General features: G+C 46.3%; 2 protein-coding genes across 2 annotated transcripts in view; both read left to right on the top strand.

Annotated features, from left to right (window-relative positions):
* Positions 1-27,328: 27,328 nt before the first annotated feature.
* On the top strand, positions 27,329-57,362 carry POU2AF2 (POU class 2 homeobox associating factor 2; the record flags this gene model as incomplete). The annotated part of the gene is made up of 6 exons (XM_084249813.1): positions 27,329-27,502; positions 29,007-29,142; positions 32,251-32,360; positions 53,446-53,491; positions 55,962-56,266; positions 56,961-57,362. 6 exons carry the CDS (start codon positions 27,329-27,331, stop codon positions 57,360-57,362), a joined length of 1,173 nt encoding a protein of 390 aa, XP_084105939.1.
* Positions 57,363-67,079: 9,717 nt separating this feature from the next.
* Positions 67,080-72,089, top strand: part of POU2AF3 (POU class 2 homeobox associating factor 3) — a gene marked incomplete at both ends in the record, with an annotated part of 8,650 nt that continues 3,640 nt past the window's right edge. The window contains 2 exons of the mRNA XM_084249814.1: positions 67,080-67,527; positions 68,474-68,568. Coding sequence (XP_084105940.1) covers positions 67,080-67,527; positions 68,474-68,568 — 543 coding nt within the window. The remainder of the gene's footprint in view (positions 67,528-68,473; positions 68,569-72,089) is intronic.

The following is a 72,089-nucleotide window of genomic DNA, read 5'->3' on the forward strand; positions in this document are numbered from 1 at the left end:
ATCTGACAGTTTTGAGTCTGTTGAAGCCAAAGGTGTGAATATATGAACATTCTGACACACTGATAAGACTACATAAGCATTGAGACATCCACAGTGGAGGGTAAGTCTGCAAAAGTCAGGTAGAAGATCGCTTCTTGGCCTTCTGGCTAAGATCAAGTGTGAAAGTCATGTAGAAGAGAAATATTCCCAGAAATAATGCTTCTAAGTAGAGATACAAGGAAACAAACATTGCCAACTGATTTCGGTATTATTTATATCGAAAAAACAGCCCGAACATCCAGCAACACATGAATGGCTTACTTAGTGTTCTTACACTGGAATAACACCTAACCATTAAAATACACATAAAAAAATAAAAATAAAAACATGAAGTTGAATCAAGATGACCCCTGGGGTAAGAGACAGTGGAGGGATGGGGAATGGGTACAAATGGGTCTTCATCTCTGTCCATTCTATTTTATTTGTTACATTAAAGAGAGACTTGAAACAAAGCAAGAATTAAATCATATGCAATTCTTGATTATAAAGAAAAAAATGTCCAGTTAGTTGTTCTTGACCACAACATTATTGGAAACCTTAGATAACTTAAGAATTTCAAATATCGGGCCTCCCCGGTGGCGCAGCGGTTGAGCGCTGGGTTGCGAAGCTTCCCGCGGCCTCTGCTGCGCCAGTTCGATCCCCGGCTGCTCCCCGGCCACCAGAGGAGGGTCCCACATGGCGGGCAGACCTCTCCTGCCGCCCGCTGCTCCCCTCAGCAGTGTACTTCGGTCCTTCTGCCTGCTCTGCTCCCCGCTCTGGCTCTGGTGAATTCTCTCACCCTCCCGCGCTTCTGACTGTACCCAGTGCATGTATAAACAAAAAACAAACAAATAAAATAATAAATAAAAACATGCCTCTATAAAAAAAGAAAAAAAAAAGAAATATCTCCTAGGGATGTAAATGGTGTATAAATAGGGAACAAAGAAGATGTTTGGAATTACTTTGCTCACTGTATTAGCATTATACTTCTCATCTTAAAATCTGCATGAAATTAAGTCACATGAAGAATAAGTTCTTTTGTGTATTTAACAGTAATCACAATTACCAAATAGTAGTTAAATCCCCACTACACGTAGTACTCTATATGGAAAAAATCTTGCAAGTACAACTCTCCAAAATGTTCAGAAAGAAAAAAAAAGGTAATTTGTTGCTACACCTGGCCTTACTTAAGGCGAGTAATGCTTTATTTATTCAACATCATTGTGAAATGAAGTGTTTCAAATAATTTTACGCCTTTAAGTGCCAAGACTTATTTTTATTCATTTTAACCACTTGCACTGGAATCCTGTTTGGAAAGCTATTACACATCTGGATGTTTTTCTTCCCTTTCTTAAGACAGTAAACAGAATACGATTCAAGGGTTCACACTGACTTGGGGGTCAGGATCGATTATGCTCCTGATCTTGTTCTGCTGTATAATTCCTCGGGACCCTTGTCCACCTTGGTTTCCAGCAAATACACAGAGCAGCCATCTATTCATGAGCACACCCTTTATTTCTACAACTTCTGATCTCTCTGGTCTGTATTTCATAATTATCTTCTCCAAAGTCATGAGCGGTGACCCTCACACAGGACTGGTCGTCGGGCAGTAAGTGACTCTAAGCTGGGGCTCTGCTTCTCCATGTCTGTCTTGCGCCCGTGTCCTCCATTCTTCTTTGTCAGCCTCTAGAAGTTCCCAATCCCATCCACCCCCAAGCCCCACCTTTCTAATTTGCTGCTTAGGATCCACCCTGAGCCAGGGAATTAGATGATTTATTCTTAAAGAAGAATAAATCTGCTGGAACTCACAGGTAGGAGTCATTCTTTTGAGGGAAGTAGGTAAGCTCGGGCTGGTGAATCATGTTTGAAGCTCCGCATGTCTCTGTTTCATGGTCCTCTGCCAAGTCCCAGATAACTGCGTGGCTTCTGAGCCCCCAGAAATGAGGAGCCCTAGCTAAGCTCAGGGTCACTGTTTGCTCGGGAGATTCATTTGCATCACTAGAGAATTTGCCCTTTTTTGGGTTTCTCCTCTGGACAGACAAGTTGCACCTGATACTAGTTCTTTCTTATTCTAGGAAACTATCAGATGAAATTCTGGGACTTGGGAAGTTTTCATTTTTTAAGATTTATTTTTATTGTGCACAAGAACTGGGGTGTAGGCCGGAGGTGTGGGGGGTGGGGATGAGAGGATTCAGAACAGGCGGACTGACTGAAATATACTGCTGAGGGGAGCAGCGGGTGAGACAGGAGAGTTCTGCTGCCCGGGCTGCAGTGGCTGGCAATAGCTTGATGGGCTGAGACTTTAACCCCTGCACCACCAGGGAAAGTTTTCTTAAAGAACTCTTCACAGGCTGCCAGCAAAAGCATCCACTGTGACTGCTACTCCTTGTGAGTGTTTGTAAGCTGCCTGTAGGAGGAATTTGATAGTGCTTACTTCCAAACAAAGAAAAAGGGGAGGTTCTACTCTCTAAGCCAATGGTCAGCAAACTACAGGGTCCAGACCAAATGCTAGAAGTTTTTGTAAATTAAGTTTTATTAGAATGCAGCCCATCCGTTTGCATGTTACCTATGATTACTTTCACACTAGGATGGCCAAGTTGGTTCAGACTGAGACGGTATGACTTGGAAAGCCTAAAATATATTTTTAACATTAGCCTACCCCTATCTCTCACCTAAACAGGTTTACTTCCACAAAGAGATGAATTGTGGCAACTTCTCCCTTCTTCAAATACGCATTGGCTCTAATATTTATATAAGATGTTACAATAAGGAACCTGCGTGTGTGATATGTGAGAATCTTCTGTATTATCTTCACGATTTTTCGGTAACTTTAAAATTGTTATACAAAAAAATTGGGGCCTCCCTGGTGGTGCAGGCAGTTGAGCACAACACTGTGGAGCTGTCCACAGCCTCTGCAGGGCCAGTTCAATCCCCACCAGCCTCGGAGCAACCCACATGGCGAGCAGACCTCTCATGTCTTGCCCGCTACTCCCCTCAGCAGTGTATTTCAGTCAGTCTGCCTGTTCTGCTCCCTGCTCTGTCTCTGGTGAATCCCTTCACCCTCCCACACATATGGCCTGTACCCGGGTTCTTGTATAAATAAAATAAAAAATTTACAACAACTGTTATAAAAAATAAAGATTCCTAAGACAAAAAAAATCCAATGATGTGTGTATTATTACCATTTGTATTTCATAGGAAAGGAAACAGAATCAGAGAGAAAATAAGTTCCTGCCTCCAGCTTACAGGGCTACGATGTGAACCAGGCAGGCTGGATGCAGAACCACGACTCAGCCACTACACGCACCACCTCCCATGGGAACACATTCCTTTCCACACCCCTACTTAGGGCTGAGAAAAGCGATGTGGGGAGGGCTTTTTCTTTTTCTCTGCCCCTCCACCCACTACCTGTTTGGGGCCTCCGGCATTGAAGCAGGAGCAGGAAGAAACCCTCAAGTTACACAACAGGAAGTTCTCACTTGTCTGGCAGCTGGAGCTGCGAGGGCAGGAGGGCACCACGTCCCTGGCGCCCGTATGTTTAAAGCTCGAGGGTGTTTCCCTGGGCTCTGTGGAGGTCATCCCCGGGGTCCCTTGGCACCCTAGCTCCTAAGCTATGGGCACTCCCTCCAGGTGCCCTGGGTCCTGGGGCTTAGCAGTCTTCTTGGCATCCATCCTGCCTCCCAGCAAGAGGCCCCCTTAGGTAGCTGGCAGGGACTCCACACGGGGTACCTCCGGGCCATGCACTGGTGCACAGTGAAACAAATCCTAGACTTTGCACACTCTTGTTCCCTGTCACAACGCCTCAGATTTCTGGGAGGTTGCTACCTGCTAGGACATCCTGAAGGCTCACTTAAAGCCCTCAGTCTCCCCAACACATCCTTCCAATTAGCTCAGAGACAGGAAGCAGTTACTCACCTCCTCTGGCCCACCCTGGGGTGGAAGCACAGCTTTCGGCAGTTAAAGCCTGTCCCCAAAATCTAACCCCATTCTCTGACCCTCCCAATCTGACAGAGGTGGTGCAAGATCATGGAAACTTTCTTAACCATTGCCTTTTCTAAATTCTGGGTTGTTTTCCCTCCAACCTCATTTTGGTAAACAGAAGCTCTTATATTTTAATATTTCAGTTTCAATGTCCTGTTCTAAATAAATATAAGCACATAATAAGCACATGTTCCAGGACCAAGAAATACTTAGCCATAAGACACAATTCTAAATATAAACCTACTACCTTTACGTTATCTATTATAAGCTCCTAGTGCTAGTCATATCTCCTGCCTCTTGGTAATGTACACACACAGACACACATACATGCATGCACACACATGCACACACACACAACACCAATGTTTATCCCAAAGAGACTCAGTAAATATTAGTAGTTAGCTTCTGGTGATGTAACCAAATACACTTAATTCCATAAACACCATCTAGTTTGAATCTGAATCTGAGGTTAGAACACAACTTGGAGGTGGAAATTAGACAGTTAAGTCACCAGGTGGCCACTTGCAAAATTGACATTGATTCATACAACTATCATCATCCATACCTATCATCTTTCCACAGAAAGATCCAGATCAGTCAATGCTTAAGATTAGTGGAATGACCAATGTTACCTCCAGAGCAAACTAGACACCCAAATTATTAGACAGTACATTCCCCGGGTTAAATTAATATTTTTGGCTTGTAATTCATTTGAATTTGTAAAGTTAACATTTCTAATCAGAAGCTCAGTCCCTCTAAAATTGGCATATACAACTCAAAATGCAGGTGAAATGCATTATTTTTCCCCAAAGCCAGCAAACCAGCCCAGTTCACACTGAAGAATGTAACAATGGGACCATGCCCATGACATCCCTGGCTCAAAGAGATCCAAATAGTTCCTCCTTGGCCAGGGATGAAGTTTCTTTTTCTGTTTCCCTTCCTCATATCAGGTTTCCCAAATTCCTCACCCTCTGTCCACAGGCTTGCAGGGATCCAGGGCTGCAGGACGATAGGCTGTTCATAAGTGATGGATGGACTGGTGTGTGCTGAGGATCAACCACTTGCCCCATCCCCAATCCTCATCACACCTGGGTTCCCTGCCCTCCTCAATTCAAACACTCCAGTCACAGTTATTCCTACACCTGCTCCCTGCTCTTTCCGGCCACCTAGCTTCAAGGAGCAGGAAAGTAACAATTATATAAACATACATCAGTCTTCTCTCCTGGTATTTCCCATCAGACCTTGAGTCTTTGTGCTTCTGTTTAGGCTTAAGGGGGGGAAACAGCCCCCAGATCAGCAGGGAGAGAGTAAGAGGGCAAGATATATGTACACAGAAGCCGCAGGTTCGATCCTTTGAGATACAGCTGTGCTCTAACTGCTTTCCAACCAGCATCCTTTCCCCCTCACAAAAACTGCCATCCTCGTTTACCTCCACATTGTGTTCTTTAAAAGTACAATGGTGTGAAAACAAAAAGTGACATCGTTTGAAAAAATTGAACCCAGATAAACATTAAAGCTTAATAAGCCAAGCAGAGGTCATGACCAAACCAGTGAATGTCATACAATAGACGAAGTTGAGGTCATTGTCAAGGGTGTGAGAAGAGAGTGTTAATCAGGCTGAATTAAGGTCACCGTCCATGGTCAGTGACCAGGTAAGGAGAGAAAAGGGAACCCTCCAGTGCCTGGTGTCCAGGTAAGTGTAGCTTTCCTCTCTTGGCAGTGGAGATGGGGGTCGGGGGCTACTAAAGCTCATGGGGATCCTGTAGTCCTGAGAAGAATTAATTGGCGCTCCTGGAGGCTGAGTATTTGAACTGAATCAGTCAAGACAGATGTGGATTCTAGAATAGTTACAAATATGTTCCCATAAGTAGGTCTCCTCTGAGACATTTTTATTTGGTTTTTTTTTACCCATTATGATTTATTCTCTACAATACTTCATGAAGGAGTGCAATGATTTGCACTCAGAAGTTATATAGCCAAGAGGCAACCAAGTGCAATAGAAAGAATTGATCTGAAGTCTTTGTACTTGAAGGCCATACAAAGTCTCTTGCTTCAGGGAAATAAGAATGAAAATAAGCAAAAAACACATATAGCTCTCTGGGGTCCAGAATCTCCACAGAAAATAACATCAATAGTCAGTGAAAGCGTAGTGCTGGAATAGGACGGAAAACAGTACAAATATTAAAATTAACACCTGGATGTTTGTGTAGTGGTTTTCATTATAAACAATAAAATATATATAATGTCTCAGCTGCCAACCCTCCTCTGAGACAGTTTTACTAAACATGACTTTTAAACTCCTTGGCAGACATTGAATCTGCCTGACGAAGGCTGGCAAGGGAAGTCTGACCCCACCACTCTTGACCTTAATCCCCATCTCTCAGCTCCAGGAGCATGACATCTGGGAAGCCCTGACACCAAGGGACTTTCACGATTCACTTTTGGTGATGACACTGGTGTTGGGAAAAAGATCGTTTTATCCTAGAAATGTTTATAGCTGCACTAGTAGAAGCATCTCACTGATGAAAGCATCTCAGATTATTTCTATAAACACTTCTTTTATTGGGTCTCTCGGGAGCCAAGTCATTGTTAAAAGGTCGGGAGCGAGAATATCTTCTGTCTCCCTTCAGTGGTGTACAAACCTGAAGAGGTTCGATTTTCCCCTAACTACTGCCTCCAAACAAGCTCAATCCAATCGGCCCTTTTTATTCCCTAGGCAATCCCAAGGCAGATTTCAAAATTTTCTGGTGATTTTCAATTTTAAAACTTGATCCAATTGAAATTTTAGTCTTGAACTTGTTTTGTATATGTCAGTGGCTCCTCCCACTCACATGACTTTTGTCTGTTTTTGTGACCCAGGAAAATGATTTCATTTTTATGTATTTATATCAATTTACTAAAGGTTTATATGGAGGCTAATCTATACCTAAACTCACAGTCTGGAAAAAAACACGTGGTGACAATACGATAAAAACTAAACATTTTTTTTTTTTTTTGCATAGAAAAACTGGGGTATAGGCCAGAGGTACAGGGGAGGAGAGGATTCACCAGAGACAGAGTGGGGAGCAGAACAGGTGGAGCTACTGAAATACACTGCGGAGGGGAGCAGCAGGTGAGACAGGAGAGGTCTGCTGCGCCATGTGGGTAGTTCCCTGGCCGCAGTGGTGATAGCACTGAGACTTAACCCCTAGGCCACCAGGGAGACTTAACCCTACATATGTTGGGTTAAACACTCTGACATTCTTAGAATTAGATACTATGGGGGAAATAGGACATTCTTATTTTTTTTTATTCATTTTAAAAGGACAGGTTTATTAGGAAAGGTGGAAAAGAGAGGCATCTGCACAGACACAGGTGGGCAGGAGAACTGCCAAAATAGGACACTTGACAGCACTTACAACTTAGAGAAAGAAAATCACTCTCTAAATGTACCTACTGAGGCCATGAGCTATGGCGGTGGCAGCCTGGTGCCTTCACCTTCGGGCTGTTGAAAGGGTGAAGCAGGAAGGCCATCCAGGGCTTCCAGTCAGAGGCCCTGGGTGTTGGGAGACAAGGCAGGGCAGGAGGCTCTGGGGGGTCTTCCCTTGCCCATTCCTTGGCGTTTGCAGAGGGAAGCAGAGAGAGGTGTCACCTATTTAATGGGCCTTCAGGGTCCTCTCCCCTTTGCTGCTTTGCTTCAAGACATTGGGCACCCCAGTATTGCTGGTGTCCAAATCCCAGGCCCCATCAGCCCATGTGAAGGCTCTCGTTGGGGCCCTGGTTAATGGCCTGGCGCTGCCCTGATTCGGGACTGTTCTGACCCTGCCTCCTCCAGCCCCTGCAGCCCCCAGGCCCTGAGGACCACAGCTGGTCATCGCCTGCCCCCCATTGAGAAGCTCTCCTGGAGATACAAGCCAGGCTAAGCTCCCCAAGTCCCAGGGACCACAGAAGTCACTCTGTCTCCGCGCCCCATCTCCCAGCCCTCTGACGCCACATCACACAGCATCTGCCCAGGACAAGCCTTCCAGGTGGGGACAAAGATGCCAGTCTCGCCTTCTCTGATTTCTGCAGAAAAATTGTTGGCGCCTCCGCATCACTGGGCTTGGAGCAGCGTGGGGAGAGGGGGTGGGAAATAAGTCACATCTCACTCAGGGGACTAAGTGAGAGGAAATGGCTCCTTGATACAAATGGCTACATGTCTCTAGCTTTTTTTCTCAGCTCCTCCCTCCTCCTCCATCCCCCCTTAGTTTCCTTATATAGACTTGGGGTGGGGGTGAGATGCCTGCGGCTGGTGGCAGAGGGGCTGCGGCTACCCCTCTGTGAGCCTGGAGGAGGTGGCTGGCACGGGCCCTCTGGAGTTGGTGGCCGCCTCCACAACGGCACGGGCCTTGTCACCTCTTCTTTTCAGATGTGAGTCCTGGTGTCCACTTTGGGGTATCAAGAGAAAAATCACTTAACATCCTTCAGCAGACAGCAACAGAAAAAATGTAAACTTTTAAAAAAAAGGCATAATATTTTTACCACAGAATCCAAGGTATAAATCTGTTCGCCCACAACAAGTAAGACTGTCTTTTTTGTGTGAGCACAGAAAACTCCTATCCACAAAGTTCATGTGTCCTGTGAGCCACTCGGGAAGGAAGGACTATTTCTCCAGCTGAGGAAACCAAGCAGCTTCAAGGTGGCAGGGAACAGCCCTTCCCCACCCCCCCGCCAAGGCTCGGGGACCCTCCAGGACCACCTCTAGAGATCGAGATCGTACTTGAAATCCCTGGGCCCTCTGGGGAGTCAATTTCCCTTCTCCCTCTAGTCCCCTCTCAACCCCAAAGTCATGCAACGGCCCCTAACTCAGGGACAAATCTGAAGTACAGACAGCAGACACTTTGAGAAATCCAAGAGGCAAAGACAACTGTTATCAGGGGAGCCTGGCTCTAATAACAGCGGCTATTCCCTGGGTGATTTTCAGAGAAAGTCCCTGAGCAGATGACTTTCAGGTTACGTCTTGATGTGGAGAACAGAGGCTGCCACACCCAGGGGACTCTGTTCTCTCCCTTCAGCTCTGCAACCCACTGGGGAGGCGTCTCTCACAGGCGCTGCTGCTGACAACTAGAGGACACAGAGGACAGAGCTGGGTCCTACTCCCGGGCTGAGGTGGAGCAGAGACTCCCCAGGAGCTGCACCCCAGCAGACAGGAAAGGCACTTAGTCAGTGTTTGACCCTAAGGGCCACTGAAAAAACATTTCAACCAAACTGACTGCAATGGCTTCTCTCTAACAGACGTGAAAAGGAAAAAACAGAAGTGAAAAGGAAAAAAAAAATGCCAAGTTCAGGACAGTGTCGATCTACTGAACAGGCTGGTGGGGGAGGGAGGGCTGGCAGCCTGGAGCTGGGAGACCTGGGTGGTCTGAGGTCCTGCCCCAAGGTTAGGCCAACTGGCAGGAGTTCCAGAGCAGATCTTGAACCAGCTTTGTGGTAAGGCACAAAGCTCTCCAATCCTGGAGCAGGTGCATACCAAGTTTCCTTCCTGCAGAAAAGGCGTGGACCAATATTCTCTCACTGGGACCACGGCGATGCTACCAAGGGCTGAAGTCGATTTGTTTCGCCCCAGTAGCTAACCTGGACAGTGCTAATAAACAATGGCTGTACTGCAGCCCTGAAGCAGCTTCCTTGCATTATTCCCAGATACAGATGAGGAAACTGAGGCACAGGGCATCTCAGTGACTTGCTCACATCTGTACAGCTTGTAAATTGAGCCACGATCCAAATGGAACCCAGTAATCTAGAGCCTGTGTTTTCACTTGTGTGCCTCTACTGCCCCTTGTGAATGAGACAGAGAGGAAGCGGAGGGAGAGAGGCTGCCACCCAGAACCACCTCAAAAGTAGGCTCTCCCCTTCTAAGTGCTGATACTGACCAGCAGCAGCAAGGGCAGGGGGGTGAGCATGAATGCCTTCTGCACAGGCAGTCATGGGAAGAACATTTAGGCTGACGTCCAAGGTTTGCATGGAAGAAAGACGACGCTCCCCCAGCCTCCATGCCACTGCAGTTCCCAAAAAATCCTTCCTCAAACCCGCCACCCCAGCACGCCCTTGATGAGCCACTAGTAGGGTTGAAGCTCCACCTGGTGGCTCAAACTGAGAACAGTCCCGAAGCATCAGGGACAAGGAAACAGGCCCCGCAGACTGAAATTACGTGTCTTCTAAGATCCTTCCCAGGGCTGAGAACCGCTCTGGAGACCTGTGGCCCTTATTCAACCTCTGCGGGCAAATGCCACAGAGAGGCTGGTGGTGATGAAGGGGCAGAAAAAGAGGGGGAAGAAAGCAATGAGGAAGAGAAGATTCCAGCTTCTCAGTGAAGGACCGCAGCGCACACCACGCAGGCTCCTTGCTTTGCAGATCCCGCGGCTGCTAGAGGCTCTCTCTCTCCTTCGTCCTGCTCTCAGCACATGCTACAGAGCCCCCCGAGGGGACCAGACCAAGCAAGATCCACCAAGGGAAGCCTGAGCCTGAGCCTGAAGCCTCACTTCTAGGGAGAGGGGCAGGTGGATCAGGCCAGCCCCCCCGCAGAAGTCGGGGCTAGGTGAGGCACCTGAAGGTGGAAAGTTACAGGAAAGGAGGCAGTGAGGGGGAACAGTCTGAGGGGCTAAGATGTGAGTGCAGCTTCTAGAAGTCCGAGCAATGGTCACGCCCTGGTGTCAGGTGTGGATGAGGCTGTCAACTAGTGAAGTCAGTTCAGGGGTCGGTAACAAGTGTGTACTGTGGGCCCCGCCCGGGGAAGCCAGGAGCTGGGTAGGCTCCCCACACCCCATCTCTAAACACCTGGGAAGGTGGGGAAATCCCAAGAATAAGGCTCCAAGGGGAGGCCCGAGCCTCCTTGTAGAGCAACAGGAGCGGAGCCAGCCCTTCCCGGGTGTGCATCCTTTGGGATGTCGAGGTGGACAGTTAATGGTCAGGGCCCTGAAGTCGGTTGGGACAGATGCGGAGGCAGGAAATTGAGCGGAGACAACACTGGCTGGAATCAGCTTGTAGGTGCAAAGCAGGAGCCAGGACCAGGGCTGGACTTACAAGATGTGACAAGTGGCCGACTGACGAGGTACCAGGGAAAAATAAAACACACTATGGTTTTCAAGGTTTAGCTCCCAAAAATGGGGGGTTGCTGAGCTGGGAAGTCAGTGTGTGAGCAGGAATTCTGGGAGGCTGGAAGGTTGAAGGTTCAGTTTCAGATATTAAGCTTCAATTCCTAGCAGCACCCGATGGAGGCTTCCCAAGATAGCTCAAAATGTAATTTCGCAGCTGAGAAGATAAAGTTATTTCTAGCCTAGGATATGGAGTTAAAGTGGTCCAGAGGGAAAGAGACTCAGAATGAGCAGAGGACATTAAGATGGCCAAAGAAGTGGGCTTAAACGAAAAGGCTGGCAGGACTTTAAAATACACTTACACATTAATTGTATAAGTGGGACTTAGGTGAAAAGCTGAAAAGTCAGAAGTGTTTTCAGCATCCTGGGAGAGGAAATAAAGGATTCTCAGCAAGAGCCAGCTATGTCAAAAACAAGAACTCCAGGATTTTGCTAATTTGTACTGGTGTTACTAATTAGTGTGTAAGTCATAACTTTAGCATTTGAGTAAAAGCAAATATATTTATCAGTGATTTGGGAAAAAAAACATACAGAAAATTAGGAAAGAAATAAACCAAAGGACAGTAGGAATATATGAATTGACAAAACAGAAAGTAATGTGTTAGAAAATAGGATAAATGCAAAAGGTGCATCTTTAAATAATAACCTAGTTAAGAGAAGAACAAAAATGCCACTATACATAAAAAGACACTACCTTTCATGTTAAAAGAATCATAACAGTTCTGCTTTGCTCAATTCCACACAAATAAATGTGAACTTTATTTTTTTTTTTTTATAAATCACTAACTTTTTTTTTTTAAGATTTATTTTATTTTATTTATTTATTTATACAAGTACTGTGTACAGTCAGAAGCGCGGGAGGGTGAGAGAATTCACCAGAGCCAGAGCGGGGAGCAGAGCAGGCAGAAGGACCGAAGCACACTGCTGAGGGGAGCAGCGGGCGGCAGGAGAGGTCTGCGCGCCATGTGGGACCCTCCTCTGGTGGCCGGGGAGCAGCCGGGGATCGAACCGGCGCTGCAGAGGCTGTAGGCAGCTTTGCAACCCAGCACTCAACTGCTGCGCCACCGGGGAGGCCCTAAATGTGAACTTTAGATTAGAAGGATAATTTACCCGAAACTCCCTACACAATATGATTGTATTTTTTAAAAACACAATAAAAAACTAAAAAACTACCCAAAACAAGAAATTTAGTAACAGAGTGTCAAATTAATATGTAGACATCAATAGCTTTCTTATACACAAACTTTATAATGCATTAAAGTGGAAACTCCATTTTTAATATCAACAAAATAAAGTAACTGAAATAAACTTAGCAGAAATGGGCAAATTTTTTATATAAATACAATTTAAATGCAACAGAAAGACAACAAATAAAAAAGCATTGATTCTAGATGTAACATGATCCCAATAATATACCAAGATTTTTTCCTTTACTTCTTTTTCCCATTTTCTCTTTTATTTCCCCTTTATTCCCTTTTTTTAATTAGCCAAGCTAATTTTAAATTTCAAATGGAAAAAATAAACACATTAGAATAGCTAGTAAAACCCTGGGGAAAGAGGAGCAAGTAACAACTCCTTTATAAGATATTAAAACATAAAGTCTCAAGAATTCAAATGGTGTTCATTTGGTTCATAAATAGACTAATGGGACAGAATAGAAATGTCAAGAAATATGCTGGAATATATATGATAAATTACATTATGATTAAAGCAGTGTTTCAAATCAGTTCAAAATAGTAATTATTCAAAAATCTTTTGCCACCTGGATTTCACTTGGATCCAATAGTTTAATATTTGAAAAAAAAATCAAATAATAAAAGTACTAAAAGAAAACACTGGATAACCCCTTTATTAAACCTGGTGTAGAAAAGGCCTTCTTACTCTTACTCAAAAGCTAGAAGCCACAGAGAGAAAAGATTGACACATTTTTGCCAAATAAAATTAAAATGGTGCAAAAAATAAAATCTACAAAAAGCAAAGCCATAACAAAACGAAAACATAGTGGACAAACAGGGAGCACAACACAGTGAGAGATGATATCCTTCCTTTATGAAATACTCTTAGAATTTAGTAGATGAAAATCATCCCATCCGATAAAAAAGTAGATAGGCCACCAAAAAGAAAATAAATGTATAAAAAGATGTTCAATCTGACTCATAAGAAAAGGCAAATGAAAACGACACTGATAACATTTATCACTGTAGATTAGCAAAGGCCTATAAATTTTATAGCACAGTTATTCGTTTTCTAATGCTACTATCACAAAGGATGCTGTGTCTTAAACACAAATTACTTACTTGATAGTTTTACAGGTCAGAGTTCAACACCAGTCTCATTGAGCTAAAACCAGGGAAAGGCAGGGCACCCGCACCGCTCCTTCCTGGGCCCTCTAGGAGAACGCTCTCCAGCTCTCCCCAGCTTCTAGACACCCCAAGCTTCCATGCTGGTGGCCCTCATCTTTCATCTGCAAAGTCAGCACTATGATGTGCACCTCTCTGCACCTGCCTCCAGTAGTACTCCAGATGTGACTACTGCTATGTTTTAGGACCCCTGTGGTAACCCTGGGCCTACCTACAGAGCCAGAAAAATTCTGTCCATCTTGAGGTCGGCTGATTCGCTAACATAGTCCCAGCTTCTAGGACTTGGACCTAGAGGGGCTCATTTTTCTACCTACCATATGCCCTACCAGCAAGGTTAGTATCAGGCATCTCCTTTCTAATGAGAGGGAAATTGGTGCAGGGACTCAGTGTGCTCCTCATCTGGGTAACAATAACTATCAAGGTTTAAAATGCACATCACCTGCAACCCAGTGATTCCACTTCAAGATATACTTGTGTATAGACAAAATGACCATGTCTAAGACTGTGCCTGCAGCGATGTTTTTAGAGGAAGATTGGGATGACTCAAATGACTGGATTCATCATGCTGTATCATATAAAAGAATATTATTAGGCAGGGGAGAAAAATCACCAAGATCATTCCATTTGGAACAAAAAAATGGAAGGGTGAAGAACAGTGTGTATCATTTGCTAATATTTTTTGTAGAAGCTGGAAACCAGATAATAATTTATATTTGTATTTACTAGCAGAAAGAGCCCCTGTGAAGACACACAAGAAATTAATAATGATGATTATCCATGAGGGATGGGCAGGTGGGAGATTTTTAATTTTATACCAGCACATGCACTCTCAAGACCCAGCTTAGATGCCTTCATCTCTAAGATGCTTTTTGGACAACCTCTCACTGACATTTTGCACCAATATTGGACACCTATGTTCCTATTAGTATAATCTTAATATAAGCAGGATTTTTTTCTGCTAAGAAGAAAGTGGAGGAGGCAGAGGGGAAGGGGATAGAGAAAGGGGCAAGAAAAAAATGAGAAGGAAGGTGCCACCTTCTAAATCTTTCGGAGAAAATTAAAATCTTTCAGAGAAAATGTTGAACGTTTATCAAAGAGCCACCAGAACTGTCAAATGAGTGAGAAACACAGCCCCGTGCTATGAACACTTGGAGGCCAGGGATAATAATCTCCAAAGAGCACTTACCACACATCATTCACTTCTTTGTCTTCCCCACTAAGCCCTTGGCCCCATTATAGAGTGAATGTTGTGGTTTCCTCACTCCCCATAGGTGATCCCTTTGAGAATGAGAATTAATCTATGTTCCTCACTAGAGGAGAAGGCAAGATGGAGAAAGAACACTCAGACACATCGCTCCAAGGGTCCATCCTTAGGCGGACTCTGAGCTGCATGTTTTCAACTTTCCACATCTCTGAAATTGACATCTCACGACGCAACCCACCCAGCAGGCTGTGGCTAGTGGCCCCCACCCACGTCACTGTGACTGGATGACAGCCGTCCCTGCTGCTGCCTCAATTAGGTGTTTAAGGTGTTTTTTTGTTTGCTTGTTTTGTTTTGTTTTTTGTGGGACCCTCGCCGGTGGCCGGGGATCGAACCGGCGCTGCAGAGGCTGCGGGCCGCCTCGCAACCCAGCGCTCAACCGCTGCACCACCATGGGAGGCCTTGGTGTTTAAGGTGTTTAAGGTGACCACAGAACTTGAACTTGATCCTCCAAACCCAGAATCTTTTGAGAGCGAAAGGGGACAAGGATGCCGTGAAAGAATCAATGGGACTGTCCCGGGCAAATGTGGACAGAGGGTGACCCTGGCTATGCACCTTGTTAGTACCACATGTATTGGACTTAAACCTCATTCGAAATGCCTCCATACAGAGGACACGCAGACACACACATAAGTTAATGTCATGTCACTGAGAAGCAAGAAACAGCCGTGGAACTAAACTTTGATGTTAGTCAAATAAATACTCATTTTTAGAGAAATGATCACAACCCCATGTTTTCTTACAAAAGCAAAAACTCAGTGTCCTGGGACTTGAGTAGATACTTAAATAAATTCCATCGAGATAGTTTTGTTTTGTTTTGGTGGAAATATGCAATTAAGCATATTTTTACTTCTTGACAAATATTTTTAAATGCCAAACAATGCAACTAACAGCTCGAAAAAACGGTCACGCCCCTCGACATTTACAAAAGGAATTTCAAAGTAAGATGCTGTGTGACCAATTGGCACCTCAGGCCTATTGTTAGGCACGATGTCACCATTTCAATGCCAGCTTTTGCTTTCTTTCCCCTTGATACACAAAATTGTGGTGTCTTCTAATCAGAGGTACCTGAGCTTCAGCGATACTTCGTCCAGATAATTGCAAAGACCTCGTCATCACAGATCAGGCTGGATCTGAGAAGAAGCTGATTCTTAGAGCAGGTTATTGATACCCCTACTCGCCTCCTGTAGTGCACTCAGGACCAGGTTCTGGTTCAGTTCACACCAGAAAGCACTTACCTACTTCTTGACACTAAATATGAAATGAAATCCCTATCTAGGGGCCTCCCTGGTGGTGCAAGGGGTTAAGACAGCACTATGAAGCAATCTGCAGCCACTGCAGCATGAGTTCTATCCCCAGCCAGGGAGCTACCCACATGGCACAGCAGACCTCTCCTGACTCGCCCGCTGCTCCCCTCAGCAGTATATTTCAGTCAGTCTGCCTGTACTGCTCCCCACTCTGTCTCTGGTGAATCCTCTCACCCCCCACACCTCTGGCCTGCACCCCAGTTCTTATATGCATAAATAAATCAATCTTTTTTAAAAAACCCTCTTTAAATAAAATCTACCGAATCAGCTCCTTGATTTCTACAATCAAGATCTCTATCTCAACTGTCACATTCAGGATCCTGAATATATGGGAAACTTGTGATTCTGAAATCCTACCATCGTTACTAAAAGGATCACACGGGGGACAGGGTTAATCTTTGTACCTTCCATTACTACTTATTCCCCTCACCACACCATAGTTACAGGACTCAGAGATGGGCACTGTCACCAAAAAAAAAGAGGTGTGAGTTGGGGTGCAGTGAGCGAGCAGGTGCTCCCCTCTGCACCTCCATACTACCTCCTCAGCTTTGCCCCAGGACCTTAAAATCCCCTGGCTGCTAATGGATTCTGGGAACGGACTCAAGGAACTGGCTTGGTTCCGCAGGGCCCAAGACCCTCTTCAGGCCGGATGTGCTGCTTGGCAGATAAACCCACTGCCTCCCCTGCCCCAGAGCTACTTGGAGGAAAGTTGTTGCTTGCTCCCTGGGGGAGCATGGGTCACAGAATGCTGTGGCCCCAGACATAAAAAATTAATAATTGCACTCCTTGTGGTTTGGATTTGCATTTCCCTATGCTGCATGATGATAAGCATTTCTTCACATGCCTGTTCGCCATCAGTATGTCTTCTTTAGAAAAATGGGCATTTAGCTTTTCTGTTCATTTTTTTTTATTGGTCTATTTGGTTTCCTCTTATTGAATTGTATGATTTCTTTGTCAATCTGGGATATTAGCCCCTTGTCAGATTATGGATGTGCAAATATCTTCTCCCATTAGGTAGGGTGTCTTTTGGTTTTCATGACAATTTCATTTGCTGTGCAGAAGCTTTTCGGTTTGATGTAGAGCCATTTGCTTATTTTTGCTTTTGTTTCCTGTGCTTAGAGAGACAAGTTTCCAAAGACATCTCTGAAGCCACTGTCATACAGTGTTTTGCCTGTTTTCCTCTGGGTATTTCATGGTTGCAGAGCTTACATTCAAAACTCAAAACCATTTTGAGTGAATTTTCATGGATGGTGTGAGTTAGTGGTCTAGATCCATTCTCTTGATTATGGCTGTCCTGTTTTCCTAACACCATTTGTTGCAGAGACTTTTTTCACCATTATATACTCTTGGCTCCTTTATTATAAATTAATTGTCCATATAATTGTGAGCTTATTTCTGGGCTCTCAATTCTATTCCATTGGTCCATATGTCTACTTTTATTCCAATACCATAATGGTTTTGATTACTGTAGCTTTGAAGTATAGTTTGAAGTCTGGGTGCATGATACCTCCATTCATTTTTGACAGGACTGCTTTGAGCTACCAGAGGGGGCAGGTGAGGAAGTGGAAGCAACATTGACAGGAGGTCCAAAGGACTAAAGTAGAGGATTGCAGTTGTTTTAGTGGTGGATGTGGTATGGTAACATACATTTGAACAGGTATGAACCTCCAAATCATACAGTATTGTAAACCAATATCATCTCAATTAAAAAAATTTAATGCCAAATAAAAATAGCTGCATCCCCAGTCTTCCTTAGGCCTGCTCATTCATCCCTTCCCATGGTTCTTGGTCAATCCCCTTGAAGCATGTCCTGCCAATAAGTAGTCCCACTAAGGCCAGACTTCAAGACTCCCATGGATGTAATTCCAGTGTACCTGTTTTACCAAATGAAACACCTGGATCCATTAAATCATTTTCCACAGGTGGTAACTAAGTATGGTGAAGCAGCTTCAGAGGGTCTAAGATTGTGCTTTCTCCCAGGGTAAGCAGCCTGCTCTTCAGGGCTCCTTCCATAGCAAACAGCCTACCATCCATATTTTGCTCCTTCCATAGCAAACAGCCCCACCAGAGCTCCCATATGCCCAAATGTGGAATATTTGCAAGACAACTGTTTTCAGGTTCAAGGGAAAGTCTGTGGCCATGAACTGGTCACATGGAGAAGGACAGATACTAAGGGATCAGGTCACTCACTGCAAATCCCAGGCAGGTCTCTCTAAATGACAGTTCCTTTGACTCACAGTGGCCATGTCTGGTACTTTGGGTCACTCGCTGACTCTGTTCTCACACCATGATCACACTCACAGAGCAAACTCTGGAGGCTCAGTTTTCATCAGGAAACCTGTATTCCCCTAAGGAGCAAGAAGCTGATGGAACAGACTCAGCAATTCGAGTTTGTGCCACAGGAGACACAGCCCTCCCAAGGGGGATGGGGAAGTTGAGTCATCCCAATCTTCACAACTATCCAGCTGCAGGGAGGAAAGTGACCTCTGGCTGCATGTGACAGTTCCACTGGGCTTGTTCATATCTGAAAAATCCTATTTCTTCTTTATCACACCATTGCTGATGCCAAATGTGTGGATTTTCATGCACTGAGCTGTACTTAAACTCCCCGCAGATACACTCACCTGAAATCCTGAATTAACTCATTTCTTACACTAAATATCCACTCAAGTGCCCTTCACAAGTCACCTGTACTTCTTACCACCTGGCTATAGATCAGGGGTTCCAGAAATGCCCTCTTTGGGTTCAATAATTTACTAGAACTGCAGCAGAAAAACTGCTTAGTCACAGTTAATCAACTTATAAAGGATGCAACTCAAGGACTGCCAAGTGGAGAGATGGACAGGGAAGGGTTATGTGCCCTCCTGCAGCATCTCCATATTGTCACCACCCCTTAGCTCTCCAGACCCCATCATTTAGAGATGTTCAGGGAGGCTTCAATCATTAACTCAATCTCCAGTCCCTCACCCCTCCCTGGACAGTGGGGGGTAAGGCTGAAAGTTCCAGGCTTCTAATCAGGGGTTGGTCTTCTGGTAACCAGTCCCATCCTGAAGCCACCAAGAGTCCAGCAAGAGACTCATGAGAAGAAAAGATACTTCTATCATCCAGCAATTTACAAGGGACTCAGGAGCTCTGTTAAGAACTGAAGGCAAAGACCAAATCTCTATTTCTTTTGATGTCATAAAGACTGTTCTTCTTTCTATTTAAGAGGCTTCTCGTGTGTTACTAGCATACTTCTCTGCCTCTTAGAGTCCTCTCTTGTACTCAGCAGTCAGAGTGCAACAAGAGGATGCCATTGGCCCAAACCCCTGCCTGATCTGCTCCCTCCAACCCTTCCTAAAGGAAGCCTGGAACAAAAGCAGGTGGGGAAACAGCAAGTGTGCCGTGGTTCCATCTTGGCACACCTGGCCTGCACACCCTCACCTCCATGGGGTCAGCCTTACAGCACATTTGCCAATGAAGCCCCTGCCAAGTTGCCAGGAACTACAAGCCCACACAGCAGGTGCCCAGCCCTGGAATGAATGAGGAAGCATATACAGAAACGCAGTGGGCAAAATATCTGAAGGGTGTTCCCACTATGAGATAAAGGACACAGATAGCAATGGTGCCTACACGCCATGCATTTGTGTTTATTTAACCTAAGCTACTCCCGGCTCTCCCCTCCTGCTGACAGGCTGCTTCAGACCCTCCTCAGACCTTACTTACTGCCCAACTGTGCAGTCACTGCTTCTGAACCACCAGCAACTGAAACCAACACAGACCAAACCTGGTCACCAATCCATGTCTTTCCAGCAGCAACCATCTATGCAATCTACAGATTTGTTTCCTTGGGATAAGAACAAAGCTTTCTAGGGTTTTCTTTAATATATTTAATTCTGTATAAACAGCTCCAGGGCTCTATGAAAAAGTAGCCAGGGAACTGGAGAGTGTTCTAAAGCATAAGCACTTATCACAAATCAATTTCTCAGCTTCAATGAATTTCAGCTCTCCCAATGATATGTAATATCCACAATGCTTCTTCTGCAGGGTACTGGACATTTCTATGTTAGACTTTCTCTAGAAAATCATCACTTTTTGAGTTTCAGATACAGGACAAGTCTACAGGGAGAGGTACGTGTCACGTACAGCTTGCGGAAAGGAAAGGTTATCCTCGTGATAATATGCCTTTGCCGTGAAAAATGATAAAATCCCCCCACTGTGCTTATCTTTACTAGATTGCTGCTTGTCCCCGAAACCACTGACTTTGGTGGATGCCATGGTGAGGTTCAGCATGGCTGGTACCTACCAGGAACCAAAGACATGCACAGCTTCGTAAGTACAGTTCAGTGCTATGGGGAAAAAGAGGAGAGAGAGGTGATCTGGTCTGGGATGGGGGGATGGATATGCAAACCACTGACCAGAATGGAAAGCAGCATGAAATCAGGGCCATGACAGAGATCCAGCAAGAAGCACCTTGGAAGGGGGCGTGGAATCCACCTCGGTGCACACACAAGCCAGCCCGTGGAGCAGGGAGCACTCGTGAGGACCCCGGCCACCGCGGGTCAGGGATTAGAGCTGGAGCAGCTTCTGCATTTACTAAGAATTACATGGGGGCGGAGTGGGGGCGAGGCTTAAAAAGGCAGATGATCTTGTCTGATCACCAGATATTCCAATTCAGGAAATCTAGGGTAGATCATATTTCATACACATTGTAGATCCTGAGGCAGGTGAGCTGTGAGCACTGTGTCCTGGAGAGAGGCTGTTTGGAGGGGGCTGGGGGACGAGCAGACAGGTGGGACAGGCCCAGGGCAGAGAGAGCGTGGAATGCTGTGCTGAGTAGACTGGACTTTGTTCTGCCAGCAACATGTTTTGAATATGAGTGTGTGAGTGTCCTGTGTATTTATTGAAGTGGTATTGCATTATATTATATAAGTTCCAGGTACTCATGGCTGAGAATCAATGTGTATATAGCACATCACCAAGGTTGTCATGAAGCATGCTAAGCTAACTTCACCATACCATTGTTCCCTTTGGAATCTGTTTTTAAATGGTTCCATGCTGCTCGAAAAGTTTAAGGTGTCCCTGCCTCTTTTAAAAGTAGGGTTTAGAAGAATCTACAAGCCTGGGGACTTTACTATAGAAACAGAAACAGTCCCTTCATAATCTAATATTTCATTCTCACAAAGATATGCCTGGTTTTACTGCATTTGGCTTGATTGCATGTTGCAATATTGCATTTTTTGCAATTCTGCATCAGGGACATCTACTGGCAGCATATTTCCAACAGCAAGTGCTCCCTTCATGTCTCTGTCACATTGAATAAAGAGAGATGTCATTTTATTAGACAGAATGCTATTGCACATGTAACAGACTGTAGTATAGTGTCAACTTCCTTTTATATATTCTAGGAAAGAAAAAAAGTGGTCTAACGTATATTATTGGATATTTGTTTCATTGTGGGGGTCTGGAACCAAACCCCTGTATCCCCGAGGTATGGCTGTAGAGAGCTATCAGACAGAAGAGCCAGCAAGGGTGAACCTGGGGGCCCTTGGGCCACCCAGCTTAGAAAAAGCTAGAAATGGTGGGGGGCGGGGGGTGGCTATAAATCCAAAGTGGGCAGGTTCTCCCTCTTTTTTCTCATTTGAAGATTTGTACTCATTGGAAGGCATAAAGGGAATAGGTAACTAGAAACTGAGAAACTGCCTATTTGCTTTTTTCTTAGAATTGCACAGACACAATGTTCTCAAATTTGAACGCATTAGACACTCCAAAAGCCTGTTTAAACTATAGGTGTTCTTCCAGCATATCAGCTCTCCAACTTTTTGGTCTCAGAGCCCCTTCATTCTCTTATAAAGTATGAGTATTCCAAAGAACTTATTTTTAAATGACCTATAACCACATATCTTTAATATCTTAGAAATTAAGCTAAGAATTTTTTAACATTATTCATTTAATATAGTCAACCATTAGATGTTAACCTAAATAAACTTTTAATTTTTTAAAAAGCTATGTTTTCCAAATAGATATATTGAGAAGGGTAAGAGTTTTATAATTTTTCAAATCTTCCTGAATTCTTTCCAAAAAAAATGACTAGATGGTCACACCTGCTTTTTCACTTAATCTATTTGAGATCACTTGTAGAAAGTTCTTCTGTAAACTCATGAAAGTGAGAAAATAAGAGTCAAATCACGTGTTATTTTATTATGAAATTAATTGGGACTTTGCCAGTCCCCTGAGCCAGTCCCTGGGACCTCTGGGGATCTGCAGAATGCACCTTCAAAACCACAGCTCTCTACATTTCTCTGGTCTGAAATGAGGTAAGGACACATGCCCTTGGGGTGAGATTCATCTGAAGTTCCCAAATAACAGCGCTGCACCTGCCTAGAACAAGCAGGAACTCTGCTCAGGGCTGGGCTACAGAACCAACAGTAGGTTAAGCAGCATCTGTAGAGAAGGATGAACACGGGAAATACCAGAAAGGACCTCAAATTTGATTTTACCTTAAAATTCGCTCTAAAAGAGCTCACAGGCTGAATATGCAACAAAGAAAATCCTTTTGACAATCAGAAAGTTTGTTTTAAAATATAGCTATCTGGCCCCTACTCCCCAAATGGTTCTGAAATAGAATGGGACAGGCTCCGAGCAAAGACAATTGCAGCCAGCTCCACTGGTGATTCCAATGTACTGGTAAGGGTAAGCTCAGGAACCTCTGCTAGAGGGTTATGTTTTACGTTTTATGTATGGTAATATGGTTAGCCAACTGTATTAAGGTGACATTCTTTTTTATCTCTAATTAAATATAAAAATATCTTCCTAGAATTCTATCTCTAGCTGAAAGATGCCCACTTTTTAAAAATCATGCCCCCATAATCCAAGTATTACAGACATAGTACCTGTATTTCCTGCTGGGAACCACTGTATGGGCGATTTTTCAAAACCTAATCCGATATTAAAGGGATAGAAAAGTCCACTGCTATTCAGAAAACAAATAATGGATTCCTTGTTTCCATAATAAACTTTTAAGAGAGTATGTTCCCAAAGGAAACTCATTGTTACTGAATAAAAATCTTCTTGGGAAAGAAAAATTACCTCCATAGACAGTCTACATGAGGGATGCAAATTGTAGAATAACAGACACCAAAGAATTTGCATTTACTCAAATCTAAAGCAAGGCATTTCAGCAGCATCACAGCCTTGTACAGAGAAGCCTTTCCATCAGCATCAGGCTGACCTTCACAGGAGACCAGGATCCCTTATCAAGCAGAACACGCCATCCTCCAGGCATCCTACCTGCCATTAAGGAAATTCTCCAGAACCATCCAGAATGGAAAGTGGTGAGTCAATGTCTATTATTAAATATTTTTAACCTTAATAATCCAAATATTTATTTTTTGATGTCACAAAGATAACATAAAGCAGACAAGAAAAAAAAAAATCCCTAACTCTGGCAAGAATATTTTAAAATGTCAAACACAGACCAGAGACCAACAAATTCCAACTTTCGGTAACATTTTCAGGATTCTAGTCATATTTAATTACTAATGGTTCAATTTACTTTTACTGCTCATACAATCTAGGTTGGCATTTCTTCTGAGACATCAACTCCATTTAACATTATTTTTTTAAATGAGGAGTTACGTATTAAGAACTCTTCTAGCATAATGACGGTGCACATTAAATATAATAATTTCCAGTAAGTGCTCAATTATACAGAAAGCAGAAGAGTCTACAGTTATCTACAACTTGAAATATCTTTTATTCACACATCTTACTTTAGGCTAAAGGTGAAAATTTTCCACATGTGTATAAGAGCCTGAGCTGTTATTTCCTATCTATTTTCATATCTATTTCAAAGAACACCCAGATCACCCCCAGCTGGTTTAAGCCCCCCCGGACACAGATGTTATTATCAACATAGAGTAAAACCCACCCATTGAGGGACAAATTGGAGACTAAAAAGTCCACATTTTGAGATGTTGACAAATGATGACAGAAGAAATATTTCAAGAATGTAAAGTACCGTGAAAGAAAAAGTAATATATATTTTTTAAATGCTCCAGGCTCTTCGAAGTCACATCTCCAAAGTTAAGGAGATAGTGAGAGTCCTAAGCAGGGAACTAACAGTTGACATACGGGCTACGTTTTTGGTTTGGTTTTGCTTATTGATGTCATATTGGTTTACGATGCTGTGTATGATTTAGGGGACTAGGCTCACCCCCCTCAGATGGATGCCCCCAACCATGCCCACCGCCAAAGCACCCACAGTCCTTTGGCCTAGACCAACGGGCCCCCTCCCAGCTGTGTTCCCACCCCGAGGCTCCCTGTCCCTCCCTTTTGGATCCAGTTTGGAGACTTAGAAGGTGGGAGAGAGGGGTGGCTCCTAGGAGGGGCTTATAGATGCCTAAGATGGGAGCCAACCAAACTTCTATAAAATCCTAACGTGGTAAACTCACACAGTTTAAAAGTCTCCATCTTTACTTCCAGATTCCATGGGGGTATTTCAGGATTCTTTGATGACCTTGCCTTACCTGGTGTTCCCAGGGAGGTTTGCCCGAGTTAAACCAGTAGGGTGCCCTCTCCGCAGATACAAGCGGAACTCAAAGGCTGAGCTGCTCATGGGGACTGAACTAGCACTATGATTCCTCAGTGGGCCTCTGCCTCCCCCGGAGAGGGCACCCGGCTCCCCAGCAAGGCAGGCTGTGCTGGGTTAGCAGGGCGGGGAAGGGGTCCCCACAGCACCAGGATGGCACCTGAGCCTGACAGGTGCCCACACACTGGACTGCCCCTGGCCAGGAGGCCTCGCTCAGGACACTTGGCCCACAGCAGACAAGGAACAAGGCAGAGGCTGCCCACCAAGCCCTGTGGCTCCAAGTCTTTGTCTTGAGCATAAATGCACCTGTTTCATATTTGCGGGACCACAGTTTAGGATTTGTTCTTCCCTAAAGCTGTGGATGGTGTTTGGTTCTACTCTTTGGTCTGCCTTGAACTATTTCTTGACTCCCTCACCTGGTGTAAGGAGCACCTGCTTAGAGACTCTCGAGAATTTAAAAGGCAGAAGATGTATTCCAGAGAATGGCATCAAAACTTGTAAAATCAGTAGGTGCTTCAGACACCATAAGTGTGTTTGCTATTGCATAATTAAAAGTACTTTAGGAATTGCCTACATTTTAAATATCCCATTTCGGCACATGTATAAATGGGACATGGTGGAAAAAAATGTTCAAATCTTCACCAACAGCGTCAGAACCACAGGACCATTCACCTGACTGTGGGCTCAGCCCATCAAGCCAACAGGAACCAGCAGTGTCTGTGCCAATGTGTAACATATACACAATCACAATATTAAGCACAAAAAAAGATTTTTCCAAATTCTAAAGGCTAAATTGATTCATATTGATATTTGCTTGTGCTTTCTCTCCGGAAACATGTCTTTGTTTTCTCAACAACTGAGCTGAATGCAAGTTTGTATCTAGAGTATTTGAATAAAGAAGCTTAAGTGATTCCTGGTTTCTGCAGGTGTGGGCTCTTTAAATAGACACAATGCACTGGAGTAGGAATGCCTGTAAGGTTTTTAAAGTAAATATCACTCCTTTCCAAAAAAGAGGGCAGAAACTCAGGAGCTTAAGAAACCAGAATTCTCAGGAACGGGAGGAGTAAACCAGGTGATAGATTTAAGAATTTGTACTAGGTTCTGTGGCTGAGTTAAAATTTGTTTTAATCCTCTTGTTGTGCTGTGCGAAGTGTAGGTGTTTGCCTTTTTGTGCCACTGCTTCAGAGCATGGCTTTGCCCCACTTCGAGAAAGCCCCAGAGAGTATATTTCCTTCCTGCCTCAGAGAAAACCTCTTTCTCGCCCAGTCTTTACCTTTTCCTAAGACCTTTCTCCACCTTCACTTCCCTCAGCCTCTCTAGGAGTCATTTTACTTAGTCTACAAATATTATTTCCTTATAGTTGATTCTATTGTGTTTTTTCATCTACTCCGCAAGGATTTACTGCAGTCTTCTTAGTGCAGATACTTGACACCCTCCATTTGCTCTGCCCTGCGTCTCTGGCCTGTCCTTGCACCCCACCCCCTGTCCGTGCCGGCTCCCCTGGGCAGCAGAGGTACAGGAATTAAATATCTAGTCTTCTCTTACTATAAACTCTTCCTTGAGGAGTTTTATTTTCATAATCTTAACTACCATAGATTTAAAGACAAAGCTTAGAAGCACCGTTCTAACCCTGGTCAAAGTTCCAAAGTTCCAGCTAAAAGGATCTGCAGGCCATTTTTGATTATGCCACCCAAGCTCGAAGTCCACCAGCTCTCTTCTTTGTCTCCTTGATTTCTCGTCCCATGCATTCCAGTCTGTGAGTGTGCATAGTGTGCACAATAGCACACGCGTGTTTTCTTTTGAAAGTTGCCTCAGTCTGGTCCCTTCCCGGTCACTTCCACTATCTCTTGTGATTCTCTTACTGTTTTACCATTTTCCAGCCTATCTGCTTCCTCATCCTCAACCTCTCCTAGGATCTACCCTCAGATTCGTCTTCCAAAGAGGTACTCCAAATCTTCCCCCAAATATGACAAAGTCATACTCTTGTGTTCAGAAAGTTTGGTGTTTTCCATCATCTGCAACATACAGTACAAATTTGTACAGTCTGGCTTTCAAGATGGTCAACATTTCCTTCATTCTCAACAACAACAAAAAAAGATGCTTCCAACAAGAATTTAATGAAAGCCAAGACCAGTGGAACTGATGTTTAAATAAGGAGGAGACAGCCCCTAAGCAATACACTTAATACATGAGGAAGTTATATAGGACATTATAAGTGTCAAATGCTACATAAAAAGAAATAGTAAAATAGTGTAAGGGGATCCAGAATATTTTATGGGGAAAAGCAACATAATTTAACTATGTTCTCGTTAAGAGTACGGTTGAGGGCCTCCCCGGTGGTGCAGCAGTTGAGCGCTGGGCTGCGAAGCTGCCCACAGCCTTTGCAGCGCTGGTTCGATCCCCGGCTGCTCCCCGGCTGCTGGAGGAGGGTCCCACATGGCGCGCAGACCTCTCCTGCCGCCCGCTGCTCCCCTCAGCAGTGTATTTCGTCAGTCTGCCTGTTCTGCTCCCCGCTCTGGCTCTGGTGAATTCTCTCACCCTCCAGTGCTTCTGACTGTACCCAGTGCTTGCATAAATAAATAAATAAATCTTTTAAAAAAAATAAATAAAGTGTACAATTAAAAAAAAAAAAGAGTACAGTTGAGCCAACTCTTGAGAGACAAGGGCATGTGGATAATGGTGGTGGGGGAGGAGAGAGAAAATTCCAGACAGAGTGGATAGCGATGCGATGTCTGCAGGCAGAAGTGGTGTGTCTGGAGCATCTCAGAAACTGGCTGGAGAGTAGTGAGCACGGGGCTAGTGTCAGGGATGAGATCAGACTCTCGAGCATCAAAGCCAAGCCATGTTGGGCCATAGGAGGGACTTTGGCTTTTACTCTGAGTGAAACAGAAATCACGGTGTGTTTTTGAGGAGTGACATGAATGGATTTTCTTTTTTAAAGGGTCACTTTGCCTGCTGTGCTGAGAACAGGGAGCAGGGGTGAGGGCTGGGAAGCAGGGCAGCAAGGAAGCCGGTTAAGGGGCTGCTGTAGTCATGTGCAAGAGATGACCGGGGACTGAACCTGGATGTTAGCAGTGGAGGAGCAGAAAAGTCAGCAGGTTGTGGAGTTATTTTGCAGGTTAGCACCATCAGGACTTCCTGAAGGCTGGTAGTGCAGTATGAGAAAGAGAGGAGCTGAGGTTGACCCTATAGTGTGAGCCACTAGAAGGATGGAGCTGGCAACAACTGAGACAGAGAAGATGGCAGGTAAAGCGAATATGCGAGAAGAATGGGTTCAGATCTGGAGATGCGATGGTCAAAGCATCTACCTGGCCCCAGGTGAAGAAGAATGTCCAAGTGTGAACACCTACAGGTCTGGGCTCACAACAGGCATTGGAAATTCATGCTCGTTGAGAGGGTATTTAAATCCATGAACCCACCTGCCCCAATCCTCACCCCTCTACACATGCCTTGCTCCTTCATGCCCCTGCCGAGCTCCTGCCACACCTGGCGTCTGCAAGGCCTCCCTCCCTCCGCCTAACCTCCAGGCCACATCCGAGCCTCAGCTCAGCCCACAAAGCTTTCGCCAGCACTGCAGTGTCCTCTTCTCTCCTCTCCCCTCTTCCACACACGAATGTCTTTTTTTTCAATGTTTTATTTCTCTCGCTAAAGCAGGTCTCCTGAAGGACATCTGCTCTATGCGCTCATTTATTTTGCACCCCCTCTGGCACGCTGCCCGCGACCCTGCACGGAGTCAGCACTGCCTGGCGCACCGCTGACTGCTTCGGAAACAACTTCACGAGTTTTGCTCTGGTTATTTGCCATCTCATAAACTTTCTCTCTGCCTGCTAATCGCCTTGTGGTTATCTGTCAAACTTACTTAGAATAGGTGCCGCTTCCTCTAGGCTTTTTAGTGTAACATCCAGCATATCTTGATAAATCAAATCAAAATCATCCATGAAAAGCCGTTTTGGAAAAAATAAATAAATAAATAAGGCCAAGACTGGCTGCAACACACAAAGGATCCAGCCTGGACCCTTCACCTTTACCCCTGACTCCCCCAGCTGAGGTCCACGCCGCCACCCATCAGCCCGACTCTCCCCCTCCTGCTCAGCTAGGAGACCTAGTGTTTCCCTCCACTTCATGAAGTCTTTACTATTACGTACATCTGTGGTTCTCAAACCTCAGAGAACATCAGAATGACCAAGAGGGCCTGTCAACACATGTACGGAGGGGCCCTCGCCCGCAGTGCATCAGGAGGAGCACAGAGGACCTGCTCTCCTAGCAAGTCCCAGCCAGCGCGGCTGCTGCCAGCCCGGGACGCACTTCGAGGATCACTGCTGCACGGGCTCCCCTTGTCTGTCTGACTCGAACCCTTGCTCGCGTCTGACCTTTAGTCCCTGCGTCTCTCTCCTCCTCCAGGCTGCTCGGTGGGCACTCCAGCCTCTCAGCCACTGCCCACACCACTCGGCCACCCGCCTCTGCCCTACCGAGGATGAGCGCCAAGTGAATGCCCTTGACCCCGGTTTCTCCTTCCTCTTCAAGATGTCCTCACATCGTAGTGTCTCTTTTTCTCCATGTTTACTCCCACCGTCCCTTGAGTGCCGTTCAAATCTCCTCAAATCTCTGTAACCCAGAAATGCACACATAGATAGCAAATCACAAGCAAAGCTCTCCTTGACACTATCGCTCTTTCCAGGTATCATCCCCTTGCTAACTTCTCTTTGTCATTCGAACTTCAAGAGGTCTCCCTCTCTGTCTTTGCCTCCTCCTGGGACATTATTACCTGGCCTCTGGCCACCCCCACATTCTTCCCAAATTGCTCTTGCTAAGCACGGAAACGACAACACTGAAGACAACGGATGCTCTGCTGTCCTTACCTTCCCGGACCCCTGTTGGCCATTCCACATTCCTGCTTTTTCCTCCTTTATTGAGCTCCCTTCCCCTGAATTCTAGATACCTTCCTTATTCCCCTGGTTTTTCCAGTTCTTCACCAACCACTTTCTTCCTCAAAGGCTTCTCTTCTTCTCTGAAGGCCCTTCGGATGAGGCTGATCGCCAGGCTTCCATCTTTAAACACCTAGTCTAGTCCAGAGTTTCCCAACCAGAGCATGAGGAACCCAAGATTCTGATCCTCACAGGTGCTGGGGTCACCTGGCTTGTCTCCCCCAGGCACACGTCATCCCCCCTGTGTTATTACAGATTCTGCCTTTCTTTGCACACTTGCCCCTGAGATTTCATCCTCTGACTCATCACCATCAACAACATGGCGGCTCTGAGATGTCTGCCCCGCGCTCTCTCTCCTGTCTACCACTGCTCGGACCCACTGCCTCTTGACTGAGTTATTCCAGAATCCTCCTGACTGGTCTCCCTGTGGTTTTGTGATGTTTAAATTCACCCTCCTTGCGGCTGCCAGAAAAGTCTACCACCACCTGAGGAGGGGGCCCCATAGTTCCAAGATACCAACAATGATGTAAACCAAGGCTACCACTACCACAATAAAAATATTTTTAATTAAATAAAATGCAAATCCAGCCACACTGCTCCCTTGATTAAAAGCCTCCAGGGGGTCACTGCCCACAGGACAAAGTCCAAACTCCTTTAAACACAAGAAACTTCATAACTGAGCTACTGGGTTCCTTTCCCAGCCTCACCCCGTCACTTCCTCTCTCACATGCCTCATTCTGTTCTTGTCTCCAGGCCTGTCTGTCAGACTGGAATGTTCTGGGCCAGTTTACCAACACCACACACTCTGACCTAAGGTCAGCATCCCCTTGTTTTCCCTCACTCCCTGCCTGCCTTCACCAGGGACTGGCATCTTCTGTGTTCTGAATCTCCCAGGCAATTTTCCATTGTTGCACTTAGCACATTTGCATTATAATGATTTCAAGTATTTCTCTCCTCCCACCAGATAGCATGTTCTTTTGTATCCCAGTCCTGACACAATGCCTGACACAGAGACAATAATTATAATTGATAAGTAAATGTAGCCTTAAACTTCTCCCAAAAGGGGGGTGGGGGGGAGAGAGGGTAGGAGGGGATATTGTACACAACTCTAGATGCAATACTTGATTCCTTTGGAACAAACATAAGGTTATTAAGCTTTGGATTTGAGGCTGATTTAAATGAAATAATTCAAACCCCCTTAATTAAAGGATATATAAACCAAAACCCTCAAAAGTACAGCTAACTCACCCTACAGATAACTCTGTTTTGTGGAAATCAGGGTGCATGTGGCTTTATTTGAATTAAATAATATATTTTCTTGGAACCTAGTTCTCCATTTTGTAGAGGCATTTTGTGTAAAATCTAGCAGTTTCCAAAGCATGGTCACATCACATGCATGTTCAATAAAACGCTGAAGTCAGCTATGGAGAGGTTCTTATAGCCATTTTACAGATGAAGAAAATGGAGCTGAGAGGCTGATTTCCCAACCCAGTGACACCCATGTGGGGTGTGAGAGCTGAGCCCCAAGCTAACAGCCTCTTCCATCCACTTCCCACTTGGCCTTACTTCTGGTTGGGGTTTCTCCCTTCCATTCTTTCTGCATGGAGATTTAGCTCATAAATCAAATTACAGCCTTAGACTACACATTCAGTCAGATTAGAGGATATTTTTGGTTAGATGCCTAATACATTCGTGTTCATTATGTTTAGTCACGCACCCTGATGCTGAATTCTGTGCCAGCTGAAATTGCCAGCAACACCTCAATAAAATAGAACTAAAACCATCCAACCCACTATAGAACAATTATTTCAGTTAGAAAATACTTTACAATTCCCCCAGTTCAACTACTAATTCGGTGCCTATATGTGTTCTGTAATAGTCCACATCGAATGCTCTCCTGGGCAGCCCCCGACTCACTATCCCTAGAAGCAGAGCTGAAGATTTCAGAACCTCAGGGAAATATTTTTCTTGGATCCCCACTTTATTGCTGACCAGCAGTCATGAGAGCTTGGCAAAGAACTTAGCCCCCAACCTCAGTGTCTTCATCTGTAAATTGGAGCAAATTAAATAATACATGTCAATTTCCAAGCACTGTAGTGTGTTTGGTAAGCACAGAGTATGGGCTCGATAAATATCTGTTAGGGGAATGGATGATTCCTTCCTGTCTTTGGCCTAACTTCGAAGCGACAATTTCTCATGTTATATCACCTTAGTTTCAAAAATTAAAAATAGTTAATTTAGTAGAGAAGACAGATAATAAGGATCTTTCTTCTTGAGGCCATCCAGTTGACCTGCTCATCTACATCACAGAGATGATGCGGCAGGGACACTGTCACTCTGTAACCTGAATCATGCAAAGCTCATGTTTGCATCATGTAGTAAGAAGCATTATTGCAGGTGCATCTGATCTCTGATCTCAAGATTAAAACACAAATTATAAATCTTCCTGGGGCAAATCAGAATACAAAAATAGGAGACTTGATGAGCTGCTGGTAAAAGATGGAACAGTGTTTCTTTCTCTTAAGCAGAGAGGGGATGACTTTCTTTCAAGAAACAGGGGAGGGGGCAAAATGATCTCTGTTGAGGTGACTTCCAGTTCAAGAAATCTATCACTTTAACGAGCAAATAGCATCGCAATTATCAGCCCTTGAATGTGCCCCTTAGGAGGTTAACTGAATTCTTCCATCCACAATTGATTGTTACTATTTCATTTGCTTAAGTCCCAGGAGACTACAGCAAACGAGTGTATCAGGGCGTGAGAGTGAAGCATACAGTCAAAGATCTACTGGCAGAAAAACGATCCAGGCAGACAAGTACTTCGAGATTTAATGTAAGTCTCAATCTAATACGTTCTGAAGCCTCTGGGGGTTTGTCTCCTGTTCAGGCTAGCTATCCCTCCCTCCCTTACTCCACGCACCAATCTCCCAGCCACTCGAGTTGATATTCTCCATAGCAAAGCCTCCTTTATTTAACAGCACACAATAAAATTAACGTCACAGCACACTCCAAGCCAGCACCCCAAAAGCTCTGGGGATGTCTGGCTGCCTGTGAATGGAGGCTGAACCCTGACTTTCTCATTCCCTCCGGTCGTGAATTAACAAAGTCACAGTTGGTGAAAATAATGTGGACCTCCTTCTGAAGAGGTATGAACCTGTATCTCTGAATCATATCTGGTGTTGTATACCAACATTACCTCAATTAAAAAAAATGCGATTTAAAAAAAACACATTATTCTAAACCAGGTTGAGACAAGGTGGCAAAGTTCTCTCTGTAACATGCAACTTCATATTCAAAAACCCCAGAGATGTCTTTAGTGTAAAGCCTCTATCTGTCATCTGCATCAAAAACAGCTTCACACTCTGTGCCTAGAATGTTTATGTAGCTGCACCCACATCTCCAGAGTTAATTCTAGCATGGAAATAGTCACGGGCTATCAAGATGAGGATATAATCACTTCTTGTAGTAGGTAAAATATAACACCATGAATGGCAGGGATCGCTGGGAGCAGGATTAAGAGCAAGGGAACTGGGAGGCAACCACGGACAGCACCAGGCACAAGGGTATAACACATCAGACCCACGGGTGTCCCCACTGTGTCTGCTCAGGCAGGGCTCAGCCGTGCCAACACTGCTCCCAAGTCAACTTTCTGAGAAATGTGTAAATGACCCAACTCCAGCTTCCAGTTCCTCCCAGATGAAAACACCTTCTATTGCACATCTTCTGCCTTCCTTCCTTTTAAACCACCTCCTCCCTTCTAGTTGCATGAATGGAGCTCAGGTGATAGAGAAATCTGGATCAATGGCTCCTTGTCTGCTTCTAATGGAGTGTTTCACCAGCGCCTGCTCAGAATCATCTGGGGTGTGTTAAAAATATTCATACCCTCTTGAGAGGTGGGAGGGGAAGAGAGGATTCAGACTCTACTCTGTGTGAGCCAGCCTCAAGGAAGTAATGTGGATTACTTGGCCATGATCCTGGCTAGAACTTTGAACTTGACGAAAGTTCCAGGCAAACTGTCAAGACTGAAGTCATGATGTGGATAACCCCGTAGTCTAGAAGCAGCCATTGCACCTGCCAGTGTGAGTGAGGAAACATCGCCCTCCTGGCAACATCATCAACACTTCTGTACAAATGATCCCAGACAGAGTTCCCAAGACAAGAAAGCCTATATCCAAACAGTGGAGAAAAACTATTATCTTTTTTTTTTTTTAATTACCTAGCATGACTTCTGGCTCAAGAAAACAAGAAAACAGTGTGTTTTCTCTAATTATTACTTTTCAAGAGATAATATAAATATAATTAATTATTTAGTCATATTAGTTCATTTTAAATGCAGATTCCTGGCCCTGCCCCAGGCATATCTATAGCATAGTAGACTATAAATGGCCTTTATGAACGAGTTCCTTGGGTGATTCCTTGGCACATTATAGCTCGAGAAGGATACCGGAGACCAAAGAGCAAGTGTAGAAGCCTCCCAGGCCATAGCCAGGGCTCTTCTCTCTACCCTGATAAGAGTTTGTTGAGTGGTAGCTACTGGCCCAAGACACTGAAAGTGTTACAGTGAAAGTGGGTCCAAGAACGGGTAACGCACAGCCTGTGCCATTAAGCACCTGTAACCTGGTGGCAAGAAGTGCTAATACACTTAACACAGGACCAATCAAGGAAGACCATGCTGGGCCGGACGAGAAAGACAAAGGGCCAGCCCGATGGTCCTGTGCTAGGAAGACAACGGTTTGCAGAAGGACAGTTTAAAGTGCCCTTCCTGGACTCTGTCTCCCTGCAGGGCCACACTCGTCCCGAGACACTGATCTCCCTGCGTTTTCCCATTTCACAGATGAGAAAGTTGAGAATAAGACAAGGGAAGTGATTGTTTCCCAAGCACACAGTTAGCAAGAGGCAGGTGCTCTGGCTCTGAAGTCCATGCTCCTTTAAAGCAGGAGGTCAGTGTGGCTGGAGCAGAACAGCCGCTAACACACGCAGTCCATGTGGGCTGCTGCCACAAGGCATCGCGGGCCGCAGAGCTCGTCAACCAGCACACGCTCATTTCCCTCAGTTCCCGCGGCCGGGGGGCCCAGATCAGGCACCCGCATGGCGCTGGGCCTGGCTCCTTGCAACTTGCAGTCTTCTGGCTGTGTCCTCGTGCAGGAGAAGGGCTTGGGGAGTCTCTGGATCTCTTTAATAAAGTCACTAGTCCCACCCAGGAGGATCCCCCTCGTGACCTCCCAGAGGCTTCTGATACCATCACATGGACATAGGTCAACAGACAGATTTGGGGGAATACCAACCTTCGGACATCACAATTGAGAGCAAAGGAAATCAAAGCATATCGTGCGAGGACACCTGGGACTAGACTAGATGCCTCGCCAGGTGGTGTTCTGGTTATTTTCAGGCGGAGTCCGCCTCACCTGCAGGGGCACAGCTACCGTCTACCTTCTCGGCACTAGCCTCCCTCCTCAGCCTCAATTCGATGACCTTTGAATTGGAGGTTACATGTAGTTCGCTGGGCTGCTTGTAGTTTTTCTTCTCCCTGCTGCTTGAATTGTAGGTTATAAAATGCAAAAGGAAAAAAAATCCCCCAAATGTGGCTATTCAGACTTTAGGTGCCTCCATGAATTGATTTTACTCTCTTCCTACTCATGGGCTCATATTTCTTCTGCTCAACTGCTATCCTAGAGTGGCGCGCTGTCCCCAACAGGACAGAGTACTCACTGGCCCACCCCCATCCCCACTTTGTTCTGTGCTTGTTGCAAATGTGCCCTGGAGAGGATGGTGCTCCTGGTAGAGGCTGGCCGCATAGGTGGTCCTGACACCTCCACCTCTTTTTCATACCAGTGCCCCACAGAGCAAGGCATGTAAGACCTGGGGTAAGCTTGGGTAGGGAGGCCATCCCTCCACACGCTCATCTCACTACCGACACGGGGCGTTCACCACTCAAAGGCCAATTGAACCCTTCAGCAGCCTGTGAAGGAGACTCCTAGCAAGTGACCCTAAATGCAGTCACATGTGTCCCTGTAAGAGGGAGCGTGGAGAGCGGCACACCGAGGAGAAGACACAGGCTGGAGTCCTGCGGCTGCCAAGCCAGGAATGCAGGCGCCACCCGAAGCTGCAGGAGGCAGAGAAGGGGCTCGCCCCTAGCCAGCAGGGAGCACGGCCCCGCCACACCTGGGTCGGACCTCCAGCCTCGGAGATCTGAGAGCAAGCCCCGGTCTCCTGGAGCTGCCTGGTCTGTGGTCCCTGTTGCAGCAGCCCGAGGACACCAAAACACACACATGGTAAAGACTGTGCCCAGTAAGAGTGCGGAAGGGGCATCCAGTGATGCTCTCCTCCCGGGACGCAGCTCCCCAGGCTGTGCCGATGCCCCTCGTCAGTGCCCAGAGAGAACACCTGTTCTGATACCACAAGCTGCTTCTCGCCTCCTTGCGGGGCAACTCCAAGAGCAAATATCCCTTGTATCCAAAACAACTTCTGCCAAAGCTGGACCTAAAACCGCTTCTGTCCATTTTAGCCATAATCCTGTGGCTTCACCACTACTGCGCCTGTCGGTTGCTAAATAATGACTTTTCCCTTTCTTTCTCAACCTTTTCTGCATTATTTTTTGCTATACTATTCGATTTTCTACTAGAATACTTGAAAACAGGAGCCATTTGCCAATAGCTAGTACCCCAAAATAGTAACTCGATGTTTGGGTTATGAAGCACTGTTTTCTGATTACAACCATCTCAATTTCTGATTACACGATTTAATAATAGCACAAAATTCAGGGCCTTCTGAGTTCCCTATAGTACCCAAACTATGCAGAAGAAGAAGAGATGCAATAAGCTTAATAGCCACGATTTTTCAGTTTTGTTTTGAATGTCCATGAATGGTTTGTAAGCTGCTGAGCTTTCTAATCAAGTTTGTCTTAAGCTATCAGGATGACTCATTAAAAAATCATTGTATGCACAACAGCTGGCAGGAGGGGAAATTTTTTGAACTTGCTGAGTAAGACATGGATATTATTTGGGGGTTAAAATTTTGTGGTAGAATGGAGGAGTACAATGAAAGGGGAGATTAAGGATGGGCCCAGAAATCAGCGTCTGATTTCAATCTACTTTATTGGTTTATGGAACCAATAATAGCATAATAACTACCCTGCTCTCATCAGTCATCACAATGCTATGGACAGAACAATAAGGAAATAGGAAAGTTATTTTAAGTTAATATTCTACACAAACATGAGGAAAAATAAATGAAGATTTCTGGTTGTTTTTAGAAGGTCTGAAATGAGGAAAATGTTGAGGAGTTTCATCCCAAGTGGGAAACAGATTTGGATTTTATCAGCCTTGGAAGATACATATTCTGTATTTACAAGACAAGTTTAACTATTTCCACTTGCCACAGCCTCCTCATACCAGCCTCAAGGGTTTGCTTTTCAAATCCTAATTACTTACAATGATTGTATTTTTGTATATTTTCCAAAGTCCTTACATTTAAATTCCCTGCGAAAGTCTCTATGTGAAGAATCTATAGGGTCAGGCCAAGCTGTCAGTTGGATGTTTTGGTTAATCACCTTTCCTGATTATTTTTGGAAGGAGAGCATTGTAAGTACAGAAAAAAGCATGATAATAGTACATATTGATGGAAAAATCTGGAGGAACAGCAGGTAAATGGGTCTCCAAACACCATATAGTGCATTTATGACACAGTAATTGAGTGTGTTTGATCTTGGTGGAGAGGTGGGTCAGGCGGACTGTGGAACAGCTGGGCACTGCCCGGGTCCAGGCCCTGACGCCCGTCTGTCCTCGTCAGGGCTGCTAGCTAGAGGCTTGTTTGGTTACATGCCCAGCTGCTGTTGGGCAGCACCAATCACAAGCACACTTCAGTTACCACCGAGTGTAAACACTCTGATGTCCATATCTGTGATTTGCATTTGGGTTTCTTAGGAAGTAGGAGGAAAAAAAGAAAATACACAATTGGGAACTGTATGTTAGCGCATAAAGTTTCTGTGATTCCCCTGGAATGCTGAAGAACACATGCAGTGTGTGTCTTCTGCACCCGAAGAGGAGCCCACCCCCCCTGCCAATTCTCCGTGGCCCCAGGCAACTCCTTCCTCCTCTGGGGCCTTGGTGTCCTCGTCACCAGAGTATTCTGGGGTCCCTTCCATTGCAGTACCCAGTTTTAGTACTCCAGCTTTTAAAAGTTTATCCCATCCCTTTATCTTTCCTGTTACTCATTTTTCAAACACCCCCATCACCCTGTTTAGGATTTAAAATAGAGCCAAGAGAACCTCTGAGGACTAGTTTAGACCCACAAAGAGGCATCTTTGAGCTGCAGTTTCAAAGCACGCGGTCCTTGGGGAGCCACAGCACTGATGGGGGCCGACTTCGACGCCCCGGAATGCAGAGTGTGGGGAGACTCTAGGCTCTGGATCCAGATGACCTGAATTCAAATCCCGGCCCTCCACTTGCCAACAGTGTGATGACGGGAAAGTGACTTAATCTTGCTGTCAGGGGAAGATAATAATATCTGCCGGGCAAGGTTATCGTAGGGTGAGATTTCATATTTGTCAAGGGCTTGGCACCGGGTATGTGCTCAAGCAGAGCTATTGCTATTAAGCCCACACGGCCTGCAAGGAACGTTGCTGCTTAGAATTCAAAGCGATGGATGAAATCCACTGCTCGGGAGGCGCACGCTGTGCACTCAAGGGAGAAAGAACTGGATGTGCAAACGGTGACTTGAAACAACATGTGGCTTTGTTCTGAGTGCCCACACCATAGTGTCCCTCAGCGTGGACCGCAGAAGCTCAGAAGAGGGTGAGTGGATTGTGGATGGGACAGGGGAGGTGAGAGGATACTCTGGGGAGGAGGGCGAGGGTTGAGCTAAGTTCTGAAGGAGGGAGAAGATGCCTGTCTGCAGCGAGGAGGGAGACAGTCCAAACAGGGCACAGGAGGCAAAGGCCCATGTGGAGGGGGAAAAGCCCCAGGGCAACGGGGGAGGCCCCATCTGTGGTGGTCAGCAGAGGGAACCCCCTCAGTTTGCAGGGTGAAGTGCAAGAGCAGGGTGGGGGGCCTGACCCGGTCGTCCTTGCCTGCTAAGGTCTCCCGGACACTCCCCTCTGCTCCCAAAGCCTCCAGCACATTTCTCTGCTAAAACACCGCTTTGTTTTCTTAAATCTTTCCCCCAACTGGCTCCTGTCTTGCTCTTTCTGATTCTTTGGAGCCTCCAGCCTGCGAGGATGGCGGTCAAGAGTTCGCATTTTAAGAGAAACAAAACAAAAGAACTGACATAACTTAACCCCAACAAGGCCTGGGAATATGGCTGCGGAACTGAGGTTGTCCAGGGGAAGGAGAGAAGGAGGGAAAGGCCTGTGGGGGCTTTGGTGGCGGGTATGGGGTGGTGACATATCTCTAAGGGGGTTTGAACCTATTCCCATAAATCACATATAGCTCTTCAAACAATGTTACTGCCAAAACATGCTCTGTAGAGTTTGCAAGTTGGAGTCCAACAGACGGAGAGTGTGACCCTCATATGTGAAAGCACCCTAACTTCTCTGGGGCCTCAGTTACATCCTATCTAAATGGGGTTCATGACGCCCACCATAGCGGGGTCCTGGAAATGCAATGACAGTGACTGTGAGCGCAGCCCCAATGCACACAGCACATGGCCAGTGCTCAGCAGAAGGCAGTGCTGCGGCTCCTCCACCTGGAGCCCAGTGGCATTTGCTAAATGGCACAGCAGGCGTGTGCCCCAGAGGAAGGGGCATGCGGCCAGGGCAGCTGGGGACGAGGCTGACACTGCAGAGACCACCCGCCTTCATGGTCATAGAAAGCCACCTCGTTAGAAAGCCGCAGAACACAGCCCTGCAAGAACCAGCAGGTCGCCCACAGGGCCATGCCTCACTCTCCTGGGGAGACAGGACGCCGGAGCTGCAGCTCCCATGTGCCGCCTTGCACCAAGTCCCACACCCCTGCGCCCGCTGCAGGCCTACGTGGCCAAAGACTTGGCCGATCCAGATTAACACACCAGCCATATACCTACCCTTCAAGAACTACTGTTTTAGGAAACCCCAACTTCAAATGGCAGGAGGAAGGAAACCAGTGTTGAACATTTTGATTAGCATCTCTATCAGTTTATTGATTTGACAAGTAAAGTTACGTTTGCAAGGCTCAGTGCCAAAGGGCCGCAGAAGCTTATGAGAGGTTTGGGATGGGACTCCTGCCCCATGCGGGTACCCACATATCCCTTCCTCGCTGACAGCTTCCCCAGTGTCAGAATTTGCTCCCCTGGATGGTACCCCAACCCCAGCCTCCAAGGCCGTGCTGAACTTTTTGTGCTGGGAAAGATAAATCCCCTTTCCTGCAGCCAGTGAGTTTTGCAAACCGAGTTTGCAAGGGAAATAGGGAACAGAAAAATCACATAAAGACACAACAACAATTATGTCGAGGGCAAAGGTCTCCACAGGAACTTTCATGCTTTGTCAAAAATGGCAGCTGAAGTGATTTCTTGGGCTGGGCCCCTCCCATCATTTCAATTCTCTCTGGCATAAATAAGAATTCTTAATAACAATAATAATAATAATAATAATAACAATAGATTTCCTGCTGGTCTCTGAAACAGGAATGTTACGAGTATTTTCATGTATCCACTTTAAAATATATTTCCTTACCCAGGAAGAGCAACAGAAGGTGGTGACTGGAAATAGTTTTCAGAGGACACTAAGCATCAGGTAGAAAGCCGTGGAGCTCAGGTTTGCACCCAGGCTTATTGGATTCCAAGGTCTTCATCTTACCGGAGGCATCGCCTTCCTGTTTGTACATTTCTGGCCCCAAGAAGGACCAGCTTTGGAATCAACACTGGGTTTCAGGGTCTCTGCCCCCTCAGCCCTCAGCCCCCTCAGTCCAGATTCCATACTTTCTGTTGGGCCCCAAGTCTGACTTTGGCTTCTCCTCAATCCTCCATCCCTGCCATCATTCTATGGAGGCCACAGCCAGCCCCAGTCAGAGCCAGGACCTTCCTTTCTTGATACCCAAACACCTTAGAAGAAACCAGACACAAGGAGATCTTCCATTTCCTTCTGGAACCTAGCTCCAGCTCTGTCCCAGAACCAGCTTCCAGAATACAGTTCCTCCTTGTCACTTCCTACCTCTCCTGGACTCCCTGGTGCGTTGAGCTCCCCGTGGCACCTGTCCTCTCTGTACACAAGGAAAACATTTCTTGAGCTGGAGACAAACCAACCACAATGACCTTGGGGAGCCTCTTCGCTGCCCTCCTAGACCTCTCTTGATGAAGTGAGATGCCGCTCCTGAGCATTGCTGAGCTGACTCGAGAGGCTGGGATGTCATGGTTCACCTCTGGCACGGGACGCAGGATGCCACTTCTCCCACTTGAGAAGGCAGAGACCACATCCGCTCCCTTCGGGGCTGAAAAAGATCTCTGAGCCCAGTGAAACGTGGCGCTTACCAGCTCAGTGGATCTGTGTCTCTGCCGATCTTACACAGTCTGATACATGCAGAGACTTGAGAAATACAATAGCCACTAAGGAAAGGGCAGGGGAATGTCCTTAGGTCTTACCTTCTTATGAAAGCACAAGAAAGACTGGGCCAGGGCGCCCCCAGGGGTCTCGCATGCGGAGTACCTGTGCACGAAGCCAGTTTTTAGTATTCCATGCTAAAGACAGATGGAAGCCTTGGCTAATATCAAAATCTAACTTTCATCAAGGTGTATCCCAAAAAGAACCTGCTAGACCTTGGGCAGTTTATGTACCGTCATACTTTGGTATTCCGGTGGCAGTTCTGAACAAGGAGAAAGCTAAAAGCAGCATCAGGATGTGAGGAGACTGCATGCTGCTTATCCACCCCTGAAATTCAGGGTCTTGGCCAGACATCAACTCAAGGAAGAATTTGCGGCTGCTGCAGCCATGACTGGACTGTCCGGTCTGTGGACAAAGGACAAGTGTGTCATTGTGAGCCCGTGGTTAGGAGAAGAGACATTTTGAACAGAGGCATCCCCAGCGCTGAAGACATGAGCGGCAGGAGAGAGGCAAGAAGGCTGTTGCAGGAAAGACCCATGTCTTTCTGAGAGGCTCAGATTTCTTCACTCACCATAAAGCCTACCCTTTCCTCTTCCGCTCTCACCCACTGAACCCACCCCACAGTGTGCTGGCTCAGAAAGGTTTCGAGCTGGCCTGGGCGCTGCAAATGGTCGGCCCACGGCCCGGATGTGTGTCTTCCGCTTTGCCAGAGTGTTCTTTTTCTTTTCCTTTCTTTTCATGGAGACAACACTGGTTAATGGTGTTGCTTGTGACTTCGAGGCAAAGGCTCTCCCCCTCAGGGCATGTTATCCCGGTGCTCCCTCCCCAGTTTATTCTGGTCCATCCCTCAGCCCCTCTGGCAGCTTCAGTTCTGCAGTCAGAGTTCTAGGATTCCGTAATGGTTTGGCTTGATCTGCTCCTGTGCTTTGTTCCTCTATATTCCACATAAAGTGACATCATACGCTGTTTCTCTTTCTTCTTCTGACTGATGTTGCTGAGCGTGCTCCCTCTGCTTCCGTCCACACTGCTGCACATGCTGAGTGTGTACTCTGTTGTGTGTCTATACCGCATCTTCCTGATCCACTGTCTGTTCTGGGACACTTAGGTTGTTTCCCTATCCTGGCCGTTACATAAATGGTGCTGCCTTTTCTTGTATTATCTTTATTCTTCTCCCTTCTATTTTTTAATTATTTATTTTCTCACATCGCTGTGAATTTTGTACAGTAGTCTTCTTTTTTAAAGTACCTGTATTCTTTGTGTTTCATCCCTCAATCTCCTAGGGAAGCTGTCATTTTTCAATAAGCGCATTTCCTTTGGCCTGGCTCCTTTTTTTTCTGAGTGGACAGCAAGAAGGATCCACCTATTTGTAATGCCTGCGAGGGTACCAATGATAAGGCATCTGCATCTTATGTGGGGGTGTCTCCCCCGCCTTCTGCTCACTCTCATAGCACAGTGCTCTGTATGTTGCTTATTATTATTGCCAACTGACCCCCTTCATGAGCCCAGAAAGACTGACAAAAGAAATAGAAAAAAATGTCTATGCTGGAATGTCCTGTAAGCTCAAAAATACCATTGTTTAAGTAGAGGTGCACAGTATAACCTCAGCTTTCATTCGAAAGAATGTTTTATCTAAGGCTTTCAAAACGGTCCGCTGTCTGACTTCAATTAGCCCACTGTCCTGCCCTGGTGACAGAAGTGATCCAGGCCTTTCCATGTTCCCTGGCCAGCCACCTGCTCCTTCACAACCACAGACATTTTTTAAAATAATAATCATAAAGGCCAACTTTTTGCTGCTTATTTTTTCAGCTGTTCTATGGGTTCTGTCATCTTTTCAAAAGTCATGAAATTTAAAATATTTCCCGGTGGTGAATTCTTTCACACTGCTTGCAAAAATAATCAGGTTTTGCAGCAAAACAGTCCCAGCAAGTCCATCTGGTACGGCTGGGGTTCTGTAGATGCCGTTCGGGCCAAAGTGTACAGGACCATTTATCAAAGTGCCTCCCAGTGGCTCCTGTTTTTCTGACTCAGCTACATAAATACAAATAACATTCCAAAGGTACACCAGAGCCAGGGGAGAAAATGTATTTCATTTGGTAGCTGAGGCAACAGAAATCATCTTCTCCAGCAACATCATTTTATGCCAAGTGGGAGAGTTTCAGTAGTAGAATTTCAAGAAATGATTCCCACCCCAGAAATCCAAGACATGTAGACTCGTGGTTTTTAATGTTGAGATTTACAGTAAAAACGCACAACCTCAATTCTATTGTTTAAATTTGTATCAACTACTGTTTTAATGACCCAAGTACTGCACAGGGATATTTCAGAGACTAAATAGGCATAAGGTAATAAGTGGAAGTGCACCCACCATCCCTGTCTCCCCAGCACCTCCCCCTTCCGCCCAGCCCCCTAATTGCCTCCTTCTTCCCAGGGGACACCATGGACAATCTTCCCCAAATTTGCTGATGTTTTATGAGAAAGAAACTGATGCACCAAGAGGTTAATGAGCCTCAAAGACACATATTTGCACTATTTTCAGTGTGTATGCCTTAATCTTTTCACCATAAATTCCCTCCCCCCACCCAAGACAGAATTTAAACACGACTTTTTGTCTTCACCGCTCTAAGTTTGAAGGCCTCCATGAATCACTTAATACTTTCATGTCTCCATTTTAAGTCAGTCCATGGCACCTGCCTTCCCAGAGGCTGGTCTCAATGAAACAAAGGGCACCAAGCAGATAGGATCTTTGTGATGTAAAGCCCCTAGAAGCTAGGCTCTGTAGTCACAAGGTAACAGCTGTAAGGGATACAGATTCCCATATTATTTCCTCACAAATTCTTATTGACTTTAAGACTGGCCCTTGCAATGCACGCTTCAATAAAATACACAAAAATGTTGGGGGTTTTTTTGTCACTATGGCAGTGGGAGGGAGACCTGCTGGCCCCTCTTTACACACAGGTATCAGCGGGGAGGTGGTGATAAGGAAGAAACGCGAGAAGGAGCCCTGGGAACTGGGACAGCCGGGACAGGTGGCTAGCAGCCCGCAGCACCCACAGGGCGAGGACCAGCTCTTGCCAGACAAAGCCAAAGTCTTTGTCTCCAAGACAAAGTCAAACAGAGGTGGCTATAAAGGTCAGCGCTGGCTCCCGGAGTCCCACTCTCCAGGGACACCCTCCTCCCCTGAATCCCTGTTCTACAGCAACAGCCCAGCCACTCACTCTGCCAGCCGTCCTGACCCCTCAGTTTCAGCACTCGATCAAATGCTCTAGAATTCTCCTTTCACCTTGCCTATACTGCTCAGAAACTTCTAAAGGGCCATCACCTGCCGGTGAGCAAAGTCCAAACTCTTTAGCCAGGCTCAAAAATGTCCTTTTATTGTAACCTGGCTCCTGCCCGTCCTCGGGCTGCTTCTCAGCACCTGTCTGCACTGTTTCTGCATCTACCCTGGGCTGTCAGACATGTGAGTGCCTGCTTCGCACCCCATCCAGTCCACAGTCCCCTCTAAATGCTCCCTCAGTTCCTTTCAACCTTCAAAACCTGACTCATGTATTGGACAGTAGGCACCCTTCAGTCATCTTCTCCCAAGACTGCAATTCACCTCTAACCTACGTTCTCGTTGCCCCTACCGGAACTAAATCATGGTTAGCAGGACCTAGGCCAGTGACCAGGCTGTGTAACTTACTAGCTTTGTGACCTTGGACAAGTCCTACATACTGTCTATTAGTTTTCCACCCCATCATCTAGAGATTATAATGTATCTATTGCATGGGTAACTGGTGATGATTTAATGAGCTAATGGATGTAAATTATCTAAATACCTAAGGCAGTCATCTATTAGCTGTTGCTAAAAATAAAGAAAGACGCTGATATATGTACAGTGGCGGCACAGAGTCTGGCTCCAAGTAGATATTCATGAAATGCCTTTCACCCCTTCTTTTATTATCACATTAATCACTTATCGATATATACAATGGTCTTCCCTGTGAAACTATGTGGTGCCTAAGTCATAGAATCCACACATTGTTACTCTTTCTATTTCAGGAAATGACCATAATCGTGATGCATAACCCTATAGGCACAGGAAACATTTTTATTGAATTGATTAAGTGAAACATCTGCTTCCAACAGGCAACATGCTTATTCCTTGGAGACGAGAGGACTTTCTTACCTCTTTGCTTGGTTCACAAAAAAATCCTTGCACCTGAGAATTTCCTGTCTCCTCTCTGCATCCTCTCATCCTTCTGTGTCCAATTCAAATCCTCAGCACCTTGGTGTCTCCCCTAGAGGTTGGAGCAAGCCCTGGAGTCCAGGGGTATTCTGTTCTGTCTCATCAGCTACTTTTTCCTGCCCAAAAGTCTCTATTGGTTACTTATTGCTGCATAAAAACCCACTTCCACAGTTGCTAGTGATTTATTACTTCTCACAACTTTTTGAGTTGGCTGTAAGGTCCTCTGCTGATTTCTCCAGAGCTGACTCATGCAGTAGTATTTTACTAGAGGTTCTGCCATGCTAAGAAGTCCAACATGGTTCTTTAGAATGTCTGGCAGTTGGTACTAGCTGTCAGCAGAAGTGCCTGATTCACTTCAACAAGGTCATTCATTCTCCAGGAGGCTAGACTGACTTCCTTAAGAGGAAGTGGTGGCCTCCCTGGTAGTGGAGAGGTTAAGTCTCATCGCTATTGCACTATCACCGCTGCAGCCTGAGTTCAATACCTGGCCAGGGAACTGATGCACAAGGCACAGCAGATCTCTCCTGACTCACCCGCTGCTCCCCTCAGCAGTGTATAGCAGTAGATCTGCCTGTTCTGCTCCCCATTCTGTCCCTGGTGAATCCTCTCACCCCTCTGTACCTCTGACTTTCACCCCAGTTTTCTATGCAAAAACAAATAAAATCTTTTTTTAAAAAAGAAGAAGCTGTAAGGCAGAATTGCAAGCAAGTAAACATGGATGCTGCAAATCCTCTGGAAGCCTTAGCTCTGAAACTTAGCTCTGAACAGCCCCACCTCTGCTACATTCTGTTGGTCAAAGCAAGTCACAAACCATGCCTGATTCAGGGGGCAGAGGCAGACTTCTTGATGGGAGAAACTGCAAAGAAATTATGACTGTATTAATCTACTGCAAATAGCTTGTCTCCCTGAGTAGATTCTAAGCGAAGACCAAGAATGCATTATTTCTGGTACCTACACACTCAGCCTCATATGGTACACACCAGAGGGCCCCAGGAAACATCTGTGGTTTGACAGAAGGACTCATGCAGAGAACATTCTCCTTATGTTACCAGGAGATTGAAGGAGTATAGATCTGGGAGTCAGAGAGCTTGAGGTTTAAGTCCTGGGTCTGTAATTTACTGGATGGATGATGTTGGACACCTTAACTTCTCTGGTGTATGGTTTCCTCTTTTGTGAATCTGAGACGATACTACCTCCTTAATAATAGCATTCTATCAAGCACCTGACACACGGTAGGTGTGTGTAACTAGTTCCTTTTCACTATATTTTTCTTATTCATGATTAAACCACCATGTGAGACAGATAAGCGGCCCATACATGAAAACCTGTTTCAAATTTTGCAAAACTATTAAGATGTATGAAAACATCATAGTTTAGTCTATGACTTGTCACATTAACTAAGGGCACCTAATTCTCTATGCCCATATTAGGGGTGAGGGAGGGTAGGCAGGAGTGAACGTATTCCAACCTAACACAGGTACCCATATAATTTGTTATACCAGTGTTAACTTGACATTCATTTCAAAGTTGGAGGGAAATCATATCATATATATGGTGGATGTAAACCTGATAATAAAATACTATGTTAGAATGTTTCGATGCTATCACTTCATCCTGCCTCCCGACCATAGATATGATGAAAAATTAAAAATATAAAGTGTTTTAAATTAATGAATGAAAAATTAAATGTATAGAGTGCTGTGAATTCCTTGAAGAGAGATCCTAGCAAGTCACAGGTTATGATTATGTGAATATTAGTACAGATATCTTTAAAATTTAAGGAGACTTCCTAAGCTATATAATTAGAAATAAGAAGAAATGATACAACAATGTGAAAATGTTTAAGCTAGTCAGAGGCCTCTCCCTTAGCACAATTTCAATGTATTCCTTCAACTAGCTTGGCACCTAAAAATATGATAGGGCCATAAAAATTAGTATGAATGTACTTAGGGGAAATTCCTAATCTTATCACTTTACTACCCTGGTGACCTATTAGTTCAAATTAACTCATTTTCATGGAGGGGCTTTTGGGCAGCTGTGAGGCTGCTGTGTTAGCTACAGGAAGTTGCAGACTGGCAAATTTCATTCAAATATAAACCTCTAAATTTGGCTACCTGGCATTGCAGGATCCTGTTGTTTGCCATATGCAAAATAAAAATTATATACCATCTTGCTTGGTCAAAAGTTATGAGATGTTCAATATCAATTTCAATATTATTTCTGGAGGATTCATATGGTGAGAGGCAACCGTGCAGGCATAAGATCTTAGGGAAGACAGGAATGTGACTTTTCCCTTTACATAAGTGATGACAACTTGCGACCAAGCTGAAGGATCATGTTTTAGTTTGTTCTTTCTTGACCTATGAAGTCTGGGGGTGGGATGGGGAAGAAAGTGCCATTCCTGAAATCCTTCTAGTGAAATCCTTCTTAGTCCCAACATAGAAACTTTAGAACTTGTCTACCTTCTATGAGGTGAACTGAAGAGGTGCATTGCTTATTATATTTCTCCGTCTTATTATTTCCCAGACCACTGTAGAGGGAATAGCACTAAGTATAGCTATAAAATAATTAATTTGATGGAAAAGTTTTATATATCATGATTATGGTGATGGGTCACAGGAGTTGGTCAAAATTCATCAAATTGCACATTGAAAATGTGTGTTTTATTATATGTAATTTATACCAGAATTAAATCTGACCCTCCCTAAAATAGAATATCCATTGGAGGGTTAAGGATATTATGTAAGTATGTGTGTATGTGTATACATGTGTATTTTGTATATATTTCATATAGAGCTCATGTATACATATACCATAGTATACATATATATAAACATATAGACACATGTATATAAGGAAGGGAAGTATAAAACCAAAATAATTTTCCTTGTAAGTGTTCACATATAATTATATGAGCTCTCTGGATCCCTAAGCCTCCTTTATACCAAAATTATAAAATATGATGCCTTCCTATTTTTACTTTTTGAGTTATGAAAAGGCTTATAAGGCAGAGTGGTGCGGTAATTTAAAAACAGTCTCTGACGTTTGTTTCTACCACCACCATCACCACTAACTGCATCTCATCTCTCAGGGGAACTTATTCTGTGTGCTTCAGATTCCTCATCATTATAATGAGCATAATATTATTAATCTCATGGGGTTGTTGTGGTAATTCAATGAGATAAAACATAGAATACATTTGGCCATCTACCTAACAGTATATTTATGAAATTACTACAAATATGTGCTAATGAATTACTTCTAATATAATTTAAATATCTGTTGAGAATGCTGGGAAATCACAGAATAATAAATGTTTTGTGCTATGTAAAAAGAAAGAGCTCTACATCTAGCTTCAATGTTTAGGGAGTTCATTCTGTTTCAGATGAGATGGTCTCACCCACACAGTACTGGATCCTGCATAAAACGTATTTTTTGAGCTGTTGAGCAGGCAGGAAGTGAGGTCAATCTCCAAAGCTGGGGTGGGGAGAGAGAAGGGTTGGCATGGGATGCTGGGCAGAAGATTTGAGCAGAAATCAAGACTCCAAATAAAGAGAAGATGGTTACAAAAAAAAAAAATGGCAAGTTCCCCGGAGGACACGGGTCCACCTAAGTTCAATGCATGAAGACTGGTCTCTAAACTGTATCAAACTTAAGAGCAGAGCATGGGACCCCAGGATTAAACTGGGGAACCTACATGGAAGCTGACTCCCACGAAACAGAATCATATATTTACTGGAAGAACTCAACCACAGTTTAGGATCCCAGATGTCCACAGATCAAGGTTACCAGATATGAGAGTCAATCAAAAATCGCCAAGTGGTTTAGGAAGCAAACTGCTATGACGTACAGTCAGGAAACACAGTCTAAATTTAAATTCCCAGAACTTTTAGGTATTAGAATTACCAAATACAAACCATACAATAACCTAATAAGCAATAAACTCTCAACAAGAAACTGCCAATAATTATCAAGCAGATTTTTTAAACTAAATTGGAATTTATAGAAATGAGAAAATATGCAATTACTGATGATAAAAAAATCAATGTGTGAGTTAATAGCAAATTAGCTACAGTTAGAGAAAGAATTAGAGAACTGGATGCTGAGCTGAAGAAATCCATAATATCTATAGATGAAGTAATGAGAGGCTAAGAGACAATGAGAACAAAAGCAAAAGGTTTAAGGTACATCTACACAGAGATCCAGAAGGAGACTTATAGACAAGGCAACATTAGAGACATGATGGTTGAAATTTTTCCAGACCTTGGGACATTGATCCCCAGACACATGAAGTACTTCTTATACCAAGCAGGATATATATTTTTTAATATACCTTTATATAAAATGAGGTGAACTCAAGGAGCCTTAGAGATAAAGAGAGCATATTAAAAAGCAGTCAACAGAGCCTCCCAGGTGGCACAAGGGGTTAAGACACAACCTATGAAGCTATCTGCAGCCACCGCAGCACGAGTTCAATCCCCGGGCAAGGAGCTACCCACATGGCGCAGCAGACCTCTCCCCTGTCTCGCCTGCTGCTCCCCTCAGTAGTGTATTTCAGTCAATCTGCCCATTGTGCTCCCCACTCTGTCTCTGGTGAATCCTCTCACCCTCCGCACTTCCGGCCTATACCCCAGTTCTTGTATGCAAAAATAAATAAATCTTTTTTTTAAAAAAGCAGTCAACAAAAGAAAACAAAGATTGTCATACACAAAGTCTAAAATGCTAATAACAAAGTTCTCAACTGCAATGATAAAAACAAAAACAAAAGAGTCTTTAAAGGAGTAAAAGAAGAAAAACTATAAAGCTACAATTGTGATCCCAGCAATTTTATCTTTCAAGTACAAGGGCAAAAGAAATGGTATTCTCCAATACTTTAAAAATGCAGTCGTTTATCACGAATACCAGCTACACTAAAGGAATTTTTTAAAGGATTACTTTAAAAGAAAGAAAACAAACTTACCAAAAAAAAACCCCAAAAAACAAAAAACAAACCAAGAAGAGTAAGCAAGGAACATGGGGAATGTGTAAGTAAATCCAGTACAAATATACTTTAAAATGATGGTGCAAATTATGATGCCTAATTCTTTATAACAAGAAAAAGCTAAAATGCTAGGAAGTAACACACTCATGTAAATTAAGAGAACAGTAAGAGTTAACAGTCTAAGGATCTCATCTGTCCGTGGGAGATTCAAGACTTGTTTGCAAGCTTTGGTAAATAGGCAAGGTAGGTTTTTATGAGTCACCATACAGAATGCAACTAGAGTATGTAATTTCCACAGGAGGTAGAAGGCAAAATCATGTAGGCGAAACCAACACAAGAGGCTTCTTTTCTTCAAACAATAAATAAAATTAAGTGGATGGTAATTCCGAAATCTTTGTAGTCATCGGGTAGTAAAATAGGGTTGGAGTTGGGCAGTGCTGGAAATCCACTGTAATCATGAAAACTGGCAGAAGACAAGGGGTATAAAGAGATTCTAGTGGTGAGGGTTGTGGGGTGCAAGAGAAACATAGGGAAGCTTTCACAGCAGAGAGGCCTAAAGCTGAGGGGCTGCATCCGCCCAGACTGAGCCTCACCCTGCTGGGACCGAGGCAGAGACCAATGAGCGGCTGGCAGATGCTGAGGGGAGAGTGGGGCCTCAGTCTTAAGGATCAACAAATTGGGCAAGTGCTCAAGTGTCATCAAAGGCCCCATTCTGGCCCCAGCCTTGGCCGGAGCAGTTGAAGGGGAGCGGGAAGGGAGAAAAGCAAGCAGCCATCTCTCCAGACAGCACCCAGGACAGCTCCCACCCCACCCTGCCGCACCCTGCTGGGAGTCATCCAGGAAGGAGGCTAAGGCAGAGGCCTTGACACAGAAGGAAAGGCAGGAAAGCAGCCTTCCTGGAAAGGCCGGGGCAGCCAGAGGTAAAAATGGGAAACACCGGGGGTCATGTGTCCAAACACGAGAGCTGCTCTGTTTAACTACCACCACCCCTTCCTTCCCCAATCAACACCTACCTCTGCCCCTGCATGTCCAACTCCCTCCTGCCACTTAAAAGTGTGAGCTTATCAAGCAAGCTTATCAAGCAAGAAAACACACATAAATCAGAGCATGTGAGAAGAATATACCATACATTCGACATAAAGTGCATCTGACTAATGAGGGCTAACACCATCAACGGCTTGCTCTCCACCAAGAACTACTGCAAGTGTGGGATATATATGGTCTCATTTCATGTGCCAAGATCACACCGCTAATAGAAGGCAGAACTGGGATTCAAACACAGACACTGTTTCCAGCATCTTCCCTCTTAAAGACTATGCTACTTTTCAGTGGTTGGAGGATATTTTGCTGGAGAAGGTCAACTTCCAGGCTCATGCTACAGAAGGAAAGTTTGTGTACCCCCAGAATTCATATGCCAAGGTCCTAATTCCCAAGGCAATAGTGTTTGGAGGTGGCAGTTAGCTCATCGGTGGAGTCCACATGAATGGTTCAGTCCCCTTTAAGAAGAGATACACAGAATGGTCTCCCACAAGCACATGAGGACACAGGAGTGAGAAGCCAGCTGCCTGCAAGCCAGAGAGAGCACACTGATCGCGTCCAGTGTCCAGAACCGTGAGAAAAAAATGCTGTTCTTTAAGGTACCCAGTCCATGGCATTTGTCCCAGTGCCCAAACGGCTTAGGACAGTTGGGCAATGAGGGGTTGCCATCCAATACCTGGGGGCCGTGCACGCAAAAAACATTAAGTTTATTCTGCATGGACCAAAGAGGTGGGAATAAAGAAAATGACTCTCTTCCCCATACTTTGTAAACAGGAGTCTCCAAAGAAGAAGTGGGCTTTCTCGGGGGGTGCTGGGTTCTCTGTCACTAGAGTAAATGCCCCCAATGTTAACAACCGAGGGAGTTTCAGCATTGTTGTGTGGTTGGATGAGACCCTCTAAAATCTCTTCTAACTCTTGAGAATATATAGGACCGTAAGAGTCAGGACTGAGAGCTCAGATCCAAAGAAGTGGATGCTGATGAGTCAGTTTTTACAAAAGCAACACTTGCCACTGAGCTTTGTTCCTGGACATCTTAAAGCCAGATTTGCATCTGTTTATTTTAAGGCTCCATGCACCTGGACACCCTTCCTTCAGAGGCCACTCAGGCATCACCTCCTCCAGGATGTGCCTCCACCCACCCTAACACGAGCTTCGGCACCCACCTCTCTCCCTCCTTCCCCAACCACGCCACTTCCCACCCATTCGGGGTCAGCTGCTCCCTGGAGTAGCTCCCTAGGGATGCTGCAACAATTGGTCACAAACTGGGCCAACCGCAGTGTGTCATCCCACAGATCTGGAGACCGGGCATCCAAAAACCAGGACATCAGCAGCCAGGCTCCCTCTGAAGGGCCCAGAGGAGAAGCCTCCCCTGCCCCTTCTGGTTTCTGGAGTACTGGCCACCCCTGAACTCCAAGGCTTGAGAGTGACCACTCAAAGGTCTGTGTCTTTCCTCTTATAAGGACACAAGATAAGGATCTAGGGCACATCTAATTTAAGAGTCACATCTTCAAAGATCTTATTTCCAAAAAAGCCCCCTTCACAGGTACCAGGATTATAGGACTTCAATGTTTTTGGGGGGGGGGCAACATAATTCAACTGACAACACCCTCCAGCCTCTCCTGTTCCCTAGCCTGCGGCTCTTTGAGGGCTGTTCCTTTGCTCCACGTGTATCTATTGTGTCTACCATGAACCACACTGTTCTGGGCACTAGGATAAGTCACAGTCAAGGCCCTTATCACCTCTGTGCAACTTGAAGGCAGTCAGTAAAAAAGTGGTTGCTGTGTTGAAGCCAAATATCAAGCCTGTGTGTGAGTGTGAATGTGTGTGTATATATGTACATTTTATCTATGTGCACATACATATATTCACATGACCACTTAATGTATTTGATGAAGGATATGAATGCAAATACTAAAATACAAAGGATAAACAATTCCACTGCCTCTAGCCAGTGCTTTTGACATGTTTACCAGAATCTACAACCTTGGCCTCCCTGTCCCTTATAAAACTTTGTTCCCAGGTACTCTCATTGTCCCCCATCCCCAACTTAACCCCCTAAATAGTGTTTCTTAGAATCAGAAAACAACTGCTATAAAATGCATTCCTGATCTTTTTTTTAAACTTGCAAACTAGCAAGGAAATCACTGGCTCTCTTTGCCTTCCAGGGCAGTGTCAGTTCATCCTCTCAGCCTCCGTTCGTCCAAATGCCAGGTGAGTTCAACCAGCACTGAATCATTTCCTTTCGCCTCTAAACAGGAATTTGGGCTCCTGTTCTCTTAGAGCCATTTCAAGATTTTGCTCCTTTCAAAAGGATGGTTGTTTTGAAAACACAAAGTCATGAAGACAGATCTCAACCAGTGGTTCCTGGATTGAGAATCCAGTCTGTCTTGACGACAGTCTTTTGATCCTTGGCCGAGAAGCAGCTTACTGGGCAAAGCCATAGCAAGTATGCCCTTGATACAATTCTAAAATGTCTAAAATTCTGACATTGTGTTCTGAGAAATGAGGCAGCAGCTTGAGAAGAGAGAGTCCGGCAAGAGCAAGGTGCTCGCTCTCTGTCAGCCATTTATTCCACATTTGTATTCATTTCCATGCATGTGTGCCCTTAAATACTCCTGTGTGGTTGGAAAAAGGGCACTCTGGACGATAGCGTTGGGTGCCCTCTTACATGTACGCACATGCGTGTACACACACACACACACACACACTCCTTCTGATCTCTAACTCGGAAGAAGCAGAGGCCTTCTCAAACATTTTAGTAAATTCCAGAGCTGGATCACAGAAAGAAATACAGGCAAGAGAAGATTCCATGTATCAGAATATCTCCACATTGGGCCCCAACTATCTTTACTGTCCCTTGGAATCTGGCTTCCTCTGCTCTCTTCTAGAGAAGAAAATTTCTGCAGCTTCTCTTTCCATCTAGAATTATTCTTCCTCTTCATACAGAGGAAAAATGTGCTTGACAACAGAGGATTTTTTTTTTCCTTAAGATAGTTTATACTTGGAAGTTAGAAATACAGGCAGAGACCCCGCAAGGCACGTTCCCATATTGTTCACTCTGCTCTCAGCCTGCGCCACGCGAGGCTATAAATTCACGGCACCCCAAGGAACATTAATTTACCAACATTCATTTCCACTTGCATCACTTTTTTTTTCCTCTGGGAAATAGGTTTATGATGAAACCCCTAACGGTAGCCTTCCATCATGAGCCGATTAGAAGTTTGGGGCTATTGAATTTAAGATGAAAGTGGAATGAGTAAAACTGGACTGTGAGTTTGAACAAGGAATTTTGATTTCTTCTGAATGCATGAATAAATTTACATGTCATTGATGAAGATGGCATTCTTCTACCGGGTTGATAGAAAACATATAAGACATAAGCTTCGCCCCCTCCCCAGAGCTCACAAGTAGGTTGGAAAGAGAGCTGTAACTCAGGAGAGAGAGCGGTGAGCAAACGGAAAGAGCCACAGTGGGTGGCACTGGCAAGGGCAAGGTGTGATGAGATGGGGGACCAAGTGATGATAACAATTAAGGAAGAGTCTGGGTGAATCTCTCCTGCTTGCTGGGGGGGGGTGGGGGTGGAGGAGGGGAACAAAGTTCAAAGTTCAGAAGTGTTCCACTGCAATGGGGGGCAGGTAAAGAAGGTATAAAAGGACAAGCACCCCCGCCTTCTTCCCAGATCAGCCCTGTTGACCTCAGGATGCTGGTCTTAGCCAACGAGACCACCCCACGAATAGGGACTTAAACCCTCAGGGTACACACCTGAGTCTGTGCCCCTGAGCATGTTCTGCATGATAATGTACTTCCTGCTGCAACTGACCTGCAGGGTCAAAAGCCTTCAGCAAACATATCTCTTCTCTTCTGGAACAGTTCCCCTGACCTTATGGTCAGTGAAACTCTTGTCACTTGCAGCTCTTCCCCAGGGGCCTTCCTATGCCAGTCACTGTCTTCCCAGCTTACACAGCACCAGGTGAGCCAGGTGAGGGCGGGTGTGGCCACTAGAGGGCAGCAAACCACATGACACTCCCCAAAGCCAGAAAACACATTTTTGACAGTCCCCTTGGCAGCACAGAAGCCGAATCATCTCACAGCAAGTGAGCCCTTTTTGCTGCCTGCTGGGGACAAGAGAGGTATCTTACAGGTCCTTATACAAAGAAGTACAACAGTACAACCTGCCTCTGATTGGGGCTGGGGTTATCACCTTATCTTGAGACAGCTATCTCAGTAACACACCCAGAAATGCCTCTTTTTCTGAGTCCTGGCAGGAGGGAAGAGAGCAGAGCGCCCTCTGAGGCTGGGCAAAAAAAAAGATGCTTCATTAGACAAAATGCAAATGCCAAGGGATTCTTGTTCTGATCACTTGAAGCCCCTGCACAGTGCCTGGTACACAGAAGGTGCCCACTAAATGAACATCAAATGAGCCAATGAAGGCAGAGCTAGTGCACCATCCTAGATGAACTCATCCCCAAAGGCTGAGTGAACTGTAGGCCTATTCTTCTGCTGGCCCAATTAAAAAGAGACAATGCAGCCCCATGGAACACTTACCCGTTGACATGTCAGCCTTGGTGTCAAGCATGTACAGTCAGAAACATTTCACATGTGGAGAGGCTCAGCTGCAACAGAGATGCCTTCACCTTCCTACGGGGACATTTCTGCCCGTGTGTTTTTCTTTTGGCAACAGGTTCGCCGGTCACATCGGGTTACTATGGGGTCCGAAGATCGTTCCTGTCTGACTCAGACTTCCACAACTCTAAACAGTTTCCTGGCGACGTCTGCAGCACGAGCGTGGCCAAGCCCTTTTCCTGCGAGTCCTCGGCGGCGGCGGGGCCCAGCCACCCGGCCCTCCTGGATCCTTACTTCCCCGAGCCCTACAGCGACCACCGCCCCGCAGCCCTGACCCCCAGCCCGGGCTCTCTGTTCAGCGCCTCGCCCCTGCCACCACTCCTGCCACCACCCTTCCCCAGCGACCCCACACACTTTGTGCTGGTGAGTCTGCGGGCAGCTCGCCTGTAGGGAGGACTCTGGCCAGCCCGAGTACTTGGCCACCTGCTGAAGTTGGTCTGGCCCTCCCAGGGCTCTGGAGAGCCTCCCACTCCCACCCCTACCGAGTCGGCCGGGGAGATGGCCAGGGAGATACAGGGTCTCGGTCAGAATACAGTCCCAGCCAGCCTCCCGCAAGAGTCCGTGCCAGCCATGACAAGAGGGTCTAACCAGTGGTTTATGTGGGGATGGCTGCTGAGAAGGGATTTCTATCCACTTTTTTAATTCGCTACTGCTTTTGCCAGATTGTTCTCCATCATCGCTGCAGCACCTAAGAAAAGTGCCCTGAAGGGGCATTTCCCTGGAATGTCTCTAGGCACAGTCCCTGGGGCTTCTCTTTCCCTCCCAGGCTCCCCCCACAATATTTCTATGCTCTGGAAACTTGTTCTCAATTCCTCCCAAGAGGTGAGCTCATAAAGATCTTATAGATCTCCAAAAACATCTTATAGAAGACTGGAAGGTTTCCACCACAAGGGAATGAAGTTCTAACAACAGGAGGTAGACAGCAGGGGGTGGGAGGACATTAAGACATCAAGACATCTGGGGAGCAGGGCTCAGCAGCGTCCATGTTGGGGAGGAAATCTGTCCACTTCATTTGTGTATCACCGAATGGCTAACTCCCCTCACTTTCCATTCTTAGAGGGACTCATGGGAGCAGACGGTGCCTGATGGCCTCAGCCAACCGGACCCTGTGCCCACGGACCCCCTGCAGACCTTGTCGCCCAGCACGAGTTGCCTTGCCCAACTGGAGTCGGGGAGCACCACCCAGCTCCGGAGCTCAAGCTGGGGGGGCACCCTAGCTGGAGCCCAGTCCTACTCATTGCATGCACTGGAGGATCTGTACCACACACCCGGGTACCCCACCCCTCCCCCCTACCCCTTCACCCCTTTCATGACGATGCCCAATGATCTAACACCCAAGGTGGTGCCCCTGGCCCCAGACCAAGGCACGGACACCTCTGTTCTTCAGGACCCTTCTCCGTGGACCAAAGAAGATGGGAGCCTGGCCTGGGGGGCCTACGAATGCCGTAGAGCTTACTGAGGGGGCACCAAAGGACTCTTCTAGTTGGGTTCTGTACCCCACGGACTGCTGTCCATGTGGCGGCCCATTCAGAACTGGATTTGCAGGATAAACACTCATGCTGCCCTTTGTCAATGGATGGCGGCCTTTAGTTGTAACCCTCCCCATCAGGAGCCCCCCCAAAATACACCACCATGCTAGCCCAGCTGATCAGGAGCATTCTAGTGAGACAGCCTTTGAGTGAGGTGTTTGGAACTTCAACAGCCTATTACAAGCTGAATCTATTATCTTTGAAGTGTCATTTTAGGCACTAATATTTTTCTTCAATTACATTAAAAAGTTTATGAGATCATAAAACACACTTTTTCCTATCCATGTTTTCTGTTATGAACTATGTTCTGTAGCAAAAGGGGACCCATAGGATGTGATATGGATAAGGGTACATAAAACAAAAGTCATTTATTGACTTCAAAGACTGAAACATTATACCCATTTCTCTCCTCACAGTGATTTATAAATATGGCCCCACATACAAAAGCCTTATTGGCATTGAAACTGGATGAGGAGACTGTGGCTCCTGTTTCAGCACTGCCCCCAAGCTTAGGATGCCCAAAAATGAGTCAAACCCAAAAATCAATTAAAGGCCCAAAACTTTCTTTGACCAGTGGTAATCTTACGTAAGCTAGACATGGTCTCTGGTGGGTGAAACTATAGTTAGCATAGTAGATGAGTAAAATGGGCATTCTGGGATCAAATAAGAATGCACATGTTATAAAGAAAATATAATTGGGCTGCTTTGCCCACTGGACATCGAGAAACAAAGCATCTAGAGCATTACATACATGTCTCATGTGATGAAAGAAGCCTTGGTGGTTCATGGGTCAGAAATGTTCAACTGTTAATATGTGTAAATGAAGAGACTGACCTCTGAAGCATCTGCCTGTGAGTTTAGTGTGGATTCCTTTGCCAATTAAGTTCCTAGAATAGGGCCTCCCTGGTGGCCTAGGGGTTATGTCTCAGTGCTATCACCACCATGGCCTGAGTTCAATCCCCAAGCAGTTTGCTAATCCACATGGCGCAGCAGACCTCTCCTGTCTCGCCCTCTGCTCCCCTCAGCAGTGTATTTCAGTCAGTCTGCCTGTTCTGTTCCCCGCTCTGTCTCTGGTGAATCCTCTCTCTCTCTCTCTCTCTCTCTCTCTCTCTCTCTCTCTCTCACACACACACACACACACACACACACACACACACACACACCCCTCTGGCCTATACCACCAGTTCTTCTACTAAAAAAATAAAATAAAATAAAGTTCCTAGAATAATCCCCACCAGGCAGAGTACCTTTCTGCAGGCTCCATCTGTCGTAGAAGCTCTGCACCCACTCTGATTTTGCATTGTGTGACTCAACACCCACAGGTTACACCCACACTCTGCCTCCTACCTTCCTACGGCCTTCTTTTCTTTATCCCCTTTGCACGTTTTTCTGACCCTCTGCTCTCTTCTGACCCGATGGCTTTTCCCTCCATCTCTTGAGGGGTCCGATGGCCTCATGTTCTACCAGGTTGCCCAGAGTCCCTCATGCAGGCTCTATGGCACCCTCTATTACACTACCCCAAGCTCCACCTCGCCAGGTAGGTATCCAGCAAATCAAATAAGGATGCTAATTCACACTTAGAAGTGAATGATTGATATTTTTCCTTCTGCAGGCCTTCAAGGGTATTTTCTGATTAAGCAAACCCCTAATGTGTGGAGTGCCCCAGAAATGCTTGATAAGGAAGGAGCCTTCCTTTACCTGGCTCCCCTCAGCTTGGTCCTGGGACAGCAGCCCTGGAAGGGGCAGATCAAAGAGCAGAGCTGCCAATTCGGATCCCTGCCCTGTGTCTCCCCCCTGCTCCCCCACCACCTTTATGCAGGCCAAGTTCCACTGTTCAGTGTCTGCGCTTCAGTGGGAGGGAGTGACTTTCCCGCGGGCTCCGAGAGCCCAACTTCCCTATGTCCAGTGAGACCTGGGACATCTGCTTCCCAGTGTCCTTGGCAGAGGCCCCTGCCCTCCAGCATCACCAACAGGCCCTGCCTCAGAAAGCTGCAGCCCTCTACAGATTGGGGGGGGGGGGCGTTGCAACGTCATCTTTCTAGATTAGTTGTACATTGGCAATCATTGCAGTCTTTAGCGTGTGTCCCTGAGGAGCTCGCGACACCACAGTGCTTGTATAACTGTGCCCCTATCACTGTAAAACAGATTCTAACACCAACTACCCGGCGCGCCCATTGCTCTTAGTGGGCTGGTGTCTTCCCATGTCTCCTGCCCACCCGAGATGCCCCGGCCCCAAGTACGCAGCGCTCAGCAAACACACTCTCCTGAAAGCCCCTACACCCCGTCACAGCAATGGACAAAATGCACCTGGGAGCAAGGACGCACCTGGGCGCACACTCTGCGGCCGCCCATGTCAGGGTCTAAGGCCGAGCGGGCCCTTTCCAACCAAGGGGGCCGAGGGCGCGCGCGGAGCCGAAGCAGCCGCCCACCTCCCCGCAAGTTCACTCACCGTGGCGTGGGCTGCAGCGGGGCTGGACGAGGCCTCGGGGCCGGGGAGCAGCTGCACAGCCCGGGGGAGGGGTGCTGTGGAGCCGGACCCCGCCACGCCAGAAGCGTCTGTGCAGGTCACGGAGGAGACGCCACGCGGGCGAGGCCCCAGGAGGTGCAGGTTGTCGGCGTCCTGCACGAGCCCCGAGCCCCGGCGCGGGCTTCGTGGGCGTGTCCGGAAGCGTGATCCTCGGGCAGGTGGAAATCAGGCCTGAGATGAGCAGCCACACCTGGCGAGCTCTTCTGCACCTACAATCCACACGTTGGGCGGGGAGCACCCACGCCTGCCGCTTCATACCCCTCAAGAGCCAGCTTGGTCAGCAAAGGGGGAGGTGGCGAGGTGCTAAGAATTCCAAATGGCAAATGATTGTTTTTTTTAATTCTGTTTAGCTTGACAATGTATTTCTATATTGTATATACGTGAATTCTGTTGTTCTGGGAATTTGCAGTACTGTGTTAAAAACAGTGAAACCAAGGGTAGTGCTGCAACCAGGCGCAGGGCAGGCAGGGGACTGGGTGCACGCAGGCAACCCAGCCTCCCACAAATCTTTACACTTCCTCTAGCCTCTTCTGTAGTCACTGGTCCTCTCCTAGCCGTCCTCACTTCCCGAGGGACGCCACCCTTATCTCCCTGGCCTCTAGGCTCAGGTGTGCACACTCGCATATGCGTGTGCACCCATGCTCCAGGTGTCCGCAATCAGGCACGCCTGCCTCGCACCCACGCTCTCAAGCGCCTTCTTCAGCAACATGATCAAGGCCACAGGTGACAGCCAGTGAGGCTAGCAGTGCAAGAAGCCTGATTAATTCACTTCCCTGCACCAAGCTACAATATTATGGCCGAGAAGTTAATTCTATTTCCCTATTCCATTTCCAGTCCAAGTATTCCTATTTCCTACTGCCTGAGTAGACTCACTGCACCTTTTCATACTTCTAAACAAGGTCAGCAGAATGAGAAAATGAACATTCTTCTCTCCCTTTCTTTCCTAAAACCCACTCTTCTTGGACTCATGACTTTCCTGGGAAAACCAGAAAAAAATGAGAGTACTTGGTTTCAAAAGGTCATCGGGACCCTTGAGATTTGAAACAGAGTCATGCTGTCCAGGCAAGCCCCTGGAGAAGGCTGACAAGAGGACAACGATTTCAAAAGGAAAGTGGGAAGCAAAAGGTGCCCCCACAAATCTGCAGATAGGCAACAGTGGCAGAACCCACTGGAAACATACAACAGCATTTAGTGGTGTTTGTGTTTCTCTTACAATATTATACAAAGCCCAAAGAAAGAGAAAACCGCAGCTTTACCTTGTTTATTTAATAAAGGCATTTAAATGAGCCTGATGACTGGCTACAGCTCAGTTCAAAACACAATATGATGGTATTATTGTGGTAGAAGAAGCACTCCAGTGCAAAGTATTGGCCTACTCTGAAAGAAAAGAGCTAATCACCCCAATACCAAAATATCCATTTACACTCATGTATACATACTTATAATTAAAAAGTATTACTAGTATCTTTGAGACCCACTTTTCAATATGCAAATTATAGGATAGTTATAAAAAATAAAACATCAGTTATATTTAATAACTGCAATAACGATTGATGTGTAAAGTTTAAATACATTATAGAGAGTTGGCCAGCTAAGTATAGAGAGTTGTACTAAGTACAAACTCTCCACTGCAGCCAAATGAGTCTAGTTAGAGTCACTTTTGATCTAGAGTATATGAGTTTGCACTTACCCTTGCTAGGGCCAATAGCCACTGATTATGGTACGTAAGCGGACAGTGTAATTTTGTTTTGAATAGAGAGGACACTTTAGACAGAACACAGCGATCGAAAGTAAAGAAGAGTATAATTTTGCAAAAACAATTTTAATATGTTTCAGCTCCAAAAGCTTTTTTAAAAATATGGACAAAAGAAATCACAGAAAGAATTAGTTCTTTTGCATAGGAAAATGGATAGGTATTTCTGCTAACCTTCTGCCTCAACAAATATCTTGAATAGAATAAAAACGGAATGCTAATTAATTCATTTAGTCATAAATGAAAGACTTAACTAATTAACCTTGGTGATCTACTCATAGGTTTTTATCACAGTTTCTTTATGTGCTTGTATGCTTTAAGTATTGCATCTTAGGAAGTGTTAAGAGATGAACATTTCAAACCGTGTCTGGTGGTGTACTTATTTAAATGATAGATTATGAAATGCTTTTCCCACAGAAACCTCTTATGGAAAAGTTGAAGTTTTGAATATGTTTTATGGGAAGAGGCTGACTTACCACAAATCATTAAAAAACCTTTGTCTGGTAGTGTCCCTGGTCATTTTCATATGGACCGAAACATTCACTCTACGGCCCAGTAAGTACATGTTTCCTCCATGTTTTTGGAACTTGATATTTCCCACAAGCTTTGGTAACAGTGTCCCAAAGTCAAAATGACAAAAGAACTTTGCATTAATAAAGAGAACGTAGAGGCGTAGTCAAATTTGGAGGCAATACAGCACCCCTTTTCCTTAAACTGAGAGTGTTTTCCTATTCATGTGTCTAAATTTAATAATGTCTCCTACTTTGGGAGAAAATATAATGTTCTGCAGGGTTATTTGCATACAAAATCTGCCGAAAATTTCAGTAACATGTTATTTTTTTAAAGATTTTTTTCTTTGCTTTTTTTTTAAAGATTTCTTTATTTATTTATACAAGCACTGGGTACAGTCAGAAGCGCGGGAGGGTGAGAGAATTCCCCAGAGCCAGAGCAGGGAGCAGAGCAGGCAGAAGGACCGAAGTACACTGCTGAGGGGAGCAGCGGGCGGCAAGAGAGGTCTGCGCGCCATGTGGGACCCTCCTCTGGTGGAGCAGCCGGGGATCGAACCGGCCTGCAGAGGCTGCGGGCAGCTTCACAACCCAGCACTCAACCGCTGCGCCACTGGGGAGGCCCAACATATTATTTTTTAATATATAATTTATTTACTTATATATATATTTTACATCATTGTTCATTTTTGTACAACGTTTGCTTTCTCCTCTCAGATGTATTCCCCGTATAATTCCCACTGCCATTCTCTTTGGACCTCAAAGATTTCTCTCTGACGTTTCAAACATTGGGACCTGATGTGATATTTTTCAGCAAGTGAGCTGAGCCTCTTAAAAACCTGCAACCATTTTTTCCAGTCTTTTTACTAAAGGAATTATTAAGATGTCAGGTCAATCACCCCAGAGGTGACAGTGACCCCAGCAAAAGAAAGAGCTCCCAGGTTGAGAAGCACAAACTAATTAATATAGTGAAGCTCACCCCCACCTCTTGCCAGCATTTTCTTCTTCTTCCCGTCCTGGTGTTCCCAGTCTCAAGTCAGCCTGCCCCTCTGCACACTTGCTCTCCTCCCAACACCCCCCAACAGTACAACAGCCAGGAAAACACTTGTGCACATACAACGCTGGCACGTGCATCTGCATTTGTCCAATGTCAGTCGGTGACAACCCTTTAGTGGGTCATTAAGTCATCTTGGTGACTCCCAACCAATGTGTATTTTTCTTAAGTAGAATGAAATGGAAACAATGACCAGAATAATAATGGAGAAGCTCCTATACTAGGCATATGTTATTTTATGATGTTTTTATCTGTCAAATAAATTTCTTCTTGTGGGTTAAAGTAAAACAAGTTTGAAAGCCTCATGAAAGATCAGGGAGACAATAATGGCCAAGAGGAAGGGTCTAGCAGCAGACTTACCAGAGCCTGATTCCTGGTCCTGCCATTGATGCTTGATGTGCGTGGCAATCTTGGATATGCTGCTTAGCCTGGACCTGACTCTGCAGCTGGGATATAGGAGGCTACACCGCATGGTGCCTGACCTCTAATGAGCACCCTTTAAGAAGTCTTTGAGGAACAAGCAACTCTGGAGGGCCTCAGGGTAAACATACTGCCCTAGGCCTCAGGCCTCAGCTCTGTAAGGAGGATTTGCAGATCCCATTTAGAAAGCACCTCCCTTGACCTCCAAGCATAGTGTTTTGTTCTTAAACACCAGTGCTGGTGGGGAGGGGTGAACAATGATACCAACGGTAGGAACCAAACATTCCTGAATGTTGGGCTAAAAACCAGAGAACTTTTTTATCTCAAACCAGAGTTCAGCCTGGGGAAACCCAGTTTTCTGAATCTGCTGCTCAGAAACAGCACTGGAACATGGGCCCAGCCGAGGGGCCAACATGGAAGCACCCAGAACTGCTTCTGCTTGCAGAAGAAATGATAGACAGAAGGTGGGGCTAGGAGAGTGTCCCAGGCCGGGTCTCTTTCCTGGGGTCAGTCTGGCCCAAGGACAGGGCTCACCAAACCCACCTGCCGAATGTTTGCCCAGGGCTGGCTTCCAGACCAAGGAGTTCAGGCAGGGGCTGAGGAGGAAAGGACCAAGAGTTCCTCCATGTCCCAGTGCACCCCATGATTTGCAGGGAGCTCATCTCCCACCCAGGTTGGCCTGTGTCTCCACAGGGCAGCCAGTCAGCAGCATCAGCTTCAAGGATGTGGCTAACAGGACTGAATGGCAACCTTGTCCGTCAACAGGGAAAGGTGAGGTTAGGCCGAAATGAGACAGCACCCCCAAATGGGAAAACAGAGACACAGCAGGGGCTGGGGAGAAAAACTGCAATGCAGGCAAGAAAAGGGAAGAAAGCAGGGACAGGAAGAAAGACAAAGAAACTCAGAAAACAGTAGACACAAGGGACAATGAGGAAGTGTATTCAAAGCAAACCAAAAAACAAAAAGGGAGAGCAAAAGAGAAAAGAAGTCATGGAAGAAACCACGGGGACAGAAGACTGTCCCGACTCCAGGCTCTGCCCACTGATTCTGCGGCCAGAGCCCAGGCACTCGGGGTTAGAGAAAGAAAGGAGCTCCAGGAATTTCCCATGCCCTTCTCCTCCTCACAAGCCTGGTCCTCAGGCCCAACATCCATCAGGAAAACTCTGGACACGGGCTCAGGAGCCTTTGCAAAAAAGGGCTCCAGAAGCTGAGATTCCAGTGGGCTGGAGACACATTCACCCCATCCCGCCTTCCACTGCCACATGCAAGCCTGGGTGTTCCCAGCCCAGAGACTAGGCCTCAGCAGCCAAGCTACTCTGCCCACCAGACACTGTGTCTTGTCCCTCCATGAGCCCCTCTCCCCATCTCCGAGTGCTCCACCCTGCACCGGGCACATCCCAGGGCATTCTGGGATTTTTCTATGGCCTGTGGGACTCCGCGAAATTCTTCCAGCACCTCAGCAAACTCAGGGAACAGAGCCCAGGACTCTACCATCACCTGGCCTGCCTCAGTGAGGGCCTTGGCTTATCTACAAAGGGAGTCCCATTCTGCCTCTATCTTCTAGGGTACCCCCCTTCCCTCGGGGGCCACAAGAGGGTTTGGCCTGGCACTCACTCCCTCACAGGGTCACTCAAGCTGCCAGAGCACCTGGAACAGGAAGAGGTACAGCAAGTGCTTGGAGAACAGGGCCCAGCACAGCCCTGGGTCATCTGGAAGGGGCTCGGGCCTGGGCCCAGAGGGCAGGTGACCACCAACTCCTGCCACTTCTCACCCAAAGGGTGATGATTTAAATGCCACTCTGTGTTCTTCCAGCTCAAGTTTGTCACCATTTCTGAAGACATGTTCCTACAGCACACAGGCCGGGATGGCTCCAAAGTAAAAGGACAGAAGAGGGAACTTCCCAGTGCAAAAAATGCCAGGCTCAGAGCGTGAGGCCTGTAGGCAACCTCAGCTCTATGGGGAAGAGCAAAGGGTCCCAAGGGGCAGAATTCTGTGCTGAAACGCCAGTGTCCGGGGCCCAGGCAGAGAGCAGAATGGGAGGAGAGGGAAGCCAGAACATGGTCAGGCAGGGCTAGAGAAAGATGAAGCACAGATTTGCGAAGGCTTCTGCTGGGCCTCAGGCCTACAGCCTTGGCCACAGCGACTCTGCGCCAGGCCACACCTACCGGCTGCCATGTTCACTCCCCAAAACATGAAATATTCCCTTAAAATGGAGACAGGGGATGTGGAAATCAGTGCAGCCAGCCAGCCTGGTTCACGTGGCCATGAAAGGCAGCCTAGGCCTCTCCCTGCTCCTGGAGCTGCCTTTGAGGCAGAAATACAGAGCATCTTTGGGGACTGCTGCTCTGACTGTGGGAAGGTGTGCAAAATGCTCAAAATACAATAAAAGCAAGGGCCAGGACCCCCAGGGGTCTCACTCCCTGTTTCTTTGGACTCTCTGTGGGGTGCCTGTGTGCAGGATTTCTGCAGAAGATAGTCCATTTTGTTAAGCCTTTGAATATTCAAATTGAAAGTATCGCGCAATCATTGATTGTCAAATCATGGGTTTCTAGAGGTTTTAAATACTTGGCATGAGGGGGGAAAATCTCAAACCTATACCCGAAGGTATAAAACATTAATTCTGTTTGTCTCCTGCTCCAGGAACCTGGGTGCAGCTGGATGCTTTGTGAAACTTTAAAAATGTTGCATCTCTGCTTCTCTCCTTGCACAGGAGCCTCCCAGGCGCTGAGTCTCTAAAGCTGCAGCATCCAGCCACCGACCCAGCTTCTGCTGACCACGATGTCTGGTAATTCGGCTGCTTCTCCCGGGGGTAGGGTCACACGGGCCTGGGGCTTTTTGATCCGGGGTGTATTTCCACCGCTTTGCCTGCACAGAACAGAGAGGCACAAAGTCAGTGTATGCAAGAATGAGCCGGGAATCTCGAGAGCGCACAGGTGCTGCTGTGGCCTCTCTCGCTTGGTGCCCGCGAGCCAGGGCAGAGGCCCAGAGGCCGAGCTGGCCGCTGCGGACGTCCGCGTCCCCGGGTCCCCCACCCGCGCGCTTTGCCAGAGCTGCGCCCCTGGAACTTGGCCGCGCGGGCTCTGCGCGCCCCGAAGCGGCAGCGGGGGGAGCTAGAGACTCGCCGTGAGGCCGGGACGCGAGCAGGGCGCGCCGGCCGTGCAGAGCTGAGCGGCGGCGGTCCCTGCACGGACCCCGAACCCCTCCTGCTGCCCGCAGAGCCGGCGAGGGAGTTGAGGGGAAAGACTGGACCGCGGAGAGGGCGCAGCGCCCAGGCCCTGCGAGCCGGCCGCGGGGTTTCTGCATCTGCGCTGCAGCGCTGCGCGCGCTCGCCTTCCCTGGGGGGCCCTCGCTCCCCGGACTTAGTCGGGGAGGCTGGAAGAGGTGGCGATGGTGGTGGCGAGTTTGAGGAGGGTCCCTGCTGGCCGGCTGCGGTCTCCGCGGCGACCAGGCGAGGCGCTGGCGACCTGCCACTGCCACCCGCAGCCCGCGCGCCGCGCGCGGCCGCCCCCGCCAGGCCCCTCCCCGCGCTGCCCGAGGCGCGCGCTCCAGGGTCGAGGCCGGGGCCGGAGGGGCGCTGGCTCCCGGGGCACCCCCGACCGCGAGAGGCGCCCGATGGGCCCGGCCTCCCGGCCCGCCCTACTCACTGCGGCTCAGCGGGGCCCTCCTGGGGCCGCAGCTGCCCGTCTCCCCGCGCGCCCGGACTCCCCGGCCGCCGACCCCTCGGGGCGCTGGGCCGCTCGCGCCCGCCGCTGCGTCCGACTCGGCCCCGCCAGGTCCGGGGCCGGCACCCCCACGAGCGCGGCTCCCAGCGGCGGCTCAGCCGGCCGGCGCCCGGGCAGGCTTTGCTCGGAGCTGGCACCGCGCGGACTCCGCCGGGAGCCTCCGTGCGCCGCCGAGAAATGCCTGCACCGAAGGGGAGGGGGGGAGAGGAGAAGGGGAAAGCCGAGTGGGGCCGAAGGAGGGGGAGGGAAAGATGGAGAGCAGGAAGGGCAGGAAAGGCTGAGAAGAGGCAGGCGAGGGAGCCACAGACCCGGCAGAAGACAAGGAAAGACAGGAGTGGGGTCGGGGGAGGTCCCCCTGGCCGGGCCTCTTTCCTAGGCTCGGTGTAGCAGCCCCTCCCTGGCCTAAGGACAGGACTCGCCAATGCCCGCCTGGCCATTGCTTGCCCCAGGTTGGCCTACAGACCAAGGGCATGTAGAGGTCAGAGCGTCCCCAGAAGCCACAACTGGCTTGAGCTGATGAGTTTCTGTACCTGTGAGAGCATCAGTGGGGGGGGGGGGGGGGGGGGGGTGGCTGGGGAGCCGCTTGTCTGGTGATAATCAGCTAGGTGAGCTGCTACCAAGGAGAGAGAGCTCCTCCTCCCCGGGTCCATAAGGAGACCCTCTCCCTAGACCAGCAGATAGGCCTACTCCCTGGCTGGCAGCTTGTTTCACTAAGTTGGTTAACCACCAGCACCAACTCCTGCAAACCACTAGCTGGTCTCCACATTCCTGAGCAGAAAACCTGTGTGCTGATGGTCCAGGAATAGGACCTGTCCTGGAGCAGCTTACCCCACAGATTTCCATGGGTTCCTTACTACTAGGGGCCCTGAACCACACCCAGCCTCTCTCCATCCTTTTAAGTATGATAAATTTGGGGTTCTTTCCCATGTGTCTCTTAGCATTCTCTTTGCATTCTTCAAACCTAGACCCCTGGCCTCGGGTGCCATGTCTATAAAGAGGAACCTTACACCCCAGCCTGACACCTTGCACTTGACCACTGACTTTGTTGCCTTTCCCCAGAAAAACCGAAGGTGTATCAAGGCGTTCGTGTGAAGATCACGGTGAAGGAGCTGCTGCAGCAGAGAAGGGCACACCAAGCAGCCTCAGGGGTAACCGTAAGCATGAACCTTTTCCTACTCCCAATTCCTGTTAGGCCTCGTTCAGCCCTGGGGCTGGCAAGGTTTGAACAGCACCTTAGGTCCTAGTCACTGTCCCCAGTGGGCCTACTTCAGCTGTTCTTATAACTTCTGTGTCTACTTCATGCCGGTTCACCAAGGAAGCCACAAAAAGCAGTTGGGACACATTATGGGGCTCAGGACTTGGAGGAACCTGTCCCTCACTGATTCGAGTTATGTATAAAGGGCCCCTTGGGCCTGTTGGGGAAAGTGCAGCTGGCTGGTGAGTGAATTGTTATTCTGGGAGACAGGACATGTGTATCCTCACACACTCAAAGAAAATGTCTCTGAGCAATTCACTTCATTTTCAGAAACCCTTCAAGCAGAGAATCCCTGTGGAACCATCTCCCCACCCTTTATTTGTAAATTCAGCCATATATTTGTAAATCAACAGTCACTGAACATTTCCAGCAGAAAAGGGCCTTCTCTGCAGAAGAGACATCTTGGAATATAGAATAATGTCTTTACGGAGTAATGAAGCCCTAAGCATTTCCACATTGTCACAAGCTTGATCTGGGTGGTCCCAGGACTCACAGTATACATTCTAGAGCAGACAGTACTGCCCAGGGTGCTTGGGGCAGCAACAGCACCAAATAAACTACATGTAGGGTTATGCTCTAGGAGAGGGCAATGATTGGCTGAAAGCCCTGTACCCTTGCTTGTGCCCAGGTATGTGTGGGATCTGACAGCGGGGCCAGTGTCAGCACTGGTCCTATCCCCAGCTACTTGACAACTGCTCCACAACAGTTTCAGTGCCTGGTGCTGTTGGTGTGCAATGCAGGACTTCCCAAGACAGGCCTGTGGGAAGAGGTACATGATGTAGGAGGGGTAAGCCCAGGTTCGGGAATGAGTGTGTATCCTGGAGCATATTATTCAGTCTCTCTTGCCTCTGTTTCCTCATCTTTAAACAGTAGCAAATAGGATTTTGCAGGTGAAGCATTTAGGAGAGTGCTTTGTATGTAGTAAGTGCTCGGTAACTATTAGCTATCATTTTTATTATTGGTGAAAAGCAACTAAAGTAAAATTATAACCGAGGACTGAAAGCCAGCTATCCAGTAATGCTCATTCACACCCTTTGCTCAAAGTTGAAAATTCATGTGTGAGCTTGCTGTGATGACTCATTGGCCAAAGAAGTTAGGCCCTCCCTATGCAGAATGTCAGCTAACACATGAAGACTCACTTCCATTTGTAGAAAGTTTTACAATGGTTAATTTAAAGCAATTTTGCATACTCATAATTTCATTTAGTTCTTATAGCAACTAAGAGTAGATCAGACATCTGTTTGCCTCTGTACAGGAGACAGAAGTTCAGAGTTTTTAGCTGTTCCTAATGGTGGAGTTAAATTAAAAGTAAGATCAAGGTCTTCTTACTCTTAATATAAAAAAAAAAATACTACCCACTTAATTGGCTTCCTAAATATTCACCTTTCTGGAGATCAAGCTGTGCTGAGCAGGAGTCTGGTAGTCTCAGTCATCTATCCCTTCAGTTCAGAGATGGTTACTTTTAAAGAAATAGAAGAAGGAACAAGGGAATTGGGAAAGAATAAACAATAACAAAAAAATCATCAAGATGTTCATAACAAAATGTAATCTTTCATTAAGGCGCTTTGGTACATGGTAGAGTCTGCTTCAGCTGCACCTGGAGAAGTCTCATGTGGACATGGCGATGCTCTGACTATTGTCCTCTTATAGGTTGGTTTGGCCACTGGTCCCCTGCTGGGCTAGCTGCAGGAACGAAAGCAAGGGTAAACATTTCACTTGTACCTGTCCTGTGGAGCAGTTTGACTAGCAAAGCCACACTTCTGAGCCAGTGCCTTGTAGAGAGGTACCTGCGGAACAAAGTGTGTGCTCCTTTGCTTCCTGGAAGATGCTCCTGCCCCCATGCCCTCACAGGCACATCCGGGTCAACACAGATGATCTAATTATGAGAGCCAGATGGAAAATCCCTCACTAGGACCCGTCAGAAGAACTTGGGATTCTAGAAAGCTGTGAGAGTGTACTTGATCAGCAAGAATGGCAGATGCCAGACATATAATTGTCTGTCTGCTCCTTAGTACAGACCCTTGAAATTGATTAGAGATGATCCCCTATTTGTTCAGTTGTTGAAGGACACCTCTGGAAGCTTTAAGTCAAGGACAGAAGTATTTTTATCAAATATACAAAGGGGGGAGAAATGTATCTCTCTTTGCTATAAACTCAGAGTAGTCATCACAATTTGAAATTTTAAGAAGGCAATTGTGAATGGAAGTCACAGATTAAGACAAATACGTTTCAAACAGTGCCAACAGAAACGTGTGCATGCCAGACTTGTAAATCTGATTTTAAAAGCTGTTTATTTCATCCAGATTAATTTGCAAACATCACACACACCTTTTACCTTTAGAATGAAGTGAAACTTGAGTTAGCACTTATCAGAAGATATAATTTACCCTTTACTTTTTACATTTTTTGAAACACCCTTGATGTGTTTTTATGAATTGTAGATTGTGGATTTTGGTGCTGACTGAAATCTAAGAGAGAGAGGTGCCTTTCTTTGTATTCCTGGAGCGAAGCAGAAAGTGAACTCATGACTAGAAAGATAATATCAAGTAGGATATTGTAAACATACCTGGGGGAGATAACGTGGGGAGGCAGACAAACAGACCCTTCCGGGGGTGGACTGGGGTTCAGGAGCGCTCCACAATGAAGCAGATTTTTTAAAGCCCACTCCTTCCAAGTCCTTTAGCTCAAGCTGCAGTCAAATATTTGCATAAAGAGCTGGTGAAGGATTCCAGCTTCCTGGTTCATGACTTTACAGCATGGATCATTTTCAAAATGAACACCGCCTCCTTTTTCAGCAGTGGCTGACTGTTTCAGCAGTGGCTGACTGCAGCCTCACAGGGTCTCCTTGGAAGGGAGTAAATAAGTATCACCTGTAACCCAAGAGAGAGGTGTGGTGAGCTGGACATCCCAGCACACAATCACAGAGCAATGTGGGTCCCTTTAAACTTTAAAGCCTCCGCCTGAAACAAACAGAAAAAATCCTAAATTACTCTATAATACCATTATCAATTCAACTGGAAGATGTAGGCTGCCTGCCTAATAAAAAGGAGCAGTCTCATAAACGTCAGTATTTAAATAGAGTAGTAAGAAAAGCAACTTCCAGGAAAAAAAAGCATACAAAGAGCTGATATATTTCCTGACCATGAGCTGGACTGTGCATCGTCCCAACTCATGACAGCTTTAAAAAGATATTTTCTATTTCAGTGTTTCATAGCTAGTAAGAACACGCAAGTGGGTATGTTTTTGCTTCCCAGGATTAGCAAATTAGGAATTGTGTCCTTTTGGGAAAACAAATTCCTAAAATTAAGCTGCCAGGTTGACAATGTTGAGAAAATGACTGATGACATCGTTGGTAGCTGGGGTTAAATAAATGTTAGCCTTTTTAATTTTAAATAGTTTACTCAAAAGCTTTTTTACTGA

Source organism: Talpa europaea (assembly GCF_964194135.1).
Source record: "Talpa europaea genome assembly, chromosome: 12".
Lineage (NCBI taxonomy): Eukaryota > Metazoa > Chordata > Mammalia > Eulipotyphla > Talpidae > Talpa > Talpa europaea.